At 46.7% G+C, this 69,387-nt stretch overlaps 3 protein-coding genes across 11 annotated transcripts in view; 1 reads left to right on the forward strand and 2 right to left on the reverse strand.

Moving 5' to 3' along the window:
• Positions 1–328: 328 nt before the first annotated feature.
• On the reverse strand, positions 329–12,337 carry LOC114016815 (uncharacterized). 5 transcript variants are annotated; one of them, XM_055721913.1, is made up of 5 exons: positions 11,517–11,645; positions 9,102–11,383; positions 6,396–6,502; positions 6,075–6,168; positions 329–977 (listed from the first exon to the last, which is right to left on the reverse strand). In XM_055721913.1, exons 2-5 carry the CDS (start codon positions 9,210–9,212, stop codon positions 711–713), a joined length of 579 nt encoding a protein of 192 aa, XP_055577888.1. In that variant the 5' UTR covers positions 9,213–11,383; positions 11,517–11,645; the 3' UTR covers positions 329–710. The 5 variants fall into 5 exon arrangements, 1 of the variants encoding a protein (XP_055577888.1); XR_008734110.1 differs by having other exon boundaries at positions 6,075–11,023; positions 11,151–11,383; positions 11,517–11,854; XR_008734108.1 differs by lacking the exon at positions 11,517–11,645 and adding an exon at positions 12,207–12,337 and having other exon boundaries at positions 6,075–11,383.
• CHKA (choline kinase alpha) lies at positions 12,145–35,296 on the forward strand. 4 transcript variants are annotated; one of them, XM_055721908.1, is made up of 12 exons: positions 12,145–12,505; positions 16,388–16,499; positions 23,566–23,619; positions 27,728–27,841; positions 28,460–28,593; positions 28,866–28,970; positions 29,324–29,382; positions 31,025–31,112; positions 32,045–32,153; positions 32,612–32,718; positions 33,046–33,127; positions 33,889–35,296. In XM_055721908.1, exons 1-12 carry the CDS (start codon positions 12,174–12,176, stop codon positions 33,946–33,948), a joined length of 1,356 nt encoding a protein of 451 aa, XP_055577883.1. In that variant the 5' UTR covers positions 12,145–12,173; the 3' UTR covers positions 33,949–35,296. The 4 variants fall into 4 exon arrangements, with proteins under 4 accessions (XP_055577883.1, XP_055577884.1, XP_055577885.1 ...); XM_055721910.1 differs by lacking the exon at positions 12,145–12,505 and adding an exon at positions 12,807–12,932; XM_055721909.1 differs by lacking the exon at positions 23,566–23,619.
• A 26,927-nt stretch (positions 35,297–62,223) lies between these two features.
• Positions 62,224–69,387, reverse strand: part of RNH1 (ribonuclease/angiogenin inhibitor 1) — a 13,467-nt gene continuing 6,303 nt past the window's right edge. For both annotated transcript variants that reach the window (XM_005442750.4, XM_055722744.1), the window contains exons 4-10: positions 67,951–68,121; positions 67,121–67,291; positions 66,215–66,385; positions 65,549–65,719; positions 64,445–64,615; positions 63,008–63,178; positions 62,224–62,568 (exon numbers count right to left, since the gene is read on the reverse strand). In XM_005442750.4, coding sequence (XP_005442807.2) covers positions 62,481–62,568; positions 63,008–63,178; positions 64,445–64,615; positions 65,549–65,719; positions 66,215–66,385; positions 67,121–67,291; positions 67,951–68,121 — 1,114 coding nt within the window. In that variant the 3' untranslated portion in view covers positions 62,224–62,480. The remainder of the gene's footprint in view (positions 62,569–63,007; positions 63,179–64,444; positions 64,616–65,548; positions 65,720–66,214; positions 66,386–67,120; positions 67,292–67,950; positions 68,122–69,387) is intronic.

Here is a 69,387-nt window from a genome sequence, read left to right on the forward strand (position 1 = left end):
TGACAGTAATCTTACAAATATTGTGCTGGGAGTCAGAATTAAGTTGGATTTTTGTTCTGATATTGTGGAGGCCTGTAATCACAATAATTTTTGGTTTGCGTGGCTGATGAGCTAGAATTATTTCTCGTAGCAGAGCCAATTGATGAGATAGAGATATATTTTGATACTTCTCCATCTCAAGCATGCCCAGAAAGCACACATCTTAACTCTTACATGTTATTGTTTAGAAGCTGGGAGAAAATCCTATAAATATAGTAATGGCTGCGACACTGGTACAAAATTGCCCCCTTTCACTGAACCCAGCACTAGAGGAAGGGCTGAGAAGGAATTACACAATAATTGACCACACCTTATTTACAACACTTTCTCTGCTCCAGTATTGCGATTAGAATCACAAAGTGGCTGAGGAGATCTTTTTCTGGGCAGAAAAGGTGCACGTGGGGTTCAGAGCAGCAGTTCTTGAAGGTAGTTCTTAAGTTAGTTGCTTCAGCATACGTCTAGCGTAGTTGTTGTTCTGCTGAGTACCACAGAGCTCTGGTTCCCCAAACTGATGCTCGCTGCCGCTGAATTTGCTGCTGGCATTTCTCCAAATGGCAGCACAAGCATTCCTAGACAGCTGGGGTGCAGATCCCACGGTAATAAGCAGAGGAACGAGTACTGTGGGAACTCTCTTCCTCCTGCCCAGATGCAGCAATGAATCACTGCATGCATTATCCGATGACTGGCCGCGAGGCATGCCACGCTTTGGTGAGGTGCGTAGCTGAGATCCCCAGCATCCCACTGGAAGTTACACCAGAGAGGTCCCATATGCTGCTGGAGGTCCTGTGCTCTTCCAGGGTGCGTAGATTTGCCAGGCTCATATCAGAGCCTGCAGAGAAGCTGAGGCAGATCTTCAGATGGCCAAACCCGGTCCCAAAAAGGAGGCTTGTTTTGAAGAGGACTGGCAAACTGAATTCCTGTGGCAGACAAGGCAGCTTCTGTAGGGCAAAAAAATACGGCAAGAGACCAGTTGGGAACCAGCAGAAGTTTGTTTCGGCCGCAGCAGCTAGATTGCAGTAGCCAAAAAGTCCTTAAGATGTAACTAGTTTGTCAACCACTGAACAAAATAATTTCTTGCACAATTCAGAGCAATATGCTAACTACGTATGTAAGGAAAGGGTTTAAAATTGCACAACGTGCTGAGGAATGATACAAGTGGGGATTTTGTCCCACAGCTATAGACAATTAGAAGGAATGGGGAGATAACTGAGTTCACTCTCTCCTCCATTCCATGGAGCATAGGAAGCCTTAACCACAGCAGATACTGCAGGCCAAAAGAGTTCAGTTGTGCATGCACGGGATGTGTCCGTGGCAAGGAGAGTTTGTGCAGAGAACAGTTCAAAGAACAGTGATTTTCTGCACGTGCATTGTGGAGAGCATATTGTAATAAAGGTGTCACTTGGGGAACATTTTGCTGGGCTAATTGGGTATTAGGAAAAAGTTCTTCACTGAGGGGGTAGGTGGTCAAGCATGGGAACGAGCTCCCTGGGGAAGTGGTCATGGCAGCAAGCCTGTCAGTGTTTAAGAAGCATTTGGACAATGCTTTGTAGATATATGGTTTAACTTCTAGGTTGCCCTGTGTGCACTCAGAAGTTGGACTCCCCTGTGTGCACTCAGAAGTTGGACTCAATGATCCTCGTGGGTCCTACCCAACTCAGGATATTCTATGTTTCTAATTACTCTGCATTCAGTGACCAGTTAGGTATTGGTTTTTACTATCAAGCTTTTGTGATTTATGTGGTGTGATCCTCTAAGCTTTGATTCCAACCACTTCTCTTACAAATATTATTAAGAAAACAGTGTTACTCTGAAAGCTAAGATAATGTATAGATCTATTTTCTGTGCCTTTAAGAAACAAAAGCAATGAACTAATCTAAGAGATAAAGCTATGCCAGGCTTCCTACATTTAAAAGGTTGAGCTCTTTTGATGTAAACTTAAATTACTCAAAACAGGAACTTCATTCCTATGATGTAAGCTTTTTCCTTAACAATTTGCTTAGTGAATATAGCAATTGCAGAGCCACTCTTAAAAACGAATATCCACATGACTTGGAGATCTGGAGCAGCTGGCTTGTGTTATTCACAGTCCACTTATTCAGACTGCTTGGAATGGAGCATACACGTGCTTTTCTCTGGTTGCTGGCTTAGGACTTGCTAAGACAGAAGTGCCCTGGAGATTTTGGGGAAACTCATTCTTGTTTAGATCTGTAACTGTGAAATGTATCCAGAAGGATCTGTGCTGGCCCTGCTCAGAACAATTGGGATTCAAGGCTAAGCAAAGGAGATATCTATATTGCAACAGAAGAGCAGATTGCTAGTGTAGATGTGTCTCACGATACCTTTTGTTAGTGTGGAAACAAACGGGATGGAGCACTCCTTTTCCCTTGAGCTTCCTACAACTGACGACAGATTACTATTTAGTGTGGAAATGTGGAAGATAGCTTTTCATTTTGTTGTTGAATGTGTCCTTCATCTCATATTCCTTCTTCTTGATTTTTGGGTAGCAGTTGTTATAGCATCTATATGTCAGGAAAAAAGCTATGTGCCTCCCTCTCCCCCTGCTTTCAGTGCCCCATAAAAAATAAATTCTTATGTCTCAGTCCCCTCCAGATGTTACACCTATCTGGAGTGTAAATAACTGAATAACTTAGTATTTACACATGCTGTGATACCTTTGATTTAGAGCATCAAAAATAGGTTCTGATATAGTGTCAATATCAAAAGTGAAGGGAAATGCTGTGTTCCCATTAATTCAAAGTGAAGTGAGCACTTTGATGTGAATCTGAAGTGAACGCAGAGGGAGTGGTCCTCTCTAAAGTAGTTCAGCCGGCACCTGTAACCTCTTAAACTGCAGTCGTATCTCTCATGTGAATCAGTATTTGAACTAATATTTACTTAGGACTCAGGCATGATTTATGTGGGAGTCTTGGTATTGCAACAACTGCTGTGTTACTCAATCAGATTCCCAGATGACTGGTTAATACATAACAAGCCAGATTTGTAAATTCAGTTGGCACAAGTTATCATCAGAATGGAAAGGAGAAATTCATTATATCATATTGTATTTAATTCATAAATCTATTAAACACCTGTAATGGAGTACAACATGCTCCAGTTAAAGAGGCAATGGGTTTCATCCTGTTTTCAGACGATTTCTAATCTGGATTAATTGCTTGGTGACAGTTTTCTAGTTGTCACGAGAAATTGTGTTATTCCTCTGTCAGAGTGGAAACAAAGTAGGATTAAATTAGTTAATCACAAAATACCACAGTTAAAAACTCCATAGCGTCCAACATTATTCCAGTAGCAACTAACAGTGAGCTTAATTCTGGGGTCAAAAACCAGCCTGCAGCTTTGAAATTTAGGTATATCACGAAATCGTTTTGGCTATCTATAAAGTTACCCTCGCCTCCCAGGCATTATTAATGACTGCTTCTGAATGAAGGCCATTTATCTGGATGATGTGGAGTGTTTCACAGAAAAATCCACTCCACTCATTTTATGCCAATATGGCAATAAAAATATTATTGTATATCTAAAGACCTGTACAATAACTAGATATTGTTAGTCAAAGATACTAGGGCAAAGGACTAAGTTTGCAAACGCTGTTTGATTTTTTGGAAGAGTGTTTTTTTAAAAAATGAAATGAAGCATCACAGGAAATTTAGAGCGATGTTTCCTTCTATAAATGGAAATGAGTTAAAACTCTTCATACAGGCTAAGAAATCCTCAGTGTCTGTGTAAAACTGACAAGACCTATAGTTTTCTAGGTTTTAGGCTAGAACATTTGAAAATCAGCGTGTCTCTGTGTGTGTGTACACCAGGAAGAACACAGCCAGCACCCTATAATGCTGTAACTTTACTCTTCTGATCTTCCTGTATTTACCCTGTCTGCCCTTCAGCACGTGTATGCTCCAAGTCCAGTGACCACTTTGGCAGGCAGTGCCCCATGAATAATCATACTGCTGCGTATTTGGAAACATGTAAAGACCTTCTTTAACCTCCAGCTGCTAGTTGTTATCACTGGGAAGGAACATGTGTCTGACTGAGGTGGATAGACGAAGCTGTTGCCTAGAACATGTATCTTGGCTCAGGCTCTGCCAGCAGAGTCCCATGGCTGCCATTGCTGCAGGCTTGGCTCCCCAAAGATTCAAAACCTCTCTGCCACCTCCTTACTCTGATTGTGCCCAAGACAGAAGTTTAACAGCACACGAGGAAATAACCCGCTAGAAACCATTCTTTGGCTTAAATGATGAACTCTGCTAGGATGCCGTAAGAACTATGCCAATTACTCAAGTACAATCAGTGTTTGAGTCAAAACTACCATGTCTGGAATCCATATCTGGAACCCACCCTCTTACATCCTAACACAGGAAAAAACTGCAGCATGCTTGAATGACCAGCAATACTGGAATTGCAAGTTCCATCACAAATCAGTTATTTCAGCTTGGTATTAGTCCATTGCTATGCATGCCTAGCATAGCAAATTGTTGCATAATGAGAAAAAGAGGAGGAAAAAACTCCAATTGTGAAGTCCAAGTCACTTTAAGATTATTCTGTGATCTACTTCATTATTTGGGTCAACAACAGATTTTGAAAGGGTTTGGAAATGTACACACGTTTTTATTTTTCTACTGGCTGTTGTTCAAGCGAGGTGTGGATGTGCCCTTGGATCTTTTTATTGTTGTATTGCATTGTATTGTACTGTTGCTGTATTTAAATATAGGGCATTTACTGTTACGTTAATGGAAGCTCCATGAACATGAGAATGAATCTTCTAACTGGCTTTGCTCCTGCCCTGTCTGTGCAAATGTCCAGTGAATGCTCTCGGGTTCTTCACAGCGTATGGGCTCTGAGCATTTAACACAAGCAGTGACAGTGCCTGATGCCTCGTTGTAGTGCATTACCAGCTTTTGTCCTATGTGCTTCCCTACAGCCTTTCTTAGTGACCATTATTACATCCATGGTAATTAATTCTGTGGCTTTTTTCCCCCCTCCCTAGTCACCACATCATACCCACCTCATGCTAGTCCACCTGCTGCCGGGGGAACACGCCCCAGCTTGTGTAGGCAATTTGCCTGTGTTGCACACCTAAACCAGCTAGAGGTGGCTCTGGCATGTTCTTCCTTACAGCAGTTTCTTTGGCTCCCAGCTATGCATTCCCACAGTGGAATTCACAACGCAGAAAACTATTAGCCCAAGGACTGGCCACAAGTAGATATATTGGAAAAGATGCAATTTAGCCAGGTTTAGAACTTTCTGAGTGTTTTTAGTGATGAATGTGGTCACTTTCAATTCCAGGCAGAGTTGCAAATATGTGCTATCACAGAAAAGAAACTGTATCCAGTTTCTTTTTCCACTAGCAGGCTGAAATCTATCCCGGTGAGGCTGCAAAGGATGCAAGTGAGCCTACGGACCAGTGGCAGGTCTTTTCTCAGGCAAGATAGCAGCAGGGCTCCGCCGCAAGCCAGGGCCAATAAGAGGAAGCAAAGGGCCTGTTCCTCTGCAGCTTGGGTGTCTCTGTCACAAAACAACAGTGGTGACAACCCTCACGCAGGACATCCTCCAGCAGGTGAAGTGAGCAAGCAAGGACCACCTGATGGGTGAGGACCCCCCAGTGCCTTCCACACACTGCTAAAGCCTGCAGAACCAAGCGCAGCTCTGACCTGACGAGCTGCTTCTTGCCCAGAAATAATAAAACCAGGGAAGATTAAGAGGGAAGAGAGAGCTGATCCAGTGCAGGTAGAGAACTCGTTACTATAGCAACTGTTTTCTCCTTTGAGCATAGGCTGGGAGGACTCCCTTGCGAGGGGATTTCTGCACAGTCCCCAGGCTGGGAGGAGAGGTTGCTTCAAGAATCTCGTCTGACAAAGGCTTCGTGGCTGCACTCTTGAACTCTGCTGGGGATCGGGGGGGGGAGCTGGGAGAGGTTTGTAGAAGAGTTTGACGCTTGTCCAAAAGTAAAACAGATGTTGAAGTGCCTGAACTCATGGGAAAGATTACAAAACTGGGACTGTATTAAAAGTGATACTCACCTCATGGTGTATTGTTCTGTGGGTTGCAGATACATCTGAAGCTGTTACAGCACCACAGTACCCCGCACAACCAGGAGTTTCAAAGCTGGAGTTTCTAAAAGAAATAAGAGAATATTTAGCTAATTCCTACTGGATTTTTAACTCTCTCTGAGGCCCCGAGAAAGTTTCCCAGCTGGGTTTCTTCAATGAGGTGAAATTGGTAGAGAGTAAGAAATTAAGTAACTTGTAATATAATAAAGGCTTGGTCAGTCTGACTCCAAGAAAAGTAATTCTCTGGGACCTGAGCCAGGTATTGTTATCTTACCATACTGCTTGGAGTACCTGGCACTGTACAACCTCTGGGTCTCTGTGGTTATCTTAGACCAACATAGCAAATGAATGAGCATATTATCCTTTTGGTGGGGCTGCTCTCCGGTGTAACACTTCCCCTGCATTCACAGGAGACAAATAAATACCAACTCAGTGCCTAGGGTAAATCCTTCATCTTAAGCCCTTGTTAACCCTGTCTGCTCTGGCAGGTATACTTCAGGAACCAAACCTGCACCTTGGTTTTTTTTGCTGGTATTTTGTGCTGGAAACTAAACAAATGCAGAAATAAAATAAACTAACGTATGACCACCTAAATTCAGTCCTGAAATTCTCTTTCTTTCTTAGGGTCAAAGCACAGAAGACATTGTAAATTCTCTTGGTAAGGGATGAGCAAAGGGAGCTTTGGGTGAAGTACTCCAATCCCCTATTGTCTCTAGGCTGTTTATTGTCTATTTTTCCATGCAGTATTGTTGCTGGAGACATGGATCTAGGAGAACGTTGCCTGTCGCGATCCCAATACCCTTCCTATCACTGAGGAAGAGGAGGGGGGGACAGCTGTGCAGCCTCTGTCTTGCAGCTGCATCTTGCCTAGGTGGCTAACACAGCTTCAAACCCTCACAATCCCTGCCTTTCAGAGTAGCATTTTTTTGGCTGTTGATGCAGGGAATAAGAAACAGCAGCCTTAGCTGCTCATTTTTTTTAAATTCATCAGGGCTTTTACCAGACGTAAAACCAAGGAGTTGGAAAATGAAAACAGGCTCCCTGGTCCAAAAGCAACTTGAACGCAGAAGTAGGCCGAGAGTATTTTGCTATTGCAAAATGCTCCCCCATGAGCAGTATGCCGAGGAGGTGAGCCAAGAGGCTGAGGGACTCAAGGACAGCCCTGAACTCTCACCCATACTTGCAACAACTGCACAGTTCCTGTGTCAAAGTCTCTGGCCTGAGCCTAGTTTAAAAAAATAGGACAGACAAACGCAAGAGCAACCTGCTACCGGTCCATCAAGAATGTTTATCAACACCTACTATTAAGAAGCCTGCAAGCCTTTCAGCTGAAATAAGTATCTGCATCCTTCTACAAAAGTACCATTCTCTCCCTGCCATGTGGCAGATCTGGCCTTAGCTGGCATTTGATGTTGCCAGTAGAATCTGCTGCTGCTTGGCATGATAGCCAGAAAGACTTGTGAAGGAAAATTAAGTGCTTTGTGAGTCAGAATTCTAGACTTAGATCTTTTGTGAGCAATAAGCAATTTTTACTGCACCAATGCAACTGTGGGTGAATAAAATCATGCATCAATCCAACTGCAATTCCCATTGCTGCAGATACACAAGTATTACAGAAAAATGGGAAAAAATATTCTAATAAGCTTCAGTAAATCACACATATTAAAAACCCAACAAATGGTTCACGTTATATTGTCTTATATGAATATATATATATGAAAAGAGAAATATGCCTTCTCCCAATTGAGTATGTGATTGAGACTGCATTCAGAACCAGTGAAAAGTAGAAATTTTCCTCAAGACTTGGTGAAGAAATGTCTGTTACTTCAAAGGAAGTGGTGGACATGCTGGCCGTTATATTTTGGTCAGCCACTGAATTATTAAGATTGCATGGTCATGGTACGGAGTTGAAGGAAAAGTAAATTACAAAAAAAAAAAAAAAAGCTGGGTTTTACTGTCTGAGGGGAAGGAGATTTCTGTGATGAATACCTTTCCCTTCTCCACACTGACAGCAGAGGTCACAGAAACTCTCAAGCCTCTACTCACCCCAGAAAACAGGACCTTAGTCCAGACTGTACCTCGCTTACAGCATAATTAGTCACTATGTGTTTTGTCTGTGCCCTAACCCTACTTATCTCACCATTATTTCCTTCACAGGTTTTAAAGCCAGGTTAGGTTATCCAGGGGATACAGGCAGCTAAGAATTATTCTCCTTAATGGGTCTCATTTATTAGAAGCTACAGTAGATTAATCTATTAGATGGAATCAGAAATTGAACATAGATACAGAACCCATGTCTGCTATCTATAAAAAAATGTGCTAATGCAGCTTGGTTGCTATGGTGTAAAATCTGACATCAGGAACGTGAAGACACGTTTGCCTTTTTCCGTTACTTAAGGAGATGGCTGGTTGATTGACTAATCCATTGGCTAGGATATTGCATTGCTACCTAACAACAAGGTGCTCCTAGTGCACAAGAAATGGAAACAAGGCTCAGCTGCTGCTGAGAACATAATCAGGTTTCTCAAGTCTGAGTCCAGTATTCTATCTGTTCAGTCTTGGAGTGTTTGAGCCAATAATTCAGAAATGAATTCCCTTCTTAGGGTTTTTTTTCTGATGCCTTTTAGGTTTCAATACATTCTGATGTTAGCAGAAGCCCAAGTTTTTCTGAGTTTGACTACATGCATTGTCTAAGTGTAATACATTCCTCCTCAGAAGCAGAAAAAAATATCACATACACAAGTACAAGAAATAGGTTTGTTTTCTTCTTTTTTGGATTGTTCAGTTTGAATGTGGACTTGAAACTTACAAGTACCACCTTAGTAGCACTACAATGAGAACCTCTCTCTCTGTTTATCCATTTAAAATACACTGCATGAAGAAAGGCAGTGTAAATTTCTCCGGTGTTGCTCCTCCTGCACGCTTTGAGCCAAACCAGGGAAGTTCTTAGGTAAGAGCAGAAAATTATTTTATTTTCACCTTTAGTGAAAGCAGTACCTGTCCTCCCACATACTCTGCTGGGGTTTGCGTCATGCCTTCAGACCATTCATCTCTGGCATTGCTGCGTAGGCTTTCAAGAAGACCAAGTTCACGCCATTGCTGCCACATGGCTTCCTGCCCATTCGAATCAACCACATTTGAAATGCACAATTGCGGGATAACGTGGCTGAAAGAACTATTACCCACAAGTTAAAGACGAAAGTCCTCTTAACTAATAATTAATTCCCTAACCAACGTTTACTTTCTGGGAATAATAAAAGAAAAATAATTTGGGCAAGTAACATTGATATGCCTTCATATCAAATAAACCTGCAGCCAAGCCCTTATGATTACACTCACCTCTATTTCTGTCATGAGTTCCTCTACCGCTCTGTTCTCACCTTCATTGCACTGTATGTGCTTGAGGTTCCCCAGAAGACAGACCGTGTTTGTTGTAAAACACTCTGAACAGTTTTCAAGTGAGTTACACCCTTCTTGTAAACTCAACAATACATTACAATGAGTTACTAACTACTAATAAGCTGTTAAAACAACAAATGATGTAATGAGCAGAACAAACTTCTAAAGGAAGTATGTGTATGGGCTTCATATGGATTGAAGATACTTATCAACACAGAATTCATTACAGGACTGAAACCCAAGCTAGACTGACACTATGAAAGTTGTAATCAAAAGGATATAAAACAAATAGAAACATAATTTCCTATCTCCTTCTAAATTCTCTGAGGCTTTGAAAGACATTATTTAAGGTTTTGAAGCAAAGCTTATGACTTGGTATGGACAAATGTCATTGAAATGGCCAGTATCAGTGAGTTGGAGCTTTCTTGTCTAGTAGAAGAGGATAGAATTCTCTCTACCCAAGAAAACCAAATCTTTTATTTCTCTGACGTTTCTGCCTTCTCTTTCCACACTGATAGCAATCTAGAAAAAAAATCAGTCAAATTAATTAGGGAAAAGTCTGTTACTTATGCGATGACAAAGTAGTGTGAAGCTCAAGCACTTGGAAACAGAAGGGCCAGTTTGAAAGGCAAATTTTTCTGGTATTTTTACCACTTCTTCCTAGACATAGAGGCATCATCAGCATTTGTGGCAGAATGAGCTTTCCATCCGTAGAACTGTTTTTTGGTGTTTGGCTATTCAACATCAGTGATGATGTCAGGTATTTCAGCAAGGACCTGTAAAAGGAAGGTGTTCTCCACAGCCCCGTGTTGCCAACTTCAGCAGCCACTGCATGCCCCCTCTCCAGCATCCTAATGTGTACTCGGATTAAAGGACTTTATTTCGTAAATGAAGAGGTGAGGCACAAAGGGCAGAAAAGAGATATTTTGTCTGTTCTGTTCCAGTTTGGCACCCCTAACTCATACATCACTCTTCCTCTAAATTAGGGTCTGGTATGCCTCAGCCATGACAGTTTTGGTTGTGCTGAAGCTGCTCTGCCAGCACAAAGTGGTTCTGAAGCCAGTTCTGGAGCTTTGCTGCCACTTCTCAGAAAATACCTGGGCTATTTGGGGTTTTCCCAGCACTGGAGTGCCAAAGTGTGCAGACAAAACCAGGGAACAGCTGATGCAGTGAAACAGTTTGGGGAGGGATGAGGGAAGGATTGTATCAGGAAGTCCCCTCGCAACCCAGCAATCCCCAGCTTTAATGATCACTGCAATAATGGCAACTATTATTAAAAAAGCCCACAAGCTTCCCCTATACACAGTAAAAGACCATCAAGGGAGAACAGCCAAAGGAGGAAAAAAGTCAGGAAGGGCAAAGGTAGTTCAAAAGTCATTTGTTCCTTTACTGTTCAGTTATGACGAAATGGTGTAACACATCAGGCAACATTCTGGTCCCCTCTGGCTGCAGGAGGGCCAGGAAAGCTGTGGCTCCTTCCAGCTGGCTCTGACACCACCGCTCCGGCACTTCTCACAGTGCTGCGAAGGACCGGAAGGCAGGTGCTGATGTTTCCCGTAACACGAGAATGCCTTTCCACAGCCAAAACTAACAAAGAAAATCAATTTTGTAGCACTGCATGTGGAAATTTTTCTTCTTGTAGCTTACCTTTCAGTTCAGGTATGATTTTCTTCTGAGCCAAGAGAGCAGTTTACCATATAGACATGAACCAGCCCTCACACACAATAACTCAGTAACTTTCCATAAGAAGCAGAGTTTAAATAAACATATTATTGATTGGTGTAATCCACTTTGTACAGCACAGAGATTTCCCACGTTTTCATGGCAAGTCATGGGAATGAATGACACGGGCACGTTACGAAGCGTCGGCACGGCCAACCCTAAGGGAGAACAAGCTCAGTTAAAACACCATATAACCAAAGACACCAACCAAGGCAGCTCCACCGCACAACACGGCGTGACGTGACCCGCACCCTGCCCGACCCGCTTCCTTCCCCTGTCCTCAGTGCTCACCTCCGGCTCAGACCCCCACCACGAACTCTCCCGTTAAATTCTCCTCAGGCTGGAGCGGCAGGCACGGAGGGGATGTAACGGGGCGGGCGCGGCGGGAAGGGGCAGCGGGGCCTGAGGGGACGGAGCGGGGCGGGCGGGAAGAGGGAGCGCCGCGGCGACTCACAGGAGGGGTGGGGTCACCTCGCGCTGCGCCCCCCCCCGGCTGCGCGCGCCGGTTACCGCGACAACCGGGACGACGAGCCAATCGGCTCGCTCCTTTCCCAGGGGGCGGCCCGTGACAGGCCGAGCGAGCGCCTCGTGCTGCCTCGCCCACCAATCAGCGGGGCTCTCCGGGGGCTGGGCGAAGGCGCGCGCGCTCTCCTCGCACTCGCCTCGCAGCTTCTCCCCCTCCCCAGGCTGGACCCGGCAGCCAATCAGGACAGAGGGAAAAAGCGTGAGGCAAGCGGGCCCGCGTGTCGCGCTGTCTATAAAAAGGGGGGGGGCCGGGAGCGAGCGCGCCGCTCACTCGCCGCTGGCGCTCGCTGCGGAAGGACGTGCGTGAGGTGGGGGAGCGCGCCCAGTTGTCGCGCCCGCCCGCTCGCTCGTTCGCTCTCCGTCTTAACGGCCGCCGCGCCCCCTCCGCGCCGCCGTCGCCCTCTGGCCCGCCCGCCTCACGCTATGAAAACCAAGTTCTGTAACGGCGAGACCGACCCTTCCCCGCTCGGGCTCCTCCTGGGCTGCAGTTCCGGCGGGGGCGGCGTCGTCCTCCCCGCCGCTGGGCAGCCCCCCTCTCCGCTGGCTCACGCTGACCCCGAGGGGAAAGACCCCGTGGCGGCGAGCAGAGGCGGGGGCGCCTCGACCCCGCCCTCCGCGCTGCTGCTGCCGCCGCCTGAGGAGGAGCCGCCGCTCGACCCCCGGACGCGGCGCAGGGCGTATCTGTGGTGTAAGGAGTTCCTGCCCGGCGCCTGGCGGGGGCTGCGGGAGGAGCAGCTGCGCATCAGCCCCATCAGGTCAGCGCTGGGGGGGCCCCGCTGGGAGCGGGCGGGGCGGGGGAGTGCGAGCCGCCTCCTGGCGGAGGAGGGGCGGGGGGTGAGGCTCTTCCTCTTTTACTCCTAAATTAGTAATAATAATCATTATAAAAAAATCCTTGCTAAATTTATTTTTCGAGGGGGGGAGGCTGGTTACCGCGTGGGGAGCGGCCGCGCTCTCTGAGGCGGGGGGGCCCGTGAGGAGGGCGCGGGGCCTCGGGGGGGGGGGGGGGGGGGAGGTGTCAGGGCCCGTGAGAGGGGCGCAGGGCTTGGGGGGCGGCAGGGCCCGGTGCCGGCTGCGTCAGGCCCTCCCGGGCGGGGGGCGGTGGTGCGGGGCCGCCCTGCGCCGGGGGAGGAGCCCGGAGCCCGGCGGTGGGAGCGATGGAGCGGGCCGGGGCCGCCGCCTGAGGTAAGTGCGGGCGCGGGGGTCCCGGAGCGCGGGGTTAGCAGGTAGATGCGGTGTATCGATGACGTGAGTCATCTTTTCGTATATATAGTAACAAGTGCTTGTGACTCAGCGCGTTGGCAGCAGGAATATGTAAATTGGGGATGTTCTAGAAGCCCTCCGTAACGTGTTTGAGATCAGGGGTTTTTTATATGAGCCCTATATGCTAGTTAAACCGATGTTAGTCCAGAGTTGCATTTTTACGGATTGCTTGTCTATTGTCCTAGTGATCATTCTACCTGATTAACTGTAGTCCCGTACAGTTTCAAAGGATATGGCTGTCAGCTTCTCCCTCAGTCCTGAGTTTCCTTTTTTCCAGTGTTTCTCTTTTTGTTGATGCACAAAATACATGTGAATCTACCCCCAGTTAGGGCATAAACTGTTGACAAAGCTCTGATATGCCGGAGTATAATCAAAACCCATGGTGCTCATTTCTAAATATATTTTAAAAGCCTTGTTAACAAAAGAGCAACTCGCTGAAAGCCAGAGCAGATAGTATTTGTCTTTTTAGATACTTTCTCCTCCCTTGACGTGATCATAGTAAGTTTATGAAGGGAGATAATTTTCAGAAGACCAATACGGATCCTAGACAGTAGACTGGTCTGATAATATGCTTGTAATCTGACTTGCTTAATTCATTATTCATCCTTACTGTGTACTGCTGACTTTGGTACTTACTTTCTAAAGCGTTGGGTTTTAGGGCAGTTATTCTTGAATTTCTTGGAAACTTCCCCTGTGAGACACCACTTCAGGATGGCTTGATGGTTTCCAGATTGGGAAGAGGAGAGGATGGGCTGAAACTTAACACATAAAACCATGCTAATTGACAGTTGCATTTATTTTGGCAAAAGTCTTCTCTTTGCTTTTATCTACAGTGAATGCATCATACTGGTTTGCTAATTGTAGTTTCACAAAAGTCAGGCACGTGGTGTGTGTTCTCCAGGGTGTCTGTCAGTATTGCTGTTTTCATGGTGTTGGTACACATCATGTTCAGGAACAGCTGTTAGGTACCTGCTGTCATAGGGTGAGGGGGTCCAGGCCTTATTGTTTGCGAGCAAAAAGTAGATTTGTAATTAATCGGAATGCAAGTGTATAAGCACATCTAACTGCTGTGGTTTGGGGAAAGCTATGGGAAGCTCTGAAAATAGGTGACCCTTTTGGAAGGACTTACCTCTAAGTAATAATCTGTACCAGTAGACTACTGGGTAGCTTTATCTGTGTGAGATATGCCCTTTTGACCATTCAACAAGCTGCTGAGTCTACTGACCTTCCAGGAAAACAGTTCCTTTTGTTGGGCTCCTGTAGGGTTTTCTTGATTAAAGGTAATGCTTCAAACTTTAAGTGTGTAAAACTATAGTGAAATTTCTGTTCAGCCTCAGTAAGACACTGCTGTTTGGCTGGAGAGGTATAAAAAAGAAGGGTTTCTGGACTTCCCTGCACTGTATGCAGGCTGAGCGTGTGTTTAAATAAGTAACATAACTGTACCAGCTCTAGTCCAGTATTTTTTGTAAAGTGAATTTCAATGTGTTTAAGTGTAGATATTTTCACCAAAGTCTAAATCAGAGGCTTAGAAAAGGTGGTATTTTTTTTTTTAAAAACTGTCTAGCGCAGTTTAAATGAAGCCAGAAATGTAGCTGGTATAACTAACCAGTGTTCTGATTGCATCTGAATAGTCTGGTGTTGCTCTTTGTTTGATATCCTTTCCATCTGTCATTTTTGTTTCCCCCTACCTGTTCACCTTCATGGTTCAAAGTTACTTCATATCTCTTGTCTCTAAACATCCTTCTTTGGATGCCTGCCAAGCCACCTGGTTTTCTTCTGTCTCTTGAACATATTGTGCAACTGCTGTTTCACCCGATTTTCTTGAGATTTCTTTTTTTTCTTCAGTGGTTGAATTTGGATATGTAGGCCGGCCCTTCTTCTGTGTATCATCTCCTAGTACATACATACAGATTGTCTACTTCGTGGTAGCCTTTTTCTCTGGAAAGTCTTTGCTGTTTCCCCACTGAGTTGTAAGAGAACTCAGAAAAATATTTAAAAAAGCATAGAGAGGAGTGTCAGGTTAGGGCTGAGAACTGCATTTTGGCTACTGCAGTTTGGATCTGCCATGGATTCCTGGAATCAAAGCTCACTGCAAGGTAACATTATATACTTATGTTTTAGGTGTTAAGAAAAACTGCATTAATTCATGAAGGAAATCACAACATGGAGTACTGCTATTTAAATTCTAGCATTACTGCAGTAAGTTATGTAGCATGCTACAAGTAAAATTGCTTACTTTTTAAGTTTGTGCTACTTCATCCCTTTACTGCTAGCTACTGTATTTGGATTGTATCTGGTTTTGAAAGGCCTTTCTTTAATGGAGAGAGAGACAGGTTTTTTCAGTAGTGCTGATTTGCATTTCTGTTTCGCAAATCAAGTTTCAGTACTTTTTCCTCTTATAGTAGGAAAAGAGGTAATATGTAAAACCTATTGCAGAAGGGAAAACTGAGAACTTATTAATGAAGATACTGATAATGAAGAGGGTGCAGAAAGACAATGTAGTAAAGAAAATGTGGGCTGAGTAGACGGTGGTGTTAGTGGGCTGGTAGAAGTAAGAAACTTAGCTTCCGTCATCTAGTATCTACCTAGCTTGATAAACCTGTAGGAGACAAATGCTGTCACTTTTTCCTGTAAGAACACCCTTGTAAAACAGTAATTATATGAAAAGTCAGCATGCCTATTTATATAAGTTCAGGCTTATGCCCTAAACGATTGAAGCTAGGACTCCCTAGTTTGTGTCTTACCATGTAAGATTCTGAAGGTGACTTCAGTTTTGACAAATGCATGAGCACTTTCTTTAAAATGAAGAACTGCTTTAATTGTAAAACTCAAAATTGAAAATGAGTGCCCAAGAATGACAGCATAAGACTTTATCGTCAGTGGTGCTGTGGCATAGGTGTTCAGGTTAAATATTTGTGGCGAATCTTTGGAGCTGCCATCGCAGTGGTACTAGCTCTTAACTCAAACTTAGGGTTTTTGTACTCACTGCATGGTTTTAAGCTTATTTTGCTGTCTTGTTTGTGCAACCAAGTATATCTGACAGAACTCCAGCATCACTTTCTAGAAGTTCTGAAAATAATTAACAGAAATCTGCATCTTATCTTAGTTGCCTGTTACATTTTACTTCAGTTTCTTTGTAGCTTGAGCTGTAACTTGGATCAGTAGATCTTGATGGTGAGTCATACATTAAGTATGAAGCTGCCAACTTTTTTATTGAAGGTTTTTGTTAGGAGTTATTGGTACTGTTGGAAAAATCTCATGTTAGGAATAGATCAGTTAATCATAGTAAAAAGATGATTAGTGTGCCTCTGAGTTCTAGAAAACGAAATGTGTATGCTCATCCAAGTTGGTTGATAAACTGACCTTTCTCTTGATAGAGGTGGCCTCAGCAACATGCTGTTTCAGTGCTCACTGCCTGATACCATTGAGACAGTTGCAGATGAACCACGGAAAGTTCTCCTGCGCTTATACGGTGCAATCCTGCAGATGGTGAGTATGGAGAGTGCTTTGGGAGTGGGTGGGTTACCGTTGCTTAATTGTAATATGTTTGGAGATCTTCATTTGTGACACACTGCAAGTGTGTGCTGCTTTATCCTTTTGGGAATGTGTTTTAGTGGTAGTGGGGTAGGTTGTTAGCTTAAGGCAGTTCTGTTTATAGTTTGTTACTGTCTAGAACTTGCACTCCTTTCTATACAGATCCTGACTGGCATGTATCAGCTGAAGGCTCATTTGCTGTCTGTTTGATCAGTAATGTTTTGTTTATGGTGTTAAGTTTGGACTGTGGTGTTTCAGAAAAGTTTGCTTCTGTACAGTATGTAGGGCTTTGGCATAACTAGCAAGATTGAAGAGACTAAACTGCTTAACTTTAATCTTGGTAGCACTTACGAATCTTGGATGTAAAAGCTGAAGGTTTTGTCAGACTTGTACAGTGCTCAAGCATATTATTAGATCTTGCGGGTAATTGTGTTGCTGAAAAATTTGATCTATAGTGTTAGAATAAAAATGAAATACAAACGTCAATACTGTACAGCCATCTCATTCCAAAACATGCTTTCCTAAATGTGATATGCCTTGTAGCTGGCATAGAAGCTTAACCAGATGCTTGTCGAACTCTTCTAATGTTACTTTTCTTTTATTTGGTTAATAAAACGTAAGTAGCACTTGAATTTGTCAAACCTTAAGAGAAGTGGTTGGCAAATCTGTTTCAAATTGTAAGGTTTAACATAAAGAATATTTTGTAAAGGTGATCTCTTCTAAAGCTTGCAGGCTGTTATCATAGGACTGTACAGCAGATCGTCTCTTGCCCATTTCTGCTAGACAATTAATTATGTTGTAAATAATCATAAGTCTTTTAACCTTATGAAAAATTGCAGCTTCATAAAACTACATTTGGATGTTGGCAGTTGCTTCTATTTGACTTAGAGGGTCTGGTTTTATTATCCATTAATTTGGTATTTTCCAGTACTCAGTCACTTGCTCTGAATAACTGATCCAATACCTGCAGGAGATTGACTCTTCCTGAAATTTCAGCCCATTCTTCCTGCTTCTGCTGCCTTGACCAGACTTACTATTAAAAATCTCATTGGATACTGTTGCTTAACTGGCTTTAAAGTGTTTTTATTATACTATGTGAGGTATTAACTTTCCCCATGGTATCAGATTTTACCAGAAATATGTAAAAGATTCCAGTGGTTTGAAATGGCATGAAATGCTTGGCTATACCACTCTAGGAGTGTTGGGAAAGTTACTGTTAAACAAGAAAAGTGCGTAGAAGTTAGTTAAACCAAAGGGAAGACTATTTAAGCTTGAAGAGACACCAAAATAAAGTGAAAAAAATGGTGATGAGAAACTTTGTTTTTGAAATGACTCCTGGGGTTGATGCTAAGAATTTTTTCCAGAATTATTGGCGGCTTTAATGTAATGCTGACAATATGTAGGAGGCATGAGTAGGAACATGGGCTGTAAAACTGCTGTAGCGGTAGAACTTTTATTGCCCAATAGCTGTGAAGAAATGTGCCCTTTCCCTTATATTTCAAAGGAAAAGTAAAGTAGACCCTAGAATTTGGTTGCCCTCCCCATCCCTCGGGGATTTTTTTTTTTAAACTTGCCTTTTCTGTGCCCCTGTCCACTGAAGAAATCAAAGTAAAATTTTGGGCTCTAAAATCAGAACTAATTCGGTTTGAAAATTGAAAGTGTGTTCATAACTTTCTAACCTTTCTGCTCTTGGTGTTGAAGGATCTTTTGAGATGTCTAACTTCCTTTATTTCCGTAGTGGCAGTGAAATGACTGCTCTTGTTGGTGCAGTTCACTAAAGGTTAAGTAAGCAGAGAAAGTCCCAAGGTAAAACTTTCAGATTGCATTGAGGTTCACAATTTTGTCGGCAAACATTTGTCTCTTCCAGCCCCTCTACCTTAAATGCAAGTTAAAATATAAGCAAACTGTTTTATTGGGGTATTTTGAAAACCTCACTTAGGATTCTTAAGAATTTCTGGGTGGCGTAAGCAGAGCCTTATGATGAGCCTGTTAAGAGGGAATAATTTGATATTTTTTAGTAATGTTACTTAAGTTTAAAGCCCTATAGAAATTAAGGGACACTGTTTAAGTAAGTTAAGTTTTGAGACCTTAAGCTAAAATTGCAACTTAATTCTCCATGACTTAACTGTAACTGCCACTGGGTATTAGTAGTTACCACTTGTTTGTTTGAGCCTTTGTAGCATGTTTTAACTCTTGTCCATTTTACTTTCTGTTGAAATTGGAACATAAAACAGTGATAGTATCAGCTCTTCTTATTCTTTTAGTATAAATACTGTAGATCTATAGCAATCTGCACCAAATTGTTGTATGTACAGAAGGCAAGCATAACTTAAATTTTGAATAGAAGTGAAAAATAGATACCTTACTAACTTAAGAATGAACAATACTGGCACCATAATTCTTTGAGCCACCTTTTTTAAAGGAACCTTTTTTGCCGTTTGAAAATAGCCCCAGTTTGCTTACTATGAATCTTGGAAGACACAAATGTCAGTACATGAAACTCATCCAATATAAACCATGCCAGTTGGCTAAAGCTGCCACACAGGGAAGGCTTTGTGCCTTCATCTGTCATAGCTGATATGTTTAAGCCAATTTTTTTGTGTGCATGACTGTTTTGGGGGGAGCTGGGGGGGAGATGAACTGAGCTGGCTCGGCCATTATTATGAATGGTCGCACTGGCATGGATGTTTAAAAAACAAGGACTTCTCTTGAGTATATCCTTGAGCAGAACTTTTTTTTTTAAGACAAGTATTTGTGCTTGTGACAGGTTAAATTACTAACCACATTAAAACTCAAAAGTTTGAGGCACAATGCAGATATGTTCTACATTGAAAAAAGGGAAATGTCCTACTCTGCTTCACTTATTCTTGCTCTGGCTTAGTTGCTAAATTTAAAGGGGAGCATTGAAAGTAAAACTTCCTCATGACAAAATGTCTTTAACTGTTGGCTATATCAATGTTAAAACAACTGAAACAAAAGGTTCTCCAGCAATATGCCATTTAATATCCAGACTTTAAGACTGGATTTCATATGCAGATCACGCTGTAGTGTTTCTACTTAAATTCAGAACAACCAAAACTTCTCCCATCTTAGAAATGCTGATAGGATTTCAACATAAGATAGCATCAACAGAAAAAAAAAAAAGCTCAAATTAATGTGAATTTCTTGGAAGTTCACCTATCAAAAGGTAACTTGGGGATTGATTCCCATTCTTTTACACATGTCAAAAGAACCTTGAACTCTTGATTCACTGGGGCTCTGTTACTTTGCAACAGCCAAACCAAAATAGTGTATATAAATGAGGAAAACCAAACCAGTATACCTAATGTTCCTCTCTGGTCTCTCAATTTTCTATGTGAGCAGATGCAAAATCAGTATAAATGGTTGCCACAGTTCTGTGGTAAATCTTTTTCCATACCTGCCTTGCTGCCTTTTATTTTTTGTAACTAAATAAAATGCAGACTGCTGTGTAACTGTAATTATCAACGTCTTCTGTGGTTGTTGGTGTCCATGTCTGTTTGTAGCATGGAGTAACTACAAATCCCTGGCACTGGCAGACGGCTTGAAAGAAACCAAGCACCTCTTACGGGGATATATTTGTGTTGGGTGGAGTTAAGGGTATTCTGGGGGTAATGTACCACTTTAGTTGTATATGCATGTGTTCTCTGCTGCAGGCTTGCCCATGCGATCGTGCCTAGAGCACTCTGGTTTCCAGGTGACAGACACGATTCACGGTATAGTATGAGATCTCTGAAGTTGGAGCATTCTCTACAGCTTTCATTTTCTTCAGTACTGGATTTCATTGTTTAAAAATAAGGCTTAAGTAGCACCAGCTACTGTCTGTGCATCTGAATGTTTACAGCAATAACAAAATACCAAAGTACTGCCCCTTCCTTTCCTCTGCTCCCTCATAAGAGAATGGTAACTTGAAATGAAGAGGATTAGAGATGTCTTTGTGGCTTTTGTAGGGCTTGAACTGGAAATTATTCTTCACATGCTAGATTCTAGGACTTCAGCAAATTAGTAGCAGTTCCTTCAGCTCTGGCAGGGATCAGTGATCAACAGCAGATTCTTAGAAGCAGAAATAGTTATCGCTGAATCCAAAACTGTTTGTTCCCATACCCTGAAGTTCAAATTGATGTCTTCCAACAGCTTCTAGAATTGAGAAGTTTCCCCTGCGTAGGCTGCTTCTAACCTCTCAGGCAGTTCCTTGTAATGTTGTAATTCCTTGATTTGTCTAAATCAAAGTGTATTTTAGTATTTTGAAGTCTTGAAAACTACTAAAGCTGAGTAAACTCGAAAAAATGGAGTTACAATGGAAGATATAAATTTGTGGGCAGAGCTAAGGGTTATCTGGGGGGGGGAAAGTTTGCAAGTTCCTCCTCTAGACAGAATTCTGTCAAGCATCATTTGGGACTTCTGATACAGAGCTCATCTTGCAGGTACAAGAAAAATAAATTTGGGGTGTTAGGGAGAAAATGGTGATGAACTCAATTTTCTATGTTAAACTACCAGATGTATAAACACTGTCTGGTCATTTTCTGATCACAGATCAGATAATGTGCAATGTCTGCCATCTTAGGACTTCAGTCTTGTACCTGAAGCTTCCTGCCTTAAAATCAGTTCATATGATCACAAAGTAGATTCTTAACTTCAGTCATCTCTGTCCATACAGCTGTCCTCCCTTACTAAAATTGTAGTGAGCTTTCTTAATCTGCTTGGAGAATAAACCTTCCCACAATAAAAGCATCACTGAAGAAATATTGTAAAGAAATCTTAAAGGCTTAGAACACATGGTCCAGTTCTAGTTAATGCCTCCATATAGAGGGAGTGATTAAAAACCTGCAGCAGTTATTCAGTCATGCTCTTACTGTTGTAATTAAAATAGCCTCACTGCTATTGAAGTAAATGGCTTCCAGAATTGGGCCTAAGTTGGAAAAAGCTGTTAGTTTATGGAAAAACTGAAGTTGTGATCAGTTTAGCCAAGAACACATGAACTAAATATGTACATCAAACACCTCACTGTGTGAGATGCTTTGCTTTGAACCACTGTTCTCATAGGTGATTGTTCAGTCAGAAAACAATCAAATCCTTCCACTTTAACATCTTGGAGTTAAACTCTTAAACTTCTGTTATGTAAAACTGCATCCTGCTTGCTTCATTCTCCTTGACCACGTGACCTGGAGACTTCCCTAATTCTAGGCTGAGTATATGGCCACTTGTGAAGACTGATCCTCTCCAAGCTCCCATTCATATTTGCAAGTTATTTAACAAATTACTTTGTATTCATTTTCCTCTGGACACTAATGCTCCATGCTGAGGGAACAGAAAAGAGGAAGGGATGCCAGAGGAGTCTCCTTTTCTGATGACTCTGCAGTACACATCCCTAACTGTCTTTCTGATGGCACAGTAGATGCCATTAGGCTATCTCCGACATTAATTTGAGGTGGACTCTTAGAACTGGCTAGCTCTTTATACAGTATGACTTACAGAAAGTGGATGCCGGTTCAGGTTCTAGGGAAAAGCCCAATCTGCTTACCTTCTGATGAACTGAACCATTCTGAGAGCACCATTAATCAGGAAAGACTCCTGGATGGTGAGTAACTTTCTGACTGTTCAAGAAAAATCTGTAAGTGGTAATGATGTAGGACATGCTTGTTCAGAGAAGCCCTCTGTAAATGACTTTAATACTATTGAGTAGTTACGCATTTAGCTTTAGTGAATATGTTTTGACACTATTAATTTCCTTGAAAGGAATATAAACTAATAGTAGTTTTCATATTTTCTTGTTTTAAACTTATTATCCTAGTGGAATGGGAAGTACTTGCTGAAAGACCATCGATTCATGTTAACTATACTTCTTCTATAGCTTCTGAAATATTGTAACTGCATAGCTTGTGTAAATCATTAGCTTGTTGTATTGTACTTAAGGGAGCTGGTGTTGCTTAACTGTATTCCATTAAGTTCATATTTCCACCCTTGTTTTGGACATGTTAGAGCTGTGGAACAGAAAGGTATGCACATGGTTCTATGAATCAAATGTTTTTGTTCAGAAGGTGGAGATGCAGGCTACCTTTATGGGCCTCTAAAGCTAGTCTGGTTTAAACAGTCAACGGTGGAATTGCAACATAAATGGCAGCCACAAACTGTCGCTAATTCTAAGCAAATATTTGCTTTCTCTTCTCCTTACCTTCAAGCCCTTTAAAGGACAAGGTTTTTACTACATCTTAAAATTTTAAATGTGCAGCTCTATTAAAAGCATGTGCCATTGAGAGCTCACTTGCTGAGGGTATGGTTTGATACTCTTGAAACTGCTTTGTAATGACTGTTCATGATCCAAGCACAATACATTATGCATGGAATTCGTTAAAGTTTTGCTAGTATACTGCAGTTCTGAGACACCCTTAGCTTATGTGGGCATTTCATTTGAAGAGAAATCTTGAATTTGTGTGGCCAGTGGTACATAGTACGTATAGCCTAGGCAGATACTCCAAGGAAATTTAGTCACAAGAAATTTGGAAAATAAGGTAATAGAAAAAAGCAAGTGCTTTGCAAGCTTCATCATGTGCCTCTTCTAGTAGTCCTTCTAAGGCTTTTATGTCATCTCTGTAATGTGTCTCAAGTGCTTTAGCTGCAAGCAGAGTATCATCCTAGATGTTGTGCAGAGGGACTTAGTTACCTCAATTAAAAATAAAAATGTTCCTCTAAGCTTATGATACATTGAAACCTTGTTTTGAAATACTGGGAAGCAATAAAAACATACCTGAAAATCACCTTTCAGGCTATTTACGGGAGTGGCTTGGTCTCAGTGGCACATCCTTTTGAAAGACTTTGGAGTTGTTGAAATAGTGCGGTGGTCAGAGGTCAGATGGATACTAGTGCTGTAGCTGTCACAGATCAAGACAGTGTTGAGACATCTAGTTAATTGTAGTTGGCACTTCTACTCCCTTTGTTCTGGTGGTTGCAGGTTAATCATGTTAAATTTCATCTTCTCATTGTGTTTGCTTTTTCTCATTCATAGAGGTCCTGTAACAAAGGAGAGTCTGTACAGTCTCAGAAGGAAAATGACTTGCAAGTGAGTAATTGAATGTCCTTATTTCGCAGAATTCTATAGGTGATAAATGTGGTTATCCTGCTTCTAAACAAGCAGTTATTCCACCTGGTATCTGGGCTGTACTTCCAGAAACTGTAAACAGTAATAAAGAAATCTTACTTGCTTATAGAAGTAACATTATAATGTGTGGACATCTATACACAGTTTGGAAAGATTTAAGCATTCCACCTTAACAAGAAACACTCCCCAGTTCTACCCTCAATGGTTTCTTACCATTTCTAACATTGGTATCAGTACTGCTGTTTTGAATACTAGGCTCCTCTTCCCTTAGTAGAGGAAGACCAGTACTCTGCTTTAGCTAATCCCTATTTTATAATACAGTGATGAACTTCTCTGAGGAAAGTATGTGAAGCTGGAGAGAACTTCCTCTTGAATATGAGGTGTTTCTGATTAGCATTGTTCTTAGATTATCTGTGTTCTGCGAACTTCAAAGTTTTTGCATTTGGAACCATTTCCGCTCAAGCAGCATAATGTTTAGCTAAGTGCAATTTTTCATAAAGTCATCTGAACAGAGTTTAGTAATTCAGTTTTCTATCCTGGCAGTACTTTTTTCAGTAAGGCATAGCACTGCAGCATGTTAGCCAGATGCTTTTCTTGTTACGTACTATTGTTTTTCAGATCTGTAATGGTTTTGGCAGCGCTGAGGGAGAAGTACATTTTACTTGTTTGATAAGTGCTGCTTTTCTCCCCTTATATTTTCTGCCTTCTGGGAATGTCATCTGAAACAGTTTTTTGGGATTTTTGGTGGTTTTTTCTGGTGTGTTGAAACTGGTTTTAAAATTGCTGTTGTTGAATGACTGCTTTTGAAGTTTTGTTGAACTTCCAGTTTAGTTTATTGGAACAGCTTCAATCAGTTGAACCAAGACTGAACTGAAAAATGTACTGATTTGATTCCTCAGTTTTCTTCAGAGAGGAAAGATGGAGGTGGTTTGGTTTCTCCTGTGCCCCAATCCAGTAAAAGTTCCTAAAACTATAAAAGAAAACAAAAATCCAAACAAACCCTGGCCTGGTGCCAGCAGCTCATGGAAGTTTGCAGTACAGGAAGCAAGGCTTTGAACTTCAGGACTGTCTTTGTTTGTTGCCTGAAAATAGTGATTTTTATGCTGGTAGGTTATTGTTTTCTGCTGGGAATCTCATAGTGCTGGAACTTCACGGTTAGATCAGTGTACTCAAGAATTCCTGTCAGGATAAACTGGTTAATTTTCTTGAGTCTAGATTAAAATTGTAGGTAGGTTTGATCAGAGGAGTTAATGTCATCCTTTGGGGAGAAGAATATCATCTGGGTAGTAGTAAAATGTTCTGCTTCACTAACAAAAGCAGTGTAGCTGTTCTGAGCTGCCTGGTGTTTGACAGCTGACTAGAGAGGGATGGTTTTCCATCAGCTCATACGGCCCTTTTTAACAGGGATTATCCACGTTTGTTCTTGGCTTTGCTATACTTGGGGATAGTTTTCCTCAAAATACTGCGTTTCTTGTATTTTATAGTGAGCTTTTTGTCAAAGAAAGAATAAAGCAGAAGTGTCAGTTCCAACTGGAATACAGACGGGCTTTTGATCTCTCCCTGCCTGAATGGGAGTTGCATACTGGAAAAGTCTTGTAAAGAGTGTTCGTAGGTTTGAAATGCAACGTTCAGCTCTTAAGTATTCATTTGAAAGTGTGAGTGATCAAATTTTATCCAGAAGCTTGTCTTAAATACAGGTGCTCATGGCTACATCTATCTGATAAAATTGAGTCTCAGAGCTTCAAACAACGGATTGTTGTCTTGCCAGTAGATTGCAAAGTATTTGAAGACTTTGAGATAGACTATTTACTTGGCTACAGTGCTTGATTCTTTAAAAAAAGTCATTAGATCAGCATTTTAACTGGAGCATTGTATACCTCGGTATGCTCAATGTCCATATGAAGGATGCTATAGACTTCAGATGTCCTTTAGTAGTTTATTCCACACCCATACTTGACAGTAGTGTGTGGAGTGGAGAATTGGTAAAAGGTCTGTCGGGTATTACAGAGGGGAAAGCTTTGTGCCTGAGATACATAGATAACCTATGAGCTCTGAGATGCAGAGCTCTTGTTGGACTTGTTCTCAAATGACCGTTCTGTTACAGTAGAGGAAGCTTTTTCTGGTGCTCTAACCTTTTTTCCTTATTTGCCAGGACATTGAAAATCAAATATTCTTGTACTGCTGTTTTTAGATAACACTTACCTATACTTCTTAATCTTGAAGCAGATCTTTCATGGAGACATGCCGCATCCAAACACTGCTTACACAGAAGTTTACAAACTTGTGATCCTGTAGTTGTGGATTATCTGAAAGTTCTAAATCTGTAAGCACTTCTCAAAGGACAAGGGCTAGGCAGGTGGCATGGCAGGAATAACCCAGAAGTGCACTGCTGAGTAACTGGAAATGTCACTGTTTTTCTGGTTGTCACTTCTGATGTATTAAGGGACATCTTAAGGAAGAACACTTCTTTGGCACTTGCTGTCTTTCAAGTATCATGAGTTGGTTTCTCAGTAAGATGTGAAAACAAGGAACTGATGACTTAATGGGGACAGCCAATAGGATTGCTGTAATTGGACTTTTAAAATGCCCTGGTGTTGTACCAGGCACGGACAAATTCGATATTGGCTAATAGAGCAGACATTCAATAACCTATATCTAATTTGTGTTTTGGTGCTTGGTGTTAGCCTCCAGAACTGAAATCAAAAGTTCAGATGTGTGGTGGTGAGGGCATGCGAAATAATGAGAAGCAAATATTTTTGGTGTGTTAGTTCTGCTTTGAGGAGTTGAGATGGGAAAACAGGACATGTATGCAATACATTCATATGCAAATCATCTTAATATCAATTGATATTCTTGCTGCCTCTTGTACCTTTTTTTGAAGTTAATGCTTCAGTACATAGTTACATGAGTCTTTCCTATGCTTCAATATGAATTTCTTGAAGAAACCAGAATAATAGTGTGGGCCAATAATAAAAAAATTCAGTGGAACTGCCTGGAGTGTACTCAAGAGTGGAATTCGTTTACAAAGAGTTATTTACTGTCTGAGACCGCAGTGACTACACTAACTCAGGAGTCTGAAATATCTGAGAACGTTCTTAACTTTGTGCTCTTAGTTCTTACGCTTCTAAGTGTCCTGGGTCAGACTTTGAGATGAGTTGCTCAAAAGTAGGCAGAGGCTTAGCAGACCTCTAGGATTTAAGTACAGCTGGATTGTGGTTAGCATAACTGCTAGAAGTAGTGATTCATACTGTGGCTTCTGTTTGCTTACAGCTAATCTTAACCATCAAGGAAGCTATACTTAGGTGATTTTTAACTGTATTTGAGATGGATTTCATGTATCTAATAACTATTAAACATTCAAATGAAAAGAACTGTCTGCTTGTGATCATTATGGGCTGAATTTATTGATGGAAGGAGAGCCTTGAAGAAAAATTATTGAAACTTGAGGTATCTTTGGAGGTAGAAAAGGAATAATGGTTATTCACACACATCTTCCTTAGCAGGAGTTTACATTGGGGTTTTTGTTTGTTTTTTTTTTTTTTAAAGAAAGGAAGATCTAAAATGTGCTTAACAGAAACAAATCCTAAGTTGTCATTCTAAATGATAAATTGGTTAGTTCAGTTGTTCACTTCATCCATTTGCATAGTTAAAATGTCCTTTTGTGAGGCAGTGTTCCAAAGTGTGTTAAAATAGCCAAGGATAATATTTATAGTTCCTGTGCTGTGCTTCAGTAGGATAAACTCCTTCAGGAAATGAATTTGCAGAGTTCCCACAGGTTAAGGAGGAGAGGGTGTTTTGGTTTTTGCATAGCTTTCCTTCAACCTGGCCCACCAACAGGACCTGCTGCGTAATACAGATTTTACTCCCTAGCTTTAAATGTGAAGGCAAAGTACTTGTATTGCTCCCATGCTGTGAGTTGTTGCTAGTAAAAAAACTTTGGTTAGTAAAATGTTGAGTCGTCCTCCTAAAGTTAACCCTAAAATTTCTCACTTTGTAGCAGTTTAGCTATTGTGTGTGCTGAAGTTAATTTCTGTGTGAGCACCAACTAACGCTTTAATTTTTTTTGTAGGGGGCAGAAGCCATGGTTCTGGAAAGTGTTATGTTTGCCATTCTTGCAGAGAGAGCTCTTGGCCCAAAGCTGTATGGAATCTTTCCACAAGGGCGACTGGAGGAATTCATTCCCGTAAGTCCTGTTCATGATTAGTGGGCTGCTGGTAGCTGTTTTAATTGATCATGACAGGAAGGTCTCCGGACTGCCCAGAAAGGCAGGGATGTGGGAATGGAATACTTGGCAGCCTGTAATAATTGCTAGCTGTAATATGATACAGTTACAGTGGGTGTTGGAGAACCCAATTATAGCTCTTGCCAGCGAGGGATATCTTAAAAACTCTTCAGCTGTAGCGGAGACTAATAAATGAAGATAAAAAACCTGTTAGATACCAAACATAGCATTGGAAGCTATGGAGTAACACTTTCCTTTAACAGCAACAAGAGCAGATGCTTTTGATGTTCTTAAATATTTATACCCAATCAGCTTTGAAGGTATTTTTAGTGTGAGATGTGATATTCCCCAGGTTTTGATCTAGAAGAGAATTGACTTAAGTCATGTGTAAGCTAGGCTGGCTAACTCTGCTTTTGCAAAGACAGCAAATTTGTCAGTTCATTTGGGTTGAAAATTGTATTGCTTGAGTACGATGCTAGAATTTTGTACTATACGATAGACTAATGCTACTGTTTGTAATGAATCACACTTTGTAATTATCAATTAACTGTATTTTAAGAATACTATGTTTTATTACAGAGCAGGAAACTAAGTACTGAAGAGCTAAGCTTACCTGATATATCTGCTGAAATAGCTGAGAAGATGGCTAGATTTCATGGCATGAAAATGCCATTTAATAAAGAACCTAAGTGGCTTTTTGGAACAATGGAAAAGTAAGTTATGCAATACTTTATGGAAAAAGGTGACCTGTTGTAATTTTGATAAACAGATCATTCTTCCTGAATGTCTTGAGAGCCCAAGTTCTCACTGTACCTAGAAACTATTTTGTAGTTACTTGAGGAACTTAAATTACCTTGAAGAATAGTAATGCTTTCTGGAGTAACTTTTTTAAGACTTTCTTGATTTTAGTTTAAATGTGATATTAGTATGGGAAGACTAATACACTTAGTCATAAATGCTGTACTATTGTTGCTATTTGTAACAGATATCTAAATCAAGTGCTGAGGATTAAGTTTACCAGAGAATCCAGAACTAGAAAACTGAACAAACTCCTCAGTTACAATCTCCCCCAGGAAATGAAAAATCTGAGGTAGGCTTATTTTGTCTATCCCTGTCTTCAGATTTGCACATTTTGAGTATGAATTTTTTTATACTTGTTCAAACACATTATACAATGTAATACCCTGTCTTTATTTTTCTTTACAAGTTGGGGATTCTTTTTGGTTCTGTAACCACCCTGAGTCTCAGGGCTACCAGTTGATCCAATCAAATTGCTGATCAATGAAGTACAACTTTGTTGTCCTGATCTTGGGCTCCTAATTGAAAAATAGGGCCTTGCTAGAAATGAATAGTGCTTCAAATTCTTAAAACAAAATCCATTCTTTACATCAAAGTGAACTGAGCTTAGTGATTTCTCACTTATCCTATGTTACTGTTTTCTAGAGCTATGCTTGAAGCTACTTCATCACCAGTTGTATTTTGCCACAATGACTGTCAAGAAGGTAAGCTGCTAATATTTCGTGACCTTGTTCAAGGATGCAGTATGAAGCCTTTGCTGGTCACTTGTTTGCTTTCTGGGGCGTAGTCGTGTTATCAAGGTGCTGACCTGAAACGGTAGCCTGTGCACTCCCGGTGCACAACAGTTGCAAAGCAAAGTGAATTGGCTTCAGCAACCCTTCAGGCTAATGAAGAGAACATCTAGTATCATAACTGGATTAAGCCAAATATGTACACGTGCTCTTAGTAGACTGATTGATGGTGGGAGCCTTGAGTCTTTTCTGTTAAGACTGTACCTTTCTTAGCTGTCTGCAATATACACGATCAGGGTAGGATATACTTTAGTCCTTTTAAAAGAAAGATACTGAAGAAGTACAGTGAATGGTGAAAATGGAGACTGGGGTAGTTTGACTCAGCAGTTCTCAGCTTGTATTGATAAGAAATATTAGGAGAACTTTATCCACATTTTTTTTTTTTTAGCGTGCTTTCTTTGGAGTCATGGGGGGAGTTACAATTTTTCTGAGCCAGTTCTCTATAAACAGTTGAAAAGGAAGCAGAGCTGAAGGTGTTGAGTGTGCCGTGTCTGTGCTCCCTGTCACCTGTACAGTGGGTGAGATGGGCAGAGCTGGAAGGATGCTGTACTAGGACCATATGCAGGGCTGGTTTGTTCTCAGGAGTCCCAGCCTTGTTAGCTAAGGCTGAGGAGCTGGCCTGGAAGAGGATAGCCCTGAAGGATAGGTAGGCACGTAAGGATAGGCAGCACGAGGGAGAAAAGGCCACTGATCTGAGGTCTGAAGAGCTAGCTCAGTAGTGGTGGAGTTCAAGGTCTCACTGCTGGTGTGGAAAAGTCCGGTACTGGAGGAGTCAGGCAGGTAGGACTGGGGCAAGCTTTGGCTCCAAAATTTCCAAGGTGAGGGTCGGGGGTTGAAATACTATGACTGTTCAGTTGGTGCAAAGGTGTGACACAGAAAAAAGATGTACCTGTGGAGAGGGGGCGAGCTACTGCTGAAGTTGAAATTACTCTAAATTTATTTACTAGTTGGCACTTGACAGAAGCAGACTTGATGCCTTTCAGAGAAATTATAGGGACTTAAGTGAATTGAAAGACAGGTAAAGCTATCTCCCTGATATGATACAGTGGAAAAGACTGAGCTTTTCCGTAGGTGCTGGTTGTGCCACATACTAGAATAACAAAGTGATCAGTCTGGCTTTCAGGCTGCTGAAAAGCAATTCCTGTCCCGAGTGTTCTGTGATCAGTGATAGGGCTATGCAGGTATGAGAGATGCTGCATAATTTACATCTCAGGCTGTGGAAAGAAACAATTCAGCAAGGGCTACTGAGGCTGACAGTGTCACCTGAGTTAGCTGCAAGCTAAACACCAGGGAAGCGGGACCCTTGGAAGAATGCATCTACCTCTGCCTGTACAAAAGAAAACTTTTCTTTCAGTTTTACAAGGTTTATAGTGTATACCTCTACTTCCAATGAGCTGCTATACAGCCAGTGCAACTTGGGTCTTCCTGTTGTTCTTCTGCACAGATGTAAGGGATAACTGGGACTATCTGAACAATGTTTCTTAAGATACAGTATTTCTTTTCTCTAATTTTCCTGGGACTTTACTAATATGCTGTATTATCTTTAAATTTTCAGGTAATGTCTTGCTTCTGGAAGGCAGAGAGAATTCAGAAAACCAGAAGCTGATGCTCATTGACTTTGAATACAGCAGCTATAATTACCGGTAAACCACTTCTTATATTCAGCAGGAAGGTGTATTACTTTCTGCATGCTACAGTGAGAGCAAGTGCTGCACTACTGATTATCAGTCTATTCTAGTGAATTATGTTCCGCTCTACTAGCGGTAGGCAGCAAATATAACTGGTCAAAACAGTTCTGGTTCTGATGGTGTTGAGTATAGGCATACAGCAGTCAAAGTTTTTGGAGCTCCTTGGTTGTCCAGACTAGAGGGCTTGTGTGTGCACAAATGGCTTCTTGCTTGCATTGTCAAAATGTCTTTCTAGTGGGGAGGTGAGAAGGATGATAGATTGTGTGTGTGTACATATGTACGTGGGGCAGGTTTTGCATGTTTTCTTCACCCTTTCAAATAGCTTTCTCATCTGTGCAGATGAGTAATCCTATGTTTTTCATGTAATCACATAGTGAAATGCTTTCTGTTTTTACCTCAGTCATCTAGTACCTGTGTTTAAGAATGATGTAAGTGTGTGGAGCCATTGGGATCATTAAATGTTAGCATAGCTGGAACATAATGGAACCCTGAATTCCAGTAATGAGGGAGTAGGATATGTTAAATACCTTGAGCATGACGTTTTTGCCTGCAATAATGCTAATGCTAGAGATATCTGACTTTGTGCTGAGATGTAGTGTGTACTCAAGTATTTTTTAACTGCCTCCATTGGTATAAGACTTTATAGCAAAGTCTAATATTTTCATGTAGCTGATAACTTCAATTCTTAACTGCCCATCCTTACTAATAGAATTTAATGACTTGCAAAAAAAGCTGTATTCTAGTCATCAATTCTCTACCTAGTTTAGCAAAACTGCAGTAACTTATAAGTAGCCCTGTACTATTAAACTTGATTTTAGGTTTGCTTAAGCAAAGCCAGAATGCTAGTATACAAATATTGAGATGCTCAGTGTTTCTGCCTCTTTCAGAGGATTTGACATTGGAAATCACTTCTGTGAATGGATGTATGATTACACGTATGAGAAGTACCCATTCTTCAAAGCTACTGCTCTTAAATATCCTTCAAAGAAGCAACAGGTAGGCACATACAACATAATGAATAAAATGCCAGCATCCACACTCTTCAAATCCTGACTCTCTTCCAGTTCTGTTTTGAACTTTGTCCCAAGACCTTTCCTTCATGACTTCTTTAAATATAACACTTTGTGTAATCCTGACTGCCTTTGCTTTAAAAATCACCGAAGCTTCATAATAGCTATTCAGGAAAGAATATTTTGTGTGCCATGTAGCTATCCACCACAAAGTCTAATAGTTGTGGATTGCAGCTGTGAAATTAGTTGGCAGCAGCAAAATGTCTGTTGTCCCTAATATGGCTTTTCTTAAACCAGCAATTAGTAGAACCACCATTAATCTTAAAGCTAACTCCAACACTGTTGATGTCTGCAAACTTACTGAAAGGCCTGCTTAGTTCTTTCTGAAAGAAGCAAATATGTCTTGAGATGAAGAGCTGTAACGCTTGTTTACTTGCCTTCCAGCTTCATTTTATCTCCAGTTACCTGTCTGCATTCCATGACGGCTTTGCAAAGCTGAGCAATGAAGAGAAGTCCAAACTAGAAGAGGAAATGTTGATAGAAGTTAACAGGTAGCTTGTCTTTCACAGCTGTATCTTGAAACTTCCCCTGTGACACCTATACTTGCATACCTCACTGGGTGGAGAAACCTCACCCGAGAGAGGTGTTCATATATACTAAAGGAAGATCTGTCCATTGTAACCTTTAGGTATGTGGTATACGCTGTTAGTGGAGTAAACAAAACACTGTTCCATGGGAAAGCTATGGAATTACTTTTATAATGTGATACTTAGAGGTGTGGACATCCCCAAATTAAGGAATCCTATTCTAACAGGATATTGAAATAAGGTGCTGTGACTTAGCTGGATATTTGAATAAACATAGTCTTGTAATTCCAGGTTTGCGCTTGCATCGCACTTCTTCTGGGGTCTGTGGTCTATTATACAAGCAAAGATCTCATCTATTGAGTTTGGTTACCTGGTAAGTTATTTAATCATGATTCCATGTAACTAAACATGTATTCTAAGTAACCTGTGGTACGTTATCAGAAAGGAGATGAAATGGCCTCCCACAGCAGCTAGTATCTTCTAATCCTCTTAAAATCAGTTCGTTACTGGTTTGTACTCTTAGCATAAGAATGCAAGCACCTAAGATGATAAAAACTTCAGAAATTCTTCCCATTATTATGTAGAGAGACCATAGCCTTAAGTGTTAGGCCTTGCAGTGAGATGATGTCCTGCAGCGAAGTATTATTCTGCAGTAAGGTCCTGTTCCAGCGGGATGCTAGCATGCACTAAGTGTGAATTTGGAAATTGAGAACTGGGTGCCCATGTAACAACATGTTGACGTTTGGTGTGCAGCAGTATCAATGACAGGTAGCTTGTACTTGAGAAGGGGGATCAGTGTAACTCCTGATAAATGTTTAGTGTACTGTAAAGTGATATAACTGTCAGGTACACTGAATATCCTGCAGGAAACATTGCAGAACCCAGCCTTTTTAGTTCAGGTTTTTTCTGACATGCTGGCAGCAGCTAATAATGTTAGAGTTGAAATAAGGTGGGAGAAAACTTTTTAAGAGTCTGGAACACCTCTGGAGAGAGTATCCTTCCCAGACAGAGCTAACTAATACATTGAGATGGTGGGCTAGGGAGGTTAATAACTTCATTATGTTTCCCCGTCCCAAGACAGAAAACTCAGCTGTGTTCACTATATTGAGTGCTGAATGTCCCTTACTTCCGCAGGAATATGCGTTATCCAGATTTGATGCGTACTTTGATCAGAAGAAGAGGCTGAAGGTGTGAATGTGGGAGGAGTGGCCTGCTGGTTACTGTATGAAGAGGGCAGCTGGACAGAACTTAGACTGTGCTTAGGCTACTGTATCTCTAACGAAGGTGTCACTGAATTCCAGTTCCTTGGAACACAGGTGTACAGTACTGAAGACTGTATAAAAATGACTTGTTTACAGTTTCGTAAATACTTGGAATGAGATTGGGAGGCAAAAGTAAAACACAACAGTGCAATATCTTTAAATCTTTTTGATCTAGAAGGTATTTTATATTATGGGAGAAGCTTACACTTCAGTGTCAATACCACATGCATCAGCAAACAGTGTTACTGTGAGTACGTTTTCAAGGGGGGTGTTGGCATTATGGTTTGTAAGCGGAACAGTTGTAAAAGATGATTCATTGTAGACACTGCCTCTTAATGAGAAAAAAGCAAAGGAGACAACTGTTAAACTGTGAAGTAGGCTTGAAATCTTACTGTGAGATTAGGTTCAACATGCCCCATGAACACTATCTTCAAAGCTGCTGATACGTTACACTGCTTTAACCATAAGGCAACTAAACACACTGAAGCAATATGCTTTAAAGTGTTACCTACATATACATGAATGTTTTTCTCTTAAGCTGGTGTGCCTGTGAAGTATGAGTGAACTTTGACCTGGACATTCTGAAGGAGTTTGTCTTGAACTGTTCATTCCATGTCCTTCAAGAACATACTTTAGCCCAGCCTGGTTGTCTCTTAAAATGCTGTGTCCTGCACGGGGGGTTCCGTGGGCTGGCAGCACTGGCAAGAGTGCCTTGAATTGCTCTAGCAACTCCCCAGATAACTGGATTGGCATTGACAATACTTGTAATTGGAGCTCATCTCTCTTCTTGTGTTGCCACAGTATATGGCTGTAAAAATAGCAGAGCCAAAGACTGCGGAGAACACTTCAGGAAATTGCTGTTCTGCCTGTCCAATGCTTATGTGGCTTGAGAGGTGCTTTTCTTGCACCTTCAACTTTCACCGTGTTCCAGCAATCCAGTGAAGTGGAGTGTCTTGTGGGGAACAATAACGTGTATATTGAAACTTGAGTATAATCTGTGTACATGTCATGTAAAGATTTCTTTAGATTTTTGGGAGCTTGTTTATTTTGAATGTTATTTGTTTGTGCTTTCTAACACACTGTATTATAAATAATAAACTTCTAAGCCTACCCTTTTTGACTTGTATAGCAAATACTGTTCCAAGCAGCTCAAATGCACAGCATTTCATGTACTGTATAGCATAACTTGTAAAAGCTGTCATCTTATTCTCTAGTATAGAGAATAATTTTCCATACACTCTATTAATACTTTATAATAAATATGAAGCACTTAAAAACATCATAGTTGATACTCTTCAGTCTTCATTATAACTACAGGATAAAGTAGGTGCTGTTTCTGGCCTTAATCTAGGCTGAAAGTACTTTCTTGCTTCCCTTCAAAGGCAGGTTAAATTAAGCTTTAGGTGGGATATACCTTCTATTTAAATGTCTTTGGTGTTTATTGTATAAGTGAATGCCCTTAGAAAGCTCAGGGGAGAAAGGTGGTTAGAGCAAGTGATGAAGCAGACTGGCGATCGGTTTATTAAAGTCTATAGTTGTAGAGGCGGGAGAAGGTTTTGGTTTAAGCACTTCCTCTATCTCTCCTGTTAACTACCCTAAAAACAAAGGTCAAATTTACCAGCATTACTGAGTTCTGCTGGCGCCCCAGGTAGAGCGTTTGTAGTATGAATAGCCAGGTTATTTGTCTGGGCTATTGAAGCTTCTCTTAACAGGTACTACTGCACGCAGCAAACCCAGTGGGAATGGAAGGGGGGTAAACACGGTTCAGCAGGATTCTTTGCAGCTAGCTGGAAAGGACTGACATGTAATAGGTGTCTTGATTCTGTAGGAAGCCTTGGTTTGTATTCTGACGGCAAGTTCAAGTCCTCAGGAAGCCTGTGGAGACTGTCCTCTGACTCATCCATTGCATCTCATGCTTGTCAGAACCAAACGGGGAAGGAGACCCGGTCGCAGTAGTGCTAACTGTAGTAAAGGTGCATCAGAGGTGAATCCCTTTGGGCTCTTGTTAAATTCTGAGAGGAAACTAAGCTATGAAGTTCCCTGGCGGGACTGCTTCGGGTAAGTCCCAGCGCTGCAGCTGTGATTTCTGAGGGTGAGGGGAGGAAAGGCCCTGAAGGAAAGCAAAGCGTGCTCTGACTTGTGCCTTTTGTAATGTAAACGTTAAAAGAGGGGGGGATTCTTCCAGGTGTTGGGTTGGCTTAGCTGGGGGCCCAGGTAAGTCAAAACCAACGAGCAGAGAGCAAGGCGCTGTGTCTTCCTGGTATGATTTTTTTGTTGTTGTTGTAGATTTGTCTGTTGAGGGCAAGTTCTTGAAGTTTCTTTTGAGACCTTGTAGTAGACAAAGAGGAACTTGAGCACAGCCTTCTCTTACTCCTGGTCACTGTTCAAGCTGACTAAGCAGCTATTTAAATGTATTGGCATTTCTGTCGTGGGATATTGTTTTGTGAAGTCGTATTCAAAGACTTAATCTGATTTGGTTTTTGTAAAGACAGTTTAAAATTACTGATTAATTCTCCTTTCAGTTGATTTGTGAATACAGCTTGTGCTTGAGCGCTGTCTTGAAGTTGCTGGGTTTTAATCTGTGTTGTGAATTTTTGTCTTGGTGTCCATGTTGCCTCACAAGTCACTGGTGAACAGACCTACTGTTAACTGGTGAAAATGTGGCTTTATTATTATATGAGTTAAAAAAAACCCACCTTTTTCTTTCAAAGGAAACTCTTGGTGGTCTAGCCAGACAGCTGGTCTCGGCTGCCACTTTGGGGTGATTCAGTGGGTAACTGGCAGAGTCTAGGGTGTACCCCTGTTGCTCCTACAGCCATTTCTATAAGGTGAAAATCTAAATGCTTTGCCTTGGCGGGGGGCGGGGGGGAATGTCCTGTGGCTCATTAAGGCTCAAACCCGGCAAAATTCAGCCTGTGCAGTCTTTGGGCTTTATCGGTTGTGCTGCCTTCTGTCTGTAACTGGAAAAAAAACGTGTGCTTTTGGTCTGAAATGGATACAGTCTATTAAACACCTTTCATAGTGACACTACTAAATAGAATGAGACTATCTGATTTTCGGAGCTGCTGTTCTAATAACTGATTAGGGAGATTAAGTTTGTGTTCAGCTCTACCCTCTGGGAGCACGCTCTGCGAAGTATGACAATGGTGAAAAGCAAGAGCAGCCTGTGCTCTTGGTGCAGTGCGGTTTGTTCTTTCTATCCGTTGCAGTTACTTGCCTTAGTGGGAAGAAGCCGGGGTTACTGGTATTTTGACTAGTTAGTTACTTTTTGAAAGCTGTGGTTGTTTTCCACTGCTAGGCTGCTTCACTTAAGGGTCAGAAGCTACCTTGGAAAATCCCTGTTCCCCAGCGCTGAAGAGACTTAACAGGAGAAATCCGCCGGCTGTTTGGCATTCCTCTTTGGAGCCTTTGAGGTGTGATAGCGTTCTGAAAAGCGATTACCTGGAAGGGTTGCTGTGCGGGTTAACTCCCTCTTGGTGCGTCTCGGAATTGCTGATATCACAGAATCGCAGAATGGTTTGGGTTGGAAGGGATCTTAAAGACCATCTAGTTCCAGTCCCCCTGCCACGGGCAGGGCCCCCTCCCACCAGCCCAGGTTGCCCCCAGCCCCGTCCAGCCTGGCCTTGGGCACTGCCAGGGATGGGGCACCCACAGCTGCTCTGGGCAGCCTGGGCCGGTGCCTCGCCGCCCTCACGGGGAAGAATTTCTTCCTAATACCTGATGTAAATCCGCCCTCTTTCAGTTTAAAGCCATCCCCCTTGTCCCGTCGCTACCTGCCCTTGTAAAAAGTCCCTCTCCAGCTTTCCTGTCGGCCCCTTTAGGTGCTGGAAGGCGGCTGTCAGGTCTCCCCGGAGCCTTCTCTGCTCCAGGCTGAACAGCCCCAGCTCTCCCAGCTGCCCTCACCGAGCGGGGCTCCAGCCTCTGCCCATCTCTGTGGCCCCTCTGGACTTGCTCCAGCAGGTCCGTGTCTTTCTTATGCTGGGGGGAGCCCAGAGCTGGACGCAGCGCTGCAGGGGGGTCTCATGGGAGTGGAGGGGCAGCATCCCCCCCTCGCCCTGCTGCCCACGCTGCCGGTGACGCAGCCCAGGGCGCGGTTGGCTTCCCGGGCTGAGTGTGCATTGCTGGGCCATGCTGAGCTCATCCACCAGCACCCCCAAGTCCTTCTCAGGGCTGCTCTCAACCCGTTCTCCGCCCAGTCTGTATCGGTACTGGGGACTGCCCCATCCCAGGTGCAGGACCTTGCGCTTGGCCTTGCTGAACCTCATGCTGTTCACACAAGCCCACCTCTCACCCCCGAGGCCCCTCTGGATGGCATCCCTTCCATCCAGCGTGCTGACCGCACCGCACAGCTTGGTGGTGGTGGCGGCAAACCTGCTGGGGGTGCGCCCAGTCCCGCTGTGTCGCTGACAAATGTTAAACTTGCCCCAGTCCCAGTACCGATCCCTGAGGAACACCACTCATCACTGGTCTCCACTTGGAGTTGTTGACCACAACTCTTGGAGCGTGACCACCCATGAAACTCCGTATCCATGGAGTGGTCTATCCATCAAATCTGTTTCCCCAATTTAGAAATAATACCAATATAATGTTAATATCTGTAAGAATTTCTGCTTTTTCCTCCATATTATCTTGGCTGAGGTTGCGCTACAGCTCAAATGGAATGAGGTGGGTTTGAGCCCTTCCAGTGGGTGTAATTGTTCATCCCAGCTGATTATGGCTGTGGAAACCCCTCAGGGGCCTGGGGCTTGCAGCCACGTTGGTCAGGGACCTAATTTGTCCTCCAGTTCACTTACTAGACATGATGATGGGAAGGAATGAACCCAGCTTAATTCTGTGAGGGTCTGCACAACTGGAAACTGAAGGATGCATTCTCTGATTTGCAAACGGAGAAGGAGAAAGCAAATGAATTAATTCCTAGAATTAAGAAAACTGACTCCTTAGCCCAGGTGCTAGCATCTCTGAGCTTGTGTATCCTGCCTTCCAACCGCAATGCTCTGCGTTCATGAGGCTCAGCGAATGAGTGATGCGGCATTAAATCGCTGTGCCTGAATCTGCTCCTGCCTAGAGATCCCAGTTTGTCTCCTCTGGAGACCACATCCTCGGCAAGCTATCGCAGCTTTTTAATGGTCCTAAAATCATAAGCCCAGCAGCCAGAAGTCAGCAGATGCTGCTGCGCCACAACTCAGCTGCCCCAGCGAGCCAGAGCCGGCGCAGGGAGCACAGCACAGCCCTGCGTTGTTCCGTGGCTTACAGAAAAGCAGGTAGGTGGAAGAAGCGCTGGTTGCTGTGCCTTGCAAAAACAATAAGGCTTTTAAGAATTCAAATCCTCTCTTGAAAGATCCTTGAGGCAGCCTTGGGCGAGCTGCTTCAACACGCAGGCAGGATTGCCCCCGATGCCAGCCTGGGTCCACGTGAAGCAGCAAATGGAGCATTTCACTGGAAATGAATAAATAGCCCTAATGGTTCTGGACTGAAATAAAATACAGCATGCACTTACAGGGCCCTGGCAGGGAGCAAAAAGGAGCTACTGTACTTGGTACCCAGGCAACAAAGCTGATCACCAGCAAACAGGCTACTTGTTTTTCCTAATACGAAATTCATTTTTTATGGTTTTCATTTTCGAAGTATGCCGAGCTCCGAGTGACACAGCATTAAGTGCAATTATATTATAATGTGCAAACAAAGTGCTGTGTGTTCGTGTGTGTATGATCTATATTTACCAGTCTCATTAAACAGGGATCAGCCAGTAAAGTCTGAACGCAGTCCAGTCTGCCCTTGGTGAATACATTGGACCCTGCCTCAGGAGAAAAGCATCCCAGCCAGGAGGCGGTTTGAGTCTTGGAGTGGCGTAGCACTGAAGTGCTCGTCTGAGGGATGGTGCTAGAAGAGGCAGGAGGGTAAGCAGAGGTGATGGGATTTGTTCGAGAGTCTCTGGCAGAGCCAGCCCAGCACGCAGCAGTCGCGTTCCAGCCCGGCGTGCTGTGTGCTGGGCTAAGTATCCTCTCAGAAAGCCTCACAAACGCTGCCTCTGCTGCCAGCCCTGAGAATGTTGCTTTTATTCATTGTTCCCTTCTTACAGAAAAAAAGTAAGACTCGGGAATCGGCCATCCTTCCTAATTCTTGAAGCCCACAGCTCTCGAGGCGCTGTAAAGTCAGGGCTGGAAACTGCTGTCTGAAGTGGCCCAGAGGCAGAATTTAAACGGCACACGGGAGAGTTGAGGTGCTCCAGCACCCCGTGAGGGCATCCACAAGAAACTCCCAGTTCCCACCAAGTCGGGAAAACAGCCGAATCTAAAGGTACAGCCTTGAACAGGGTCGGAATATTACCAGTTGCCCGTGTCCTGCCTTGGAAACAGAGATCTTCCTGCCCAGCAGGACACTCAACCTCCGGCTGGGTAGAGAGAAAGCACCCCCTGCAATCATCTCAAACATCTGCTGACCTCTGCTCCGGTGTTTGCCATCTGGAAACTCTCAGCATTTCCTCTGCACGTGGGTTTTTTTCTCTCCCTGCCATTGCGCTTCCTCCCCACAGCCTGCGAGGAAGCAACCGTGCCACGTTCGTCTGGGCTGTGTGCGCTGAAGGAAAGGGCATCGCAGCTTCTGCCTTAAACCCCTGCATCGCCCACACTGAATGGTCCCCCCAAGCCCGTCTTCTCTCTCGCTGCGTCTGACTGAACCACGAGCCACTGGAAGGCAGCAGGGACTGTGACCCCGCAAGCCTGTTGAAGCCTGTTGCAGAGGTAAATAAAGAGAGCAAGGCATGGAAAGGAGGAAGGAAGCCTGCTGCAATTGCACAACACAAAGGCCATTAAATAATACAATAATTTCCTCAGGAAGAGATTATAGAGGATTGTGTGTAATGTCTCAGGTATGAAGGGCTTAAAAAACTCACCTTAGAATGAAAGTCTTAATTGCAAGGCTAGAGCTGCAAAGAAAAACGTTTTTTTTATTAATCCCTCGCTAAAGTTGTTTGGAAAAATACTGGTTTCTCTTTATGAATAAAAAAAGCAAACCATTCATTTACATTGAATCGTGTTTTGGATGAAGGCTCAAGACTCAAATTTCATGATTTTGAAATTCATTTTGAGGTCTTTTCATTCCAGTTTGAAAGTGTGAACAACCTCAAGGAAAATGAAAGTTTTCCATGATGTCTTTATTTGTTTTTCTCTCTGGCCTCTCCCAACTAGTTTTGATTTTTTTTATATGTATTTTTTGATAGGTTTATTTATACATACACAGGCTTTTAGGCAATATTTATATAAATAGGTCTTTGTACACCCGTAAAAGTACTGAGTAAGTGACAGGTAACGAAGTTTCCGGAGGAGCAGGTAGATCTCTTGGTTATCATCCTTTCTACTGTTCAATTTAATAAAAAAAAAAGACAAAATCAGAAATATTAAGGCATACCTAAGCAGCAGTTTCTGTGGCTGCACGCTCCAGCTGTGTTCTGTATGAGACCACCATTTGTGTCACAATCTGTGTTCTCACTTCCCGAGCAAGTAAAGAAAACCCAAAAAGAGGAAGGGATGAAAAAGACAGACAAAACCGGAGGCACTGCAGACAGCATTGCACCAGCGCCCTGCTGCGCAAGTCACGGGCTCTCCTGGGCATCCTCGAGGGCTGTGCTCTGCCATGGCCCCTCCAGGCCACCTCAGCACTGGAGCGAGGTGGCAACACGGCAGCGTGGACCTTGCAGGGAAGGGGCTCCCCCATCTCCAGCTCACGATGCTCCTGCCTTTGCCTGGCTGCTTCGTGGCTTGCACTTCCCAGCCTTTCTGCTCGCCGCCGTGCAAGAGCTGGCAACGAGAGAGAGTGGTTCCCAATGAGCCTGTGATGCTGGCGGGGGGATTTGGAGCAGAGACCCTCTAGGGGGTCCCTTAGGAGTGCCCTGAGGGCGCAGCATCCTCGCTGGCCTCAGACACCCAAACCAGGCTTCTTGCTTTCACCTGCTGCTGGATGTGGCGATGCAGAATCCAGAGGAACTGACAGAAATCTAGGCTCCCACTGAAATGTTTAACGGTGACAAAGAGTTCAGATCTCAGCTCTTGTGGTTCCTGGTAGCGTTCCCTCTTTGTCTTCGTGTGTGGGAGAGGCTTGAGCTCTCAGAGTTCAGCTGTGAGTTGAAGTCTGGATACAGCTTGTTCAGCTGGACTGGTCTCCACTCCCAGTATGGGTCTGTGCTGGGCAGCACACGGTTTAGTGCCCTGCCCTCAGCCCAAGCAGCGGGTTCACCCTGCCTTGAGGTCCTTGTGCTCTTCTCATGTCAAGTCTAAGTCATCTCTGACCTATGCAATGTGCCCGAAATCTTGGTGCAGATTTGACCAGATCTGTAAGGTAATTGCTTTCTGTTCTTGCTGATCCTTTTGCTGTAGGAGCAACCTTAGCTGCAGCGTACTTGTGCATCATGGATTCCTTCAGTGGTAGACCAGTGTGAACCTGGCAATGTGCACACATTGAATTCACTGTATTTTGGAGAGCTGCTAGTGTTGCATCACCCTATGGTCTCTGGCAAAAAACTGAATGCTCTGCCAGTACAAGCTGGCTGACCTCTGAGAAGTACGATGTGTTGATGTGTTGGGCTCAAGATACCTGTGTAAAGTTGCAAAGGCACTGGGCAGGAGGTGTAGGCGGTGTGGGCTTTAAAAGCCTGGCTCCAGTGAGTCAACGGAGCCTGGAGATGATCCTGTGGAGCTCAGTGGGCTTCCAGGTGAAGCAGCAGTAGATGGTGGTGCTTAAAGAAGCTGTTTTAAAAGCAACTGGTGCTCACCAGAACCTGACCTGAGGGAGCAGGACTCAGGACCTAGTGGAGCTCGATGTTCCTGCTTGGTTTATCCCCTTGTTGTAGCTGGAGATCAGTGGGTCAACAGCTTATTTACACTTTTTTGTCCCAGAAATTGCAACACAGCTTTGCCTGTCCTGAATCTGCTCCTTCCCCGGGGGAGCCTTTGGACGTAAGCTCTGCCTACAGTTCCCAACTGCTTTTGGGTCACGGGGGGTGAGTTCAGCGGTTTTCCCTGGGTCCTGGCTGAAGAAGGAAGGGCTGAGCCACAGAAGTGGGCAGCTCACGGAAAGGCCAGCTCCTTCGTGTCGAACCCCTAACCCCAGAGGACGAGGATGTCACTCAGAAGGGGGAAATGTTATTTTTATCGTGCTGGCTATTCTGGCCGAATGACAGATGTCTTGCCTTAACCTTTACCTCCCACCAATCCAGAAGACTGTGTGCTGATCACCGCCCTTCTGATTAATGCATCTGTATTTTTATTACGTCAGGGTTTCTATGAAGGCTGCAGGCGCTGACTAGTTACTGCTCTTCAGCCCTGCCTCCTGTTCCTGGGAGAAAGTTATTTGGATTCCGCGCTGAGGTGCAGGGAAAGGACTGCACAAGCTCTGCAAACAGATGAGAAAAAACAGAGAACGTTTTTGGCACAGTCACCCCAATCTGGTCTTCATTCAGCTCCCATGCACCTGGCCGCAGGCTTGGCTTTTGTTTGGTGCCAGTTTTCCCCTCCTGCTGCTGGGAACTTCCAGTTGACGGCACTGGTTTGTTTGCAGAGATGGCTTGTGCCTTGCGTACACACATCTATACACATTTAAAAAAAAAACCCGCCCCTCTCTTTGCGGGCCTTTGGGGTCATGGATGTTCCCATTCAGCAACTGGGCTTGGCTTTGGCATTCGAGGGCAAATACTCTGTGTGCAGAGTGACAGGCTGTGGGGCAGCTGGTAGGGATGCTGGGCTGACGATGGGGGACGATCAGCCCCTGGGGCAGTGTCCTTGCAGGAAAAAAAACCAACGTGACTTCTGTGCTGGGGGACTGGCCGGGCATGGGTGAGACAGTGTGTTGTGCATCACTTGGGGTTTTTTTCTTGGGCTTTATTCCTCTCTCTCCTTTTTCTTAATTGATGTTGGTTTTGTTGTTATTGTTGTTATTATTATCATTATTGTTGTTACATTTTACATCATTTAAATTATTAACTTGTTCTCATCTCAACCTTGTTATTATTATTATTATTATTATTGTTGTTATATTTTACATCATTTCAATTATTAACTTGTTCTCATCTCAACCCACAAGCTTTATCTTTTTCCACTTCGCTTCCCCATTCCACTGGGGCTCAGAGCAGGGAGGGAGCGAGCGGCTGCCTGGTACGTACTTGGCTGGGGTTAAACCACGACCGTCCTTTTGTGACTGTGCTTCTGTGCTTCTGTTCTCGGTGCCTCCTTCATCCTCAGCCTTAAGAAAATCAAAGCAGGCGCTGCCTTCCCGGCTCACATCTCATTGCGTTTAACAAACCGGAGCTAGCCAGCACTTGCACCAGGCCACCCCAGCGTCTGAGTACGTAAGAAACAGAAACAAATTACCTTGGGGATGCCTTGATTAAAAAGGTCACGAGTTTTTGTGAGCCCAGCTGCTCATTTTTGGGGGGGACCCAAACCCTCCCTCCTATGCATAAAAGTATGGCGAGGGCAGACCTGAAAGCCACCTGCTCAGCCACCTCTGGGGGCTTTTGGTGAAAACGGGATGGCAGGAGGGATCCGGGTGAGAAACCTTTGTTTGGGTAGTGAAGACATCAAACCAAAGTTCTCGCGGCATGGGTGCAGTCAGGATCCAGTCCTGTCCTTGCTGGGGGGGGAGAAAACCACTGTGCCGTGGGCTGTGCACCATCCCTGCGGGGCATGCCGGTACCGTGCCCGTATCCCGACGGCCTTTAATGTCATCTCCATCTAAACCCCAGCTTTCTGAACCACAGGGAAATCGTGTGTCTCATGGCTAATGATTAAGACGTTCTGGGGACCACAACTTTGCTTGGAGGCATTGACTTGTTCACTAACACGTTTCAAACCAGATGTGAAGCCTGTTCCCTGGAAGGCACCCGATTAGTGTGCTTCTCAAACTGGAAGTCTCTTTTTCTCTTAGGGAAGGCATTGCTTCACTTCCCGTGACTGCGAATAGCAAGTTTGTGGACTGCCTGCCCAGGGTGATCTCTCAAAATCCCACAACCTTTTGCATCGCTGAGGAAGACAGCCATGCTGGGGATGGTTGGTACAACACAGGGCTCTGGAAGAGGCTGGGATAGGGAGAGGAATCATCCCGAAATATCAGCCCTGAGCACCCCCGAGTTCCCATACAGAAAGCCTTAAAAAAAAAAAAAAAAAAAAAAAAAAGGAAAAAGGTACCATTTCCCCTTTAAACAGCTGTGAAGACTGGGAAGAAAGAGCTGAATCTTAAGTACACAAAGTGAAACGATTACCGGAATTGGGCAACAGTCCGGGGCACCAGTAGTGTAGTTATTTCTAAAAACATTAATAAAGGGTTTTATATAGCTGGGACCGTGAGGCTGGCTGGGATGCCACGGGGCTTGCATTTCCACTGCAAACCAGTTCAACCAGTGGCCCCTCACCAAGCATACAGTGTGGGGTGCGTGTGTGGAGCGTGTGGCACATCAGGAGCTGGGTCCAGAGCCGGTCTAAACCACTTGGTTCTTGAGCAGAGATTTTCAGCTGTGTAATGGTGAGCAGCCAGTGCTCCTACAGAGCAACACGTGTTCTACAAAAGGGTGTTTTGCAGCCGGTGGTGATTCAGGCAGACTGCTAGATTTGGCATCTGGCCGGCTGGGTTTTATTTTGTTTTGTGTTTGAGAAACTCCTCAGGCACGGAAGGGTTTCTGAAACATTTCTCCATTACCCAAGTGGTTCAGTAAAACCAATTTTCTCTGTTTGGGTGATGTCTTCTGGGGAGTGTGTTTTCCCATTTCGTTCCTGGTTAGGGGAGCGGGTAAAGCCTTTTCCCTTTGTTTTAAAACCTGGGTGTTGTGGTGATAGGAAAGACGACCTGATTTTATAAAACAGTGTGAAGAGAGCTACATCTCAGAGAGATTCAGCACTTCTGAAAAGAAGCCTGGCCCTGACCAGAGAGAGCCAGAGCCATCATTTTACGGGTCTCCTTGGCAGCCGTGTGAAATTAGAAGGTGAATTTAGGACTAATCTTGGAGCAACATCGTTCAAATGGATGCCGGGAAGGTCAGAATGGAGCTAGAGATCGGGATCTCCCTTTCGCAGGGGGAATTTCCTAGGGAGGGTTTGTTGGAAGGGGAAATCCAGAAGAAATGATGTTGCTCTGTCTCCTTGAGGGCTTTCTGCTGCCCAGGCTCCAGGCAGTGGCCACCCCGCTAAACAGCAGTACGAACACAGAGCCACCGCGTGGGTTGTTTGGGGTTTTGTTTTTTTTTTTAATTGACAAGCAAAAAATTAATCTAGTTAAGAAGCTTATGGTACTATTAAGCAAATGCTCTGGAATACGTCCCACGGGCTAGTTGGTCCCTGAGCGCAGGGACTGGGTTTTTGGGCTAGCTGCTCTCTCTGAGTGTTTCATGCTCCGGGGCTGGGGGGGGGGTTTGCTTCCCATCCACAGCTGTTCCTATAGCACCAGCCCTGTGCACATGCCGGGCATGCCGCCGTCTGCACCCGCTGAATTCATTCCAGTGCTGCTCTTATCGATGCCTCTTAATGCTCACTTAAATGTATTTTTCCAGCTGTCAGTCTTGCTTAACTAAACAACAAAAAAAGTGTTCGATTGCTGCCCTTGAAGATAAAGTGCCGAGAAGCTCCAAGCAGCTCCTTATCTCGCGGGCTTCTTTTGAGTGAGAACAAGAGAAACTCAACGTGCATTAGGGCTGCTGGGGTGGGGGTGGGGGAGAGTGAATCCAGTGGGAGCCCCGTGCCCAGCAGTGCAGGAAAGGTGCTGGCTACCCCGCGGAGCTCTGCCCGTGGAACCCAAACCCATCCCGTGGGTGAGAAACTCAGCGGGCATTCGGGTCATAACCTGGGCTAAATCTGGCTCTTTTCCCCTCGGTACCTGCCCTGCCAGCTGTGCCAGCTGTGGCAGCCGTGGCAGGGGCAGAGCTGCTGTGTTTGGTTCGTGGTGCTGTAACTCCCCGGAGAGCACACGGAGCTGGGGCATCATCCCAGGGCATCATGGCCAGAGCCCCAGCCAGCCCCGGGATGTCTCCCCAGGCATCCCGCTACGGACCAGCAGAGCTCTATACAATTAAAAGGACAACACAAGAACAGGCTGCCTGGACCACAGATGTCTTTTGCGCCTGCGCCAGATGTTTAAAAATGGCAGTTGTGGTGGTCAGATGCCCAAATGTGCCGCTCCGGTGAGGCTTGAGTTTTTCAGGTTATAGCCAGGCAGTTGGGGGAACTTGGGTGCCTTTAAGATGTCAGGTTGGATGTCCATCTGCTGGGGCACCAAAAACCCTGCAGTGGGTCTAATTTTTTTCTCTTGCTCTTGCCGAGCTGCGTTTGGATGGCAAACCCGTCCCGGCAGGACCAGGGCTGGCTCCAGGAGCAGGCAGCAGAAGGGCTCATTCCCAAAGCTCTTCGGGCCACCGGCTGAGCAAACCAGCATCTTTATTTCTCTTCCAAGAACAAATTGAACTCTGTGCTTGGCCGGTACCTGAGGGAGACGTCTCCCGGGAGTGTTGTTTGGCTCGTGGTAACATTTCCTCCGCTTGCTTACACCGCTTCTTCCTCTCCCCGCCTCATCCCCCGCGCACGCACCTTGTTTCCAGAGTTTTTCCTGCCACATCGTTATCCCCATCGCAACCGCGGTGAGTTATCGCTGGAGCCAGGAGTCGGATGCTGCGTGCCTTTGGGTCAGGAACTCCTCCCCTCCGATCGGAGGATGTGTTGTATTTGTTGTTGGCCCTCGGCCGGCGCGGTGCCCACAGGAGGCAGCTGGAGGGGTGCCGGCGAGCAGGGGCGCAGCGGGAAGGAAGCGGCTGGGACCCAGAGCCCGGCTCAGCTCACAGGGTGATGCTCCTCAGGCGCCAGCGGATGCTCAGCAGGGAAAAGCTGAGCCTCAGCTCTCAGCGGCTTTCTCACTGTGTGTTTGCATGGGAATGGGGCTACCGGCAACGCGAGGTGGCTGGAATATATCGCCTTTGGCCCTCCACCAAATCCCAAAGGCACAGCAGACTCAGACCTCTGTTTCTCCAAGGATGCAATTGCCTTTTATCCCCCCTCCATTCTCCCAGCCTGCTGTTTCTTTAAAAACCCCACAGTTTAACCCAAATCGCAACCATTTTGCTACCACCAGGTAGCAACTTGCAACTTTCTGCCGCGGCCAGGGGATGGTCAGACCAGACAGTCCCCAACAGGCTCCCAGGTGACAAATGGCCGGTACGGGATGCAACCGAGCTCCCGCAGGAGTAAAGCCTCTGCCTGCAGCTAACAAACAAAACCAGGGCTCCACAGGTTTTAGTTCTCCTGCTTTTATAACAGGCTTTCTGCGTGATTGCGGTCTGCACCCTTATCTCTTGCCTGAGATAACATTTGCCTCCCAGCCAGTTTGTTGGAAAAGTTGAATCAGCCATGAAGCCACTTGGGTTCGGTGATGAGAACTTTGGAAAAGGAGGTAAGGGGTGGCAGGGAGGTGGATGCTTATCTGGAGCCAAGCAGACGCTGGAGGCTCACGGGCTGTTCTGTTCTCACTGAGGAGGCAGGGACAGGGAGGGAGACGAACAGGACTGTTCCTCCTTCGGACAACTGTCACCTTGCTGATTGTCACCTTGCTGATGCCGCCGGGGGCCCTGCGAGAGCTGACACGCTGACACAGAGATGCCGCCTGATCCCCGGCTGGCGCACTGCAGTTTATTTTTTTTAAACACATATTTGCATTTTGTTTACGTGGGGTAAGTACCAGGGGAAGAAAACACAAGTGCTCGCTGCTGGCTGTTGGTGCAATGCTCTGCCTTGCTTGCCTGGGTGGGGGCTGTGGATCACCACTGCCTGGTGGAGCTGGATGGGGACCATATGGCTGGGGGGGGGCATCAGGTGAGGAAGCAGTCATGGAGCTGGCCCACACACACGCTGCTTCTGGCCTTGCAAGCACAGGAAAATCCTAAAATACACGGAGGAGTTCCCAGAGGGATCATATCCCATGCAGAGCATGGGAGCGCTGTAGGGCGGTAGGTGGCTGGGCATGGGCAGGCATGGCCGGGGGGGCTTTCTGACTCCCTGCTTTTGGCCTTCTGATGGATGTGATGGTTTAATCTTGTTCTGGGACTGCAGTTTGGGTGGGAAATGTTGCCCAGCATCAGGTCCTGCATGTGTGTGTGTGTGGGGTTTAAGGTTTGGGCAAGATCCTTGAGATTTCTGAAGGAGTGGGGCTCCACTGGTGCTGCTGCAGGAGCAGCAGCTTATGTGCAAGGTCATCATGAACACTCCCAACGAGGGATTGTTCTTATCAGGACTGCTTAGGCCGTGCCAGATTAGGAACAATCACATGCTTGTTTTTTTTCCAGAGAAGCTGTGGCTACTGGTTTCACTAGCAGCAGCTACCAGCATGCAGGGAGGGGAGGAAGGAGGGGGACAGGCGGGTGGGCTGTTTCTCCTCACTAGCAAACATGGCTGTACCAGAGCATCTTCATGGTGATGCTCAATCATTAGGATTAGCATCATCCTAGATTATTTTTTCTCCTGGTCAACAGCGAGGGGGAGGCACCATCCAGCTCTGGCTCAGCCCCTGTGTGGTTTGAAGGTGCCCACCCCTGCCGGGGGGTGGCTGGGGGTCTGCAGGAAGGCAAGCAGGGGGAGTTGCAGCCTTTTTAGCTCCTTCCCCTGACAGCCTGTCACAAAGTGGCACTTTGCAAGACCCCCACTGCCCACCCCAGCAGCTGCCACTGTCCCCAGGGACGCAGCTGCACAGGCCAGGAGGGGACCCCAGGAGGGCCAGCTGGGGGGCACAGGCAGGACCTGCTGCTGCCAGCCTGGCTCGCCTTTGGGTGAGCTTTTGGGTGGCTTTTGCTCACCCAGAGGGCCCACGTGGGGTGCGAGGAGCACAGTCGGGGCTGACTTTGGGGTCTGTGTGGGCAAAGTTCCAGCGGCATGGGGAGCATGGGAATGGCAGGGGAGATGCCCGAGCTTCACGCATGGCGCACGCGGGGGGCAGCTCCCTTTTGTCTCTTGCTTTCAACTGGGGAGAAGAGCCTGGGGAGCGGGGCTTGCGCTGCACGAAGATGGGGGGCAGGGAAGGGGAGAGGCAGGTCCCTGCTGCGCTGTAGAGAGCAGGTGCTTAGGGAGGAGGGGGAGGGAAGGGTGGACACGGGAGGTTTGCCAGGCACCACAGCAGCTGGGAGCTCCTGGAGAGGAGACACGTGGCACGTGTGGGCAGATTAACGAGCTGAGCCGATCAAAGGCTGCTCAGCCCTGCGCACATACGCCCGGGGCTGCTGCCAGCACCTCCGCAATGATTTTTGCTTGGCCAGCAGCTGCAGGAAGGTGCTGTTCAATGGGGGAAAATTCATGACCATCTGAACTTTTGCTCCCACCGGCCGAGACTTGGTTGCAGACTCTCCTGGCTGAGACCAAGACTTGGGTGCCAAAGTGTCCAGTGGCACAGCCTGACTGCCTGCAGGGCCCTTCCCACCAGCTGAGGGGAGCATAGCCCTAGGAACTGGCTTAGGGGACTTCAAACCAAACGCTGAACTGGTTGGGCCCCAAAATTTGTCTCCAGAGCTGAATGTGAGATCTGCCATAGTCTGGAGAGGTCTAACATGTCCAGCTCCGAGTGTAGACCTGAATGGGATGAGTACTTTGGTGTCCGTCTTGAACTGGACGTCTTGCTTCCAGTCCATTTGCATGGTGCTTGGCTAGGGCTACCCGACCGTGAATTACAGGCGGTGCCTCCAGGCTTGCCGCGCACAGAAAAGCAAAGGGTATGACAGTGTTGTCCCCCAGGCACGGTGGGGAGGCCCACAGCCTGGCTCTCCATCTGCCCCCCCAGCTCCACCGTGCCACCCCAGCGAGCTGCAGCTCTGTGCCCGCAGCCTCACGTGCAAACTCCTCCGGGCGCAAGGAGAGAAACCCCCCTCCTTCAGCCCCTCCATCCCAGCCGTGCGCAGGGGGGAGCTCATCTTCACTGCAGCGCATGATGCCCATGGGGAGAAATCCCCGCAGTGCTGGGGGCTGCTGCTGGTCCCAGGCTGACCTCGCACTGGGCGCTCTGGGCCAGACCCCTGCGCCTTGGCTTGGTGCAAATTGGCTGGTGCCTGCATGAGAGCCTGGCACTGCAAAGCTGGGGGGAGGAGCTTGGAAGAGGATGCAAAAAACCTGAAAAACCCCAAAAATAATCCCAGGTCATTAAGACCTCCGGCTGAAGCCACCCAGCCCCCACGCCAGAGCTGTGTTGCCTCCGCTCTGCATGCGTGCTGCCTTCAGGCTATCCCCGGGCGCTGCGTGTTCCCTGGGGCAATCCGGTGGGTCCCCCAAACTTCTGCTGCTGCCTCAGTAGGGCGTTCTGCTTTACGACCCTGAGAACACCGTTGCCTGTGGTTACTACAGGCGGGCAGGAGAAGCTGTGTGAGGGCTTGAGGCCACAGCTAGTTGCCTTTCAGAGCTACCCCAGGCGCACCCAAACCAGCCGAACACGGCCAGCCACCGGCACGAGCAATTGCGCGGAAATGCATCTCCAGTTCATGTTAATAGCTCCAAACCTAAAGTGGCCAGAGGCTAATTAGAGAAGCTTTGAGACTTTGAGAAGTAAAATTATCTTCATAGTTTAACTGCATAAACTCGCTGACTCGTTATATTGAGGGTGGAATAACGGGCTCCTGAGCACCGTGTTCACCTGCCAGCCAGCGGCTGGCTTCTGCTCCGCACGTTGGCCTTGAGATAGGGGGAAGGGAGTGAAGGTTGTGGCTCTGCGGGCTGATAGGGCTTTGCCTTAGCGATATGTTTCTGCTAGGATTTGCAGGGCTACTTGCCCATCTGTCTGCACAAAGAGTTGGAACTTATTATTTATATATATATTAAAAATATATATAAATATGTATTTGCGATATATTTTTCTATATAAAATATATATAATCCCACAAAAGCACCGTATCTTTATTTGTAAGCCACCTTTTTCTTCCTGGGCTGAGCTTTGCCTCGCTCCACCCGCAGTCAGACCTGTTTGCTGCCCATGCGCTCCCCTGCAAAGGCAGCGCAGTGACGGGCCTGAGTGGCTGCAAGCAAGTCAATACACAGTGTTTGGGAGAGGAAACTCATCTGCCGTAGCAGACAGGAGCGGGCAGCATGTTCCCAAAGAGGCCAGGGAAAGCATCTGCCCCAGGTGCGGCAGCAGGCAGGGCGACGGGCATCCCGTGCCTGGAAAGGGTGGCTGCTGCTGCGTGCCTGGACAGCTCTGGAGGTCAAAGCCTGCAAACATGGTCATGGGTGACAGGGAGGAGACGCCAAAGCCAACCAAACCATGCTTGGCCTCTGCAGGGAGGGCAGGACAGAGGATGGCAAAACCAGTGACTCCTTTCTGCTACCTCCTTGCAGCCCCGCGATGCTGTTTGCCTGGAGAGCTTCCAGCACTCAGGAGCCACTGTCCTGTTTGCAGCAGTTTATTGTCCAGGCTGCTGGACTCGAGACGCCACTTGTTCTCGTTCTAAAATACACTACTATCGTTAGCAGCCGCTTAAAATACACCTCCAACGTTTTTTTAAATCGCTATTCATTCCATATTGGCACACAATCACCTGTCTCCATTTTGGGCTGCCAGTCTCTTTAAGCAAACCAAACGGGCATCGGCGTAATGTGCAGTGAGCTCTTGTCTCCATGGGTGGAGAAGGTGCTGCAGCACAAGCTTGGTCATCAATACACCTCCATCCTTCCCTGGAGACTTCACCTGGGAGATGCATTTTCAAACTCCATCCCTGTAACACCCTGCCTTCCTGCGGATCCTACCTGAGGAGTCTGCTGGGAACGGAAGGGGTCTGCTACGGCAAACACCCCACAGCTGGTCCCCGAGGAGGCAGGGTGGGGATTTCTCGTTAGTCAAATGAAGGGCTGGCTGTACCGACACACAGCTCCCTGGCCGCCCTATGGGCATGCAGGCAAGGCTGTGTGATGGAGCCATCGCCTTTGCAGCCTTCACACTTTGGGAGGCATTAGCTCGCTCAGGGTGACCCTGACTTCCCCCAGCGCAGCATTTCTGGAGCGTTTGTTGAACCATCGGACCTGTGGGAGAGAGGGAAAAAGTGCGTCCGTGAGGGTGAGGTGCCGGACGAAGCTGTGCCACAAGTGCATCCGCATGGACCACACCCGCACCTCACACAAGGGGGGCGACCTGCCTTTAGGGCCAGTTTCCCTTGTGTTTCCACCCTCACTCTGGGCTGTCAGGGGCATCAGGATTGGGCTGTCATGACAGCGAAGGCAGCCCATGCCAAGGAGTACAATTCAGACGCTTGCTTTCCGTGGCACCACCTGAAAAATGGCTCCTGCTGTGCCTCCACCTCTGCTGACGCCCCGCTGCTCTTGGACATCCGCCTGCTGGCACAGCAGGTGACATTACCTCGCCCTGTCCCCTTTCTCAGACCATCTGTGTGAAGGCCATGGCCCCTCTGATCCTGCTGAGTCCTGCCCTTCCTCGGGACGAGCTTTGCCCCTGCCAGGGCCAGCCGGGGGAGAGGGTGGCCACTGGCATCCCCTCGCCCGAGGGCACGTCCCCTGCCAGCTGCCCACGCGTGCTTCATGGCAGCCCACCGCGCGTGCTCGCACGTGGCTTCAGCCCCCGCTTTGTGGCCCCCCCAAGCTGTGTCTCCAGCCTGTGGTCCTGGCGTGTGGCCATTCCCCACCCTGGCTCCGCTGATTGCTCCCACAGGAAAACTTCCCGGCCAAATCAAAGGGGTTTTGAAGTAATGTGCAACTGGGTGCCTGTCGAGGAACGTGAGAGCTGCAGCAACGCGTGGGAACCACCATTCAGGTTCAGACCATCAAGCCATCCAGTCCACTGACGTCTTTTGAAATAGCAGTTGCTGGTGGCTCCAGGGATGGAGGGAGAAATCCAGTGTGCGCCCGGAGTGGGGCAGGAGCATCACTGCTGATGTTTCTGAGGTCCTTGGTCCTGCTGGAGATGGAGATGATGCAGATGCACAGTTTGTCCAGCTCACTTTGTAGCACCTCCACCTAAAGCAAGTTTCTTCAAGAGGAGGAGAGAAATATGGGTCTTTTATAGTCTGGCGGTGGTGAACTTCCCCCCTGTTCGTGCGATGGTAGGAAGAGGAGGAGGTGTGTTTAGACCTGGTGCCTTTGCAGTAAGCCAGGGGACCACGGGGGCGCGTGGGGTGCCCCCAGCGCCCCACGTCCCCTCTCCCGGCCGGTCAGCTCTCTGGCGTCGTGCAGGCAGCTCGTCCTGCTTCAGACCATGGGCAAGAAAGAGCTGGAAAGAGCCTGGCCTGGCCGGGGAGCCGCGTAAGCTGGGGCTGGGCAGCGAGGGCAGCGCTCAGCAGAGCCCAGCAGCTGCGGGGCGGCAGGGAGAGCAATCCCAGCGGAGCAGCTGCTTCCCTGCCCCGGCTCGGGCAGGACGGGCTCTCTCCCGGCCTTCCCCCGCCTCTTGCCATGCTTTTCTTTCTGCCGTTGGCTCTTCTCTTAAGTAGAGAGGAGCAGCTGCGACCCTCTAATAACGGCTCTGTACTTGGCAGCTGCCGGTGGTATTTGGGCGCTGGCTCCTCTCTGATGCTGCTGAGCCTGCCCTGCCGCGGTGCTGTGCGTGCTGCGTGCCTGGGCTGCTGCCCGGCCAGCTGCGGGGAGGCCGCCCGGAACCCCAGGAATGCGTTTTGCTGGAAACCGCATCCAGTAAGGGAGAGACAGGCTGGAGACAGAGAAGAAACTGGGTCTCTTCAGTCAAGGGGGAGGGACGGAGGATGGGAAAGGTTTGCAATTGCTTCTTTGTCAGGACAAATTGAAGAGATGGATCAAAAAGAAACAAGTAGAAGCTAAACTTTTCTTCAAGTGAGAGGAGACTTTTTGCAACACTTTCCCCAGGCATTGCTCTGCCGGTGTTTTTGCCTCCCTCAGCAACAGACTTCATAAGCTCTGCAGTTCGCCTTGCACCTGGAAACAGGAGCAAAGGTCCCTGCGCATGCCGGGACACCCACCAACCCACCGTGTTTGGCTTGCAGCCTGACAAGCTGAGGCATCCCAGCAGCTCTACTTAAAAGAGGTCAAGATCTGCATTTGCCATGCAGAATTCACCCAGGCCACCTCTAGTTCCCTCTGGGAGGCTGCTGAGGGGCAGCGGAGGATGGGAACTGAGCGCACAGGTGCTGTGGGTGGGCTGCAATACCTGCAGAGCCACAGCAGTGGGGCTGGCTGCCGACCTGAGGCATCGGTGCTTCGCTCCCCCCTTCCCTGTTGTGTGTCTGTGACTGTCTGGTCCTGCTCGGGCGGTGGGGACAGCTGGACGTGTGGCCCTGGTGCGCACGTGGCCCTGTTACCACCCACGAAGGGTTTCTGTTTAAGTGGGAGAACAATATTTTATATTACATAGATAGAACTGGAAGAGCAATATTTTATTTTATATAGATTGTGTTCTGTTCTGTTGTATTCTACTCATTCTATTCTACTCTGTTCTATTCTATTCTACCCTACTCTATTCCACTCTATTTTATTCTACTCAACTCTACTCCTATTCTACCCAATTCAATTATACCCTATTCTATTCTACTCTCTTCTCCTCTCCTTCTCTTCTCTCTTCTCCTCTTCTCTTCCATTTTTCTCTGCTTTGCTTTGCTCCTCCCTCCATTCCTTTCAGCCAGAGAGTCTTTTTATACATTTTCTTGCCAAAGGTTTTTGGGTCTTCTTTTCTACCAAGGCAGGACAGGCTTGACATGACATGTGCATCTCCGTGTCCTCCCCGTGGCCCCGCCGCCTGAACCGGGCTGTCACTCCTTCCCCATCCTGTGCTGACAGCCTGCAGCAGGCCAGGTGCTCCCGCACATTTGTGACTCTGCCACTACCAGCAAAGACCTCACCCTTCCCCTCTTGGCCCGAGCCCCCTCCAAAAGCACTGCAGCCCCCTGAGATGCAGCCCCAGGAGGAGCTCAGCTGCCCTGCTAGAGCACCAACAGCCCTGCCAGGGTCCCGCAGGCTGGGGACATCACTGTATTTCCCTGTAAATCCCAGAGGGTCCCCTTCCCAGCCCATCCCAGGTGCCTAACTCCACACTGGGCAGCGATGGCAAAAATCCTACCTTCAGAAATGGTACACAAGCACATCCTGGGAGCCCCCTGAGAGCACAGATGTGCCACGCCACCACCAACGTGGTAACAGCTTGGTTTGCTGGACTAGAAGAACAAGTTGCCACCCTGCCCGGCAAGAGAGGGGCCGACGTCGGCAAAGCTGGCTCAGCACAGGGCGTGCGTGGGGAGCCATGCGGCGCGGAGGCTGCTGCTGAACTCCAGCACAGCTGCGGATGGCTGGTGTCCTGGATGCTCATTTGGAAAATCCGGCCATCAGGGTCACGGGGAAAGCTGCTCCATCCTGAGCTCCCCTGCCGCTCCCAGGAGGGGCCCAGCAGGACACGGAGGAAGGCTGAGCTTCTAGATGCTCATAGCAGAGCATTTATAACCCCTTGGTGCTCTTGGTGAAGCCAATCCGTGTCAATATGTGAAGTCCTCCCTGCTCTGCAAGCCCATAAACAGGAGAAATGAGTGGGCTAAGAGTACGTGCTCTTCAGCTGCTTGTGCTATGCAGTTGTTTTAACTCTTCTTTCTCTACCCAAAGCAGTAGGATCTCTTTTCTTTTTTTTTTTTTTTGGTTGTTGGTTTGTTTTTTTTTTTTTTTTTTTTTTTTTACAAGTATGTCCTGTGGGTGTTGGAGCTGGGGCTGTTGGACCGGGTGCCAGCAGTGAATGAGAAGCCTTTGCACACACCAGTGGAGCTTGACCCACAGCCTTAGCTGTGCCAATGCCATCTCATACCCTTCCAGGGTGGCCAGGCGTAAAATCCAGGAGCATAAAGATGCTTTAAACACTCAGAGGCAATGAGCCATCTGAAAAGCAGGAGTGCTAAGTTACATGGAGACGACAGGGCCAAAAACTGTGGAGGGAGGTGAGAAAGAAGGTGAACACCACCCTCCACTGCTTTCCTTCCTCCCTCATCTGGTTTTCCCTCCTTACCCACCCTGGGCTTCGATGGTTTTCCCTGAGACATCTTGGATCAGTCCCATTCTGCCTCTCCAGCCTTGGGAGCTCTGCTTGCTCTTGATGAAGCCATGCAAATCCGGGTGGATTTCTTCCCCAGAGCCTTCGTTAGCCGACGCTAACCCACCTCGTTGGGATTATAGCCATCTTTGATCCTGCTGTAGTCAGGAGACGTGGCTGCATGCCATGTAGCATGTCTAATTGAGATTTGCTTTGCATGCTGCAGCACAGAAGGGGGAACAGATCCCCTGGGATCCTGCTGTGCAGAAAGCAGCAGCTCCCCGCTGCAGTCAGGGATGAACAAAACAGTCTTTCCCCACCCCACCCCACCTCCCCTTTTGTGGGCAGGTGTCACAGAGAAAACTCTTTGGTGCTTTATATTGTAATTATCTCCAAGTGCAGCCTCATTACTTGATTTGCTTTTACTGCACGTTAGAGATGAGCCGATGCATCTGACCCAGCTGCAAGGAGCTCAATTAGCTGAGCTACACCTAGAAGTCGTGGCAGGTAGGCAATGTTTCCTAGACAATTACAATATGGCCTGGGGAGTATTCCTATACGCAGAAGCAGAGGTGCTTTAATCATCTGTGAAGCATAATTAGGGTCTGAACTAAGCATCTAAGCAAAGTGTGCAACAAGGGAAAGAATCACACGGTGTGAAAGAGTGAGCTGGGGTGGGCAGTGCTGGCTTTGCCGGGGGCTTTGGTCCGTGCACTGTCCTGCTGGCACGTCCTGGATCTTGGGATGTGACAGTCACCGGTGAGGTAGGAAACAGGGAGCAGCACCGCAGGATTTGCATGAGTTGCTTGCAGGGTGCATGTGCAAAGAGCAGCTGTGCTGGTGCTTTACGTCCCTCTGCGGATACTGCGGCTGCTGTGTGCCCGCCCGACGGCGGGGCAGCTTGCCTTAGGAATTCTTTTTGGGCGTCTGCTCTGGAACATCATCAAGGGCTTGAGGCATTGCCAACGGTTCACCTCTCCCACTGCATACCTGCCTTTAATTGCAAACAAGAGAGGCCATGACACAATATTGGCAAGCTGAAGTTTCCATCCCCCCAGCTACATCATCCCGAATCCCATGTGCCACCGATTTGCCCTCTAGCTTGGAAAGGCTTATCGCCTGTGCAGGCATCTGACCCAGCACACCCCTTCCCCCCGCCAGGGGCTGCCTGTCGCCCCTGGGGGGCACAGAGGGCTGTGGCTGAGGGAGGCAAGCCTAACCTCACGTATTCATAAAGCTGCCAGTTTGCCAGCCCTTGCCAGCCTGGGAATGTGTTTGGCTGGCAGCAGTCACGGTGTGGGTGCCAGGGTGGGAGAAGCAGGGAAGGACGGGCCAGGATGCTGTGCCCCGGGGGGGGTTGGGATGCTGTGCCCTGGGAGGAGGAATGCAAGGTGTCCACGGCCTATTTGCAGCTGCAGCAGGTGAATGGGCCAAGTAGGTCAAAACTCTTCTTGCCTTACAGGGAGAAGGACTTTCTCCCTTAGGTCTTAGTGTTGGGTGGGTTTTGGTTTTGTCGGTGTATGTTTTCCCCACTGGTAAAAGAGAGGAAATGAAGGATGTGCTGGGGAAGAAAGGGTGGCTGAGGAATGGAGCACACGGAGAGGAAGAGATAAGCTGGAAATGATAATGAACAACCATAATTTTCTGTGCAAAAGGGGAATTCAGGCAAGAAGTAACTCCCTCTACGACTGTTTCAGTAGAGGGCTGGGACTAACTCAGATGGCAAGCAAAGATGTTTGCAAAGAACAGGGGAGCTGTGGTTAACTCTTCAAATAAATACACTTGGCTCAGTTTCCCCTTTTAGATTCAACTGAAATTGTTGCTAGCATTTGTGTTATTTGGAGCTGGTGCCTGGGGCCTTGCTGTGCTGGAGCTCCTTCCCGAAAAGCCCAAGCAGCAAGGCAGCAAGGCAGCAGTCAGGGATGCCAGGGCAACCGTGGCATGACACCCTTCCAAAGCAAGCACTGGGTTTAGTGGGGAGCAACCTCTTTGCGAGGCCGGTGATGTTTGCTTAACTGCTTCTGCCAACGTTAACTGGGACACGGTGACCTCCTGCTGGAATTCGTATGCTGTGATGAGTGAAAAATCAAGTTTATTGCAGAATCCTAAACGATTAGCAGAAACCTGAAGTTTTCACACACTCTGAACCACTGTTCCAAACCTGCTCCCTTTGGATTTAAGTTCTCTGCTGCTTGATCTCAAGGGGTGTATTTTTTAAGCTTCTAGTATTTGCTTTAAACTGAAAGTCACACCTGGATTTCTTAACCTTCTAATTTGGCTGCATAATTTTATCTTTAAGCTTCCTTATGCTAGGTGGGACTCAACCCTTGCTAGCAGAAAGCCAGTATTTGCAAAGCACTGGTATGGTGAGTCCAACCATCTGAGGACCAGCCTGTGACTGCGACGTCCTGGGAGCTGCTGAGTGCTCTGGCCGTGACCTGGGACGAGCAAGTCTTTGACCGCCAGCCCAATATCTGGTCCACATGAGGGTTTTGTGACTCAATTCCTGCCTACTCCTTTTAGCTTAAAATGGTGAAGATCCATCCATCCAAAAATGCAGGAGCAAATGTCTCTGTCTTTCAGCAATCCCAGGTTCACGGTTTGTTGCGGAAGTGAGCGGGACCACCTAATAGACGAATAAAAACAGGTGAGTTTTAGGGATACAAATCCTCACTTAAGTCTTGTTTATGAGCACAAGTGTCTCTTGCTCCAGTGGCTCACTCCCAGATCCTCGGATTTATCCCAGGTTTTTATAGTCGAGCACAAGACCTCACGTTGTCCTAACTCAGGGGTCCTCAAACTGCGGCCCGCGGGCTAGATACGGCCCCCCAGGGTCCTCAATCCGGCCCCCCGTATTTACAGAACCCCCCTGCCGGGTGTTGGGGGGGGGAAACCAAGCAGCCGCAGATGACTGCCTGCCACTTCATCTGCGCGCCGGCCCCCGGGTTAAAAAGTTTGAGGACCCCTGTCCTAACGCATGGCACGCAGTCTGTGTGCCCAGGCTCCCCCCCATCCCGGTGGATCCGTAGAGCTCTGCTGGGCTGGCCTGCCCTGGGATGCTCCAAGCTCATTGAGATGGCAAAATGGGGCTGCAGCGGTTTTTCCTGCTGGAGCCGGTACGCGGATAAGCAGCAGGTGCTGCAGAGACCGTTCCCAACCCTGGTTTTGCAGGGAATGCAAAACCGCTCTGGGAACCGGCGGGCGTGGGGGTTGCCCCCAGCAGGAGGGTGCCGTCAGGGGCCGGACACCTGTGGGGGCCATGGTGGCAGCCCCGTCTCAGGGCTCCTCGGCCGGCAGCAGAGGAAGAAGAGGCATTTTCCAGGCGTCCAGCGCTGGAGGCCAGCGGCAGCGGTGGCCTGCGTGGGGACAGTGCCACCGCCTGGGTAGCCAGCACGGGGATGCTGCGGGGACGCATCCTGCCGAGGCACGGGTGCTGGCTGCCGGCTGGCTCGGCCCGGGTTCGCCTTTGGCTGACGCAGCCCATAGCCCACCCTGCCAGCGAGCTCCCTGCCGGTCAGCTCACCTCCCACCCGCCTGGCTGGAGACCCCCGCTTCCCTCCCAGGCGTCCTCTCCTCTCCTCTCCACCACACCAGGCACGCTCAGAAATCCACTTCCAATAGTCCCTTAATTTTTTGGGAGCGCTGCCTTCGCACCCAGGCAGATGCCTGGTTTTGTGGGTCCCCCTACGCGTCCTCTCGCCCCTCTTCAGCCCCACCTTCTCCCCCAGCTGCCAGGAGCCCGTGCATGCCCAGCCCAGGAGACACCGCGAACGCCGAAAGCCTGTGCCAGAGCCCCTCGGGACGGGCAGCTTTCCGAACACACAGATCGCTTCTGCCCTTGCTGGAGAAAACCAAGTAGCTCTTGGAGCAGAAAGGAGTGGGGTTTTAGCGTTTTGGGCAGCCTCAAGAGAGACATGCCTCGAGGAAAAAACAAATCCCATCCTTCACGCCTACCCGAAGGCACAAGTAAGCTACTTCTCAGGGACCATTTGAGATTTGCAAAGGCTACTGAGAACCCACACTCAGGTCCAATCCTTCCTTAAGTCAAAGGAAAGCCAGTTACAGCCTCAAGCAAAAGCAGACGCCTAAACCAAGGTATTAGTAGTATTGCAGTTCAGAAGCGTTGGCCTTAAAGGAGAAATACACAGACATATCCTATTTTTCTTTCTGTAAGTAGAAAACCAAAGCATTTAATGATTTGCAAACAGACTTTATTAAAGTTCCTGTAGAACCACTCTTGCCAGAGCAAACATATCAAACCATTTAATCCTTTCCCATATTAGCAGAAACGCACACAGCATCTTTTGTTTGTAGGAAAATCACTTTTCAAGGGACAGCAATTTTGATGTTACGCAGCTGAACAGCTGCTCATTTCTTTCCTCTATAGTGCATTGGCCACCACTGCTTTTCCAAGAAGTCTTCTAGGGAAAGGCAGGGGAGAGCTCCATGTCAGATTAAAATACATTTGTTTTTTTGGAGAGCCTTCTCCAGAGACCCAGCAAAAGCACCACCCAATAATAAGACAGTAGGTAGTTCTCCACGGGCTCTCTTTAAAGCCTATTGCGTTAGTGTGGTGGGTCGACCTTGGTGGGACACCAGGTGCCCACCAAACTGCATTATCACTCCCCTCCTCAGCAGAACAGGGGGGAAAGAAAGTAAGATGGAAAAAAACAAATATGGGTGAAGATAAGGGCAGTTTAATGAAACAATAGCAAAGGTTGTGTGCATGGAAGCAAAGGAAAAAAAAAACCCAAAAAAAAAGAAAAAAAAGATGTTATTCTCTACTTCCCATCAGCAGGCGATGTCCGGCCACTTCCCAGGAAGCAGGGCTTTAGCGCATGTAGCAGTTGCTCCGGAAGACAAAATATTGTTAAAGGACAAACGCCCGCCCTTTCCTCCTCCTTTCTCTCTTAGCTTTTATTGCTGAGCAGACATCATACGGTACAGAATATCCCTTTGGTCACTTTGGGTCAGCTGTCCTGGCTGCATCCCCTGCCAAGATCTTGCCCACCCCCTTACCCCCGCCTCACCGGTAGGCTGGGGAGTGCTGGAGAGACAGCCCCGACGCCGCGCGGGCACTGCTCGGCCGCAGCCAGAACACTGGTGTCTTATCAACACCCCTCCAGGTACCGATGCAAAGCACAGTGCTGCGAGGGCTGCTGCGGGGCTCAGCGAGCCAAGGCCGTCAGAAAGGGTTGCGGGATTCCAGAGCTCCTAAAGGGTAGAGACCCACTTCTAGAAGCTGCCCAGTAACTTTATTTCAAGGATAGAAAAGCTGCTGTGAGAGCGTACAGTGCTTTCACCAGCCTCGGAATCAATACATCGAGAGATGCACAGGAGGTCGATCAGCTCCCCAGACACCCACTCAGGGATTCCACAGACATTTTTGGTACAAGCAAATTATCTATTAAGTTAATCAGCTTTATATATGAAAAAGTTCAGATTAAGAAGAGGACGTTGGTTTGATGTTGCTCCGCAGGTAGTCACCACTCATGAAATGATCTTCACTTCAGGCTTGGACTCCTCCACGGCTCTGAGTTCATCATCCACTTCAGAACTCCAGTAAATGTCATACAAACTACACCCAAACAAAAAGGCAAGCTGGTTTAGTGAGCATCCACCCGTTCAGGAAAGAGAAAGATGCACAAACGGCCGGTATGGGAAGGTGGTCTAACAGGAAGGACCCTGTCTAGGTTCAAGAGTCTGGCCAGGCAGCCAGAAACATGCCTCATGACACAGGACCCATTACCACCCCCCCCAGCCCAGCACCACCTCCTCCTTTATCTTGGGCCTTATGGACCAAAGCAGATCAAGGCACTGTGGTCACATCACTTGGAAGGGACAAGGAGTGTTTTGCAATATGCAGATGGCATTTGGCCCACCCTGGGTCACCCGTTGCCTTCAGATGCAATTCCCAGAGAGCTGGTGCTCACAGCCCCCCACCCCGCAGCCCCCCAGCTCGCTGGAGCTCACCACCTGCCAGGTGGAATGCAAGCAGGACCAAAAACTTCTCTCACATTAAGTGCTGCAGATTGCAGCTGGGATTCAGCAAGGCTTTGCTGAGCTTCCTGACGCCTTCATCGTCCAGAGGGTTTTGGCTCAGCTCCAGCTCGGTAAGGCACGGCTTGCTAGTCATGATGGTGGTCAGGGTTTCACAGCAGGCTGACGTGATATCACAGTTGCCCAGCCTGCAGGGAGAGGAGGGAGAGGCCAGTGCAGTGAGTGATGGCTCCAGAGACCAGCCCACCCTCGGGCAGCGGGCGCTGACATCCCTAGCACAGCCCAGAGACCCCTGTTAGGCTGGCGTCTCCAAGACATCAGCAGGGGCTGGGCTGTGGTCTTCCCATGGAGACAGCCGTCCTCGTGGCGACTGCTGAACACCTAAAAGTCCTCCCTAAAGCTTAACGGTGTGTAGCTACAGCAGGAAAAGGAACCCTAAGAAGATATCCCCAACTTCAACATCACACAATCTTCTCTCGGGTTTAAACTGATCATAAATCACCACTAAAGTCTACTACTTGAGATTTGCAACCATCTCTCTAAAAAAAGGGCAAACTGAGGCCTCTCAGCTGAGAGCCAAGCAGCTTTAACTGGTCAGCAAACATATCTTTCTGGGCAGAGACTTCAAGTCTTGCTGGTGTCTTCCATGACTCATCTGCCTAATTCACTCACTGTGAGTCTCTGCCACCGGAGCACAGCTCTGGCTTCTGTCAAGTGGCATGCAGGGGACAAGCATGGTGCCCTGAGCACCACGCAGGCCACAGCCACACCAGTCCAGAGCTCAGTGCCCACTGGGGAAGGGAAGAGGCAGATGGGGAAGGAGAGTCCTACCACAGGGCTGGAGATGATGCTTCAGCTGGCCTCCTGCTCCTGCTGGTGAGGCCGGACCAGCCCATATGAGTGGCCAGCTGGGGTTAAACCACGACACCAGAGACTATACAGGAGGCAACTGGCGAATTCAGGCAGGCTTTGCACTGCGACTGGCAGGCATGAGGATTAACGTGCTAAGCCTGGACCAGGAGTTCCTCCACCTCGGTGTCCCACCCAGGAGAGGCCATACAGCGTGAGTTCAGAGAAGGGCAGAGGAAGCTCTACAGTGCATGGCTTGCAGAACAAAGCAAAGATCTCTCCAGTCTCCCTATACCTTGGCTTTAGATCCTGAAGGTATGCTGCACAGTGAACTCTCAGTTCTGCACCTGGGAGAGCACCTCAGGATGGCTACGAATGCACCGTCACATGGGTGACGGCCTGTACTTGCAAGAGACCATGAGTGACAAGATACATGGAAGCACTTTTGGCTTTCGTTTACTTGCTAGTGGACTAGTTAAACATCAGTTTGTGGTGTGAATTGCTTCACATGAGCAAAAAAATACTGTGCTACCATCTATTGCTATCCTCCTCTCTCGAAGGGTAACACAGCAAGACAGAAGTCAGCTTCTGAGGGTGCACCTTACCATAGGGTATGGATGCTGCAGTTGGGGTGCAGCAGCCCCTGACACAAGAGTTCAACGCCTGCATCTCCCAACTTGTTCTCGCCCATGTGCAGTACTTTCAGGTGCTTGTTTGTGCTGAGAGCAGAGCTGACGGCCTTGCAGCAAGCAGTCGTGAGCCCGCACTCCCTAAGCCTGCAAAGCAAAAGTGACATGAGATCTAGTTGGGGGATCTAGAGTATCAGGCACCATTCGCTTCTTCACATTTGCTTCACAGGAGCCCGGACAGTGGGAACAGAGGAACCAAAGCCTTCCCACAATCACCGTACTCCTCTCAATGCTCCCTGTCTGCTCGATCCTTCTAAGCAGCACATCTCCCACTCCTCACGTTTGGGATGCCTCTACTCGGAGCGTGCACCTAGGAAAGGCACATGCTCACAAAGCACAGGAATGATCAGAGATGAAGCGTGCTGCTTTCACAGTCACCCTGAGCACCGCTGTGCGCTCCTGAGGCACCTTACCAACTCCCAGGCCACCAGGGCAGGGCATGAACCCAGCTATGGGCAGGAGCTGAACTTGCCGTGTAGTAAGGTTCAGGTTATGCTTGTTCAGGTTCTGTGTGGAAGAACAATCCTCCTTTCCCGGCCACAGCTGGTACCAGACTATCCCAGCCTAAATGGTAACACTGTCAGCAGAGAGGATGCTGAGAATGGTTTGTGTCATTAGAGCCTTCTTTTGGCTCATTAGTGAGGGCACTTGGATCCAGTGGAGAGCCCGAGATAACTGATCACAGCACTCATTTTGCTATTACACGAGGCCTTTCAAACTTCAAAAGTCTCTTAGCTGCCATTTGTTGCACAATAAAATATATTACACAGAAGCTCTGCAAGCATCCTATTGCTTATAACAGGATGACGACAGGGCAGACCTTCAAAGCCTCTATGAGTTTAGAAATACAAATCCCTTTAGCTCTGTAAGTCTAAATCCTTTAGGTAACAACTGACATGAGTTGTTCACGGAACCATTGCGACTGAGGATCTATCTGGTGGGCATTACTTCCCCTACATCTTTCCTTCAGTGAGGTCTCCAAAGGCGGCAGTGGGGATGTGAAACTTGACAGCAGCTCACCATAGCTCCTGGAGTTTACACTCGGGATCCTTCAGTGCCTGACACAGCATTTCCATGCCCGAGTCTCTCAGGTTATTGTCTATCAGACTCAACTCTGCGAGGGTCTCTTTTGTACTAATGAGTTTGGAGAGATATTTACATCCAGCACTTGTGAGATCACAGTCCCATAACCTGCAGGGAAGAACAAAATATTATTTTCCCCCCAAGAATGACTTAGATTAGAATACAGTGTTATTTTAGTATTCTGTATTTCTGATTACATCACCTCATTTTCTTCTATCTTTTACAAAACCCATCCATGCACCATACCACACAGCTTTCAGCTTACTTTCCACCCGTTGCACCAAAACCTCTGTTTGTAACACAAAAAAGAAATAGGAACATGCAATGCTAGTAGACAGATAACTCAACAGGAAGCCAAGACAATGCCATCACAAATTTCCATTCACCACCTCCCCAGAATTTTATCCGAGTGATTTCAGTGCGGTCCTGCTTCTCCACGGCATCCTCCGCCCGGTTTTGAGAACTAACTAATTTGCAGTAGATTATTCTCGTTTCACTAGGGGGTGTACCTGAGAAAGTTTCCGCTTAGGAGCAAACCAGCGGCGCACTGTAGATAGTTCAGAGGCTGCAAGAGGGATTTAAGTAATCTCTGCCTACCCTTACCATAGCTTCTCGATTTTGCAGTTCGGATGCATCAGTCCTTGGCAGAGGAGAGCCAGACCAGAGTCCCCAATCTTGTTATCCCCCACAGAGATCTCTCTCAGTGATGACATGCTACTGAGAACAGCGCTAATCTCCTGACAGCTATCACTGGTGATGCCGCAGTTCTCCAGGCTGCAGAAAAAAGAACCGCTGGAGTTGCTGCTCCAGACCCACTGTGTTAGATACCCCCCAACGCCCCCAGTTCAAACTGAGAAGGGTCTAACAGCTGGTTCCCTCTGACGCACCCATTCACATCCGTTAACGTAAGGATCATTTTTGCCAAACTCCCCCTTTATAGCGACTGTCCTTTGTAAAAGGAACTTCTAGTTGTACCACACAGCAACTCCCCGGCAGCCAACCCCTGCTGAAGCACAGAGGCAAGATAAAATGAATCATGCTTCTCCCCTAAATCCCTTCGGAGGCTTTACCCCAGACACGAGGCCAAATCCAGCATCTCTGTTGTGAAGCAAAAAAGGGACCTGAATAAAAACAGTCAGCTGGGTGGTAATCCAGGGGTAAGAACTGGAGCCACTGAGGGAGACTGCTGCTCTCCTCCGAGATGCTGGCGAGCAGTCACCCCTTGTAATTGCAGGTTTAACCTGGGGTACGTCATGCTCACACTGTACCAACAGGCATAAGAATGAGCTCAGAATCACATGCTAAAAAAAAAAAAAAAAAAAAAATTCAAAAAAACTCGAAAACTGAAAGCTCCCAGGTATTTGCTTGCCGTTTCCAGTTACAGAAATCTGAACCAGCAAGAATTCTGGCCAAATGTTAAGTTTCCCTGACAATAGTTTTTCTTATCTTATAGATGGTATGACTAGCAGCAGGACTAGTTGCAGTTAGAGGTGACCAGCTCCTTCTTACTGTAATAACTCTAGGTTGCAGCTTGACTCCACCAGCCCCCGGCACAGCTGCTTTGTAGCTGTATCTCCCAGCGTGTTGTTACTCAGGCTGAGCTCCTTCAGGGTGGGCTTGCTTTGCAGAGCAGCATTGAGAGCTTCCACAACATCAGCTGTGAGTTCGCAGTAGTCCAACCTGCAAGAAGAAAACAAATCCAGGGGAAAAACAACCGTCCTCATCACATCCTGCTACCCGCGAGATGTCAGCCGGGCAAAGTGTGCGTTAGCCAGGGCAGAAAACGTGGCAACATGAGCTGAGGGCAGGCAACACATGAAAACAGAGATAACCGTAAGAGTTTTTAACGGCATCTCCCGGTTCGTTTCAGGAAGTGTTAATTCTTAAACTAGACTCCAGGGGACCCTAGCAAACCAGATTTACACCAGTCCTCTGTTAAACCAATGCACAGGCTGCCTTGGAACACACGACTTGAGTTTTGCATTGCAACACGTCAGGCAGGCTCACCACCAAGCCCTCCCAAGAGGAGCTGGGGCTGTGAACAGACCTGGGTCCTGCTCAGCCATAAAAAAAGGACCAAGTGCAGCAGAATCAGACTTCCCCTGGGTGTCTGAGAGGTCCTGCATGAACAGCCACCACTGCCAGGAGGGCCAAATAAAACCTATGGGAATAGACACCCAGCTCTTCCAAACCCATGAGATCTACCAGCACAAATAAGCATGACACAATTCCACATAGAATAGGAAGAAATCCCCATCTGGCAACAAAACTCCAGCTTGTCTCAAGGGAAGGACAAGCATGACCTGCCTGATGACCAAGAAAGCTCAGTGATTACTTACTGCAGCTTCTGCAGCTTACAGCTGGGGCTCATCATCCCTTGACAAAGCACCTTGACTCCAGCGGTTCCCAGTCTGTTGTCACCAATGCGCAGCTCCGTCAGGGAAGGCTGCGTGCTGAGGACAGCACGGAGGGTCTCACAGCTGGCACCTGTCAGATTGCAGTTTTGCAGCCTGAAGGAGAGAGGCAACCGGTGTGAGGGAAACGCAGGGAAGCTCTTCTCAGAGGGGTGCATCTGCTGAGGATGGAGCTTGGAAAGGACACCGTGGGCACCGACAGTGTGTAACCCTCTAGAAAGCGGTATGTCTGAGTTACTACTGCTGTTTCACAGGTGTGCCCAAATATTTTATCAGCTAGTATTATACCTGCAGCATGAATAATACTCCCATGCTTCCTTCAGTATAATCACACATATAGCACCTCTAGCAGAAGGATCCAGCCTACATTAAGCAGCACCACCACTGCTTAATGTTTTAATCATCATGAGGCTTATCCCAGAGATAAATTAATGGCACCTTATGATTTCTTGCCTGTTCTGGAAATGTGATCCAGAGTAGCTGAAACTAAAAATCTCACCCAACTTGGCTTAAATCTCTGAATATCACTTCAAAGTTTAACAGTATACTGCAAGAAGGATCTATGAAGCTGCTCCTTCAGAACTCAGGCTGGGAGAAGTAGTGTAGGAACCAGGTGGTATTGCTACGGGGTGTTTAGAGTTCTCCATCAAGACTTTCTGGCAATGTAGAGGTGTTGTGCACAGTGGTACTAAGATTGATTTGGGTTTGGTTGCTCTTTTATTCCCTAGCGTGCCTTACCAGAACCCCCAAAATGGACAATTATGTTTCTAAAGAACTGAAACAGCCTAATCCAGGCTGTGACTTGAGCATCTGGAGAAGTCTGAAGGTTAGGACAAACTCTCTGAAAAATCACTTGTGTTAGGCTTCCAGTACAGCCCACCAGAGAGGTGCAGTTCGATTAGCTTCACAGTCAACTTCTCCTCTGTCAGTGAGTCCTCATTGCAGAGGACACAGGGACTTTGAAGCAAGCATATCTAATCTAAAAGGGACTTTGAAGCAAGCATATCTAATCTAAAAAGGCAAATGATTTTATAAGGTAGTGTCATGAAGACCCTAGACCCACCTCAGGAGCTGGTGAACTCCAGTACCCTGCGGAAGAGATGCTAGAGAGAGAAGGTAGCATCTCTTTGAGGGTCACTGAGGAGCAGGGGCAGCAGCCACTGGCTTTCACTAAAGCTCCTGCACCATGATTGCTGAGGGAAGCCCACTAAGGCTATAGCATGCTGCTGGCACCTCCGCGGAACATGCTGCCTTGAACCAGGCTGGCCCTGACCTACTGAGAAGACAAGGCTTGAGGCAGAGCCAGGCTGGTAGAGCACAGAAGACTGCCAGCTCTTGAAATGCCACGTCTCGTGAGAACAG

The sequence above is a fragment of the Falco cherrug genome, chromosome 10, assembly GCF_023634085.1.
Source record: "Falco cherrug isolate bFalChe1 chromosome 10, bFalChe1.pri, whole genome shotgun sequence".
NCBI classification, from domain to species: domain Eukaryota; kingdom Metazoa; phylum Chordata; class Aves; order Falconiformes; family Falconidae; genus Falco; species Falco cherrug.

What these genes read in the sequence shown, in the direction of transcription:
- LOC114016815 (XM_055721913.1), bottom strand. Translation starts at nt 9,212, where the DNA reads ATGTGGCAGCAATGGCGTGAACTTGGTCTTCTTGAAAGCCTACGCAGC. An exon ending in CAGAGTATGTGGGAGGACAG is followed by an intron (nt 6,503 to 9,101) that starts GTACTGCTTTCA and finishes CTGTGAATGCAG; the next exon opens with GGGAAGTGTTACACCGGAGA. An exon ending in CAGAGGTTGTACAGTGCCAG is followed by an intron (nt 6,169 to 6,395) that starts GTACTCCAAGCA and finishes TATTTCTTTTAG; the next exon opens with AAACTCCAGCTTTGAAACTC.
- CHKA (XM_055721908.1), top strand. Translation starts at nt 12,174, where the DNA reads ATGAAAACCAAGTTCTGTAACGGCGAGACCGACCCTTCCCCGCTCGGG. An exon ending in TACAGCAGCTATAATTACCG is followed by an intron (nt 31,113 to 32,044) that starts GTAAACCACTTC and finishes TGCCTCTTTCAG; the next exon opens with AGGATTTGACATTGGAAATC. An exon ending in ATGTTGATAGAAGTTAACAG is followed by an intron (nt 32,719 to 33,045) that starts GTAGCTTGTCTT and finishes TTGTAATTCCAG; the next exon opens with GTTTGCGCTTGCATCGCACT.